This window comes from Macrotis lagotis, chromosome X (assembly GCF_037893015.1).
Source record: "Macrotis lagotis isolate mMagLag1 chromosome X, bilby.v1.9.chrom.fasta, whole genome shotgun sequence".
Classification (NCBI taxonomy): Eukaryota; Metazoa; Chordata; class Mammalia; order Peramelemorphia; family Peramelidae; genus Macrotis; species Macrotis lagotis.
This window is the reverse complement of record NC_133666.1, coordinates 151,494,209-151,566,297: the sequence shown is the minus strand read 5'-3', so window position 1 is coordinate 151,566,297 and position 72,089 is coordinate 151,494,209. Positions and strand designations below refer to the sequence as shown.

Sequence of the window (72,089 nt, the reverse complement as noted above, 5' to 3'; positions counted from 1 at the left end):
GTATCTTGCCTTCCTCTAAAGTGAGCTGAAAACTTTACAGGGAGGAAATTTCTCCATATAAATAAGCAAAATTCCATAGAAAGGCAGCATATTTGCTTTCATTCATGGCACTTAATATTTCTAAAAGCACACCATGATGGAGGTTTCTTGCTGCCAAAGAGATGGGGATGTTGTAAAGGATGGGGCATGCTTCATGGGAATTGGGACTAAGACCCAGTGTTCAGTAGCTGCTTCCTATTGAAGAGAGCAATGTAGGATGTTCAGGAAGGTCAGTGGTGGTTTGTGGATCAGAAGGAGATGGCAGCTTGTTCTAGAGAAACAGGGTGGGAACAGCAGTCAGAATTTTGACTTAAGACAGTCATTTTGCAATAGCATTAGGTGGAAGGGTCTTAGAGAACTTTTGGACAGTAAGGAGTAACTAGGAGGGACGGGACCAAGGGATATCCACAAGGGCCACATGTATCAACGGTTTTGCAGAGCAAAATAGATGACAAATAAGAGGGCAAAACTAAAAAAAAGAACCCTTGTTAGACAAACCAAATCTGATGGAACCTTAATTGATGATACAATGAAGAGAATAGTGGGAATCTAGACTTGCTAAGTATGTAGAATAACAGCAAAAAAGTGTAGCTTTCTATGGAATTGTGTCCAATAGTAAGAAAACATTCTATCATTGCAAATCTCTTTCTAGCTATAGAGGAAAAGAAGATACTGAATTTCATGCACTTACACTGAAGTCAAGGCAACTTTGGATCCCATGAGTCTTACACTGTATTTCACAATTAGTCTTTCAAAATAGTATTGGAAAGCTTTCATAATATCCCCTTATAATCATCTGAATTGAAGCAATATGCTTTGTAATACTCCTTGCTCTAATTTCCTTGGTCCAGTACTCATGTCTGAGTATTCAACTTTCTTTCATTGACTGTGATCATTGGAGAGAAAGGAAAAAGATGCAGAGGGACTTTGATGGTTTATACACAATAGAACCAGAGCAAATAAATCATTTTGAAAGAACATAATATTTGAAAAGATAGACATATATTCAGGACAGAATAAAGTAAAAGGTATTGAATTCAATGTTTCATTTGCATAGTGGAATGAAGAACTAGTACTTTATATATTTAAGGCTAATGTTAGGAGGAAGAATGAGAGACCTTTTAATATATGTAGATAAGTCAATGCCTCCCTCTAGTGTCTACAGGGGGAATGTTTTCTTAGAAGTAAATCACTGAATGAAATGTTTTTATTTCTTCAAGACTTGTTTTATTTCATTAGTTAAATACATTGCTATAAACCTATACTGTTTCTACCCTTTTGGGTCCAATTAAGACTCTTACTTTTTCAAAGGACAGAAAGAATTTTTTTTTTTTTTTTGGTCAGAACATTTATTGAAAGTGAGGAACCCTTTTTGGGCAACCAAACCTGATGGAGCCTGGATTGGAGACATAAAAATGAAGAGGATAAGGAGAATAAAGAAAGTCAAATTAGTGCCTCAATAATGGCAGATATTCTACTGTTCTAGGGAATTGGATCCATTAATGAAGAAATATTCTCTGCTTTTGCTGAACTTTAGAGGAAAGCAATATACTCAACTCACTGAGGCCAAGGCAACATTGGTCCTATGAATCTCACATTGTATTTCAAAGGGAAGCTTTTCAAATACATGTTGGAAAGCTTTCAAAAAGATCCCTACATAATCTACTGAAATGAAGCCATACCTTCAGTGCCATTGCTGAGAATTCAGTTCTATTTCATTGGTTTTGGTTAATATAGAGAAAGCAGAGATCCAAAGGAAGACATTCAAAGTTTTTTACCCAGAACAAATTGAAAAGTTTGAATGAAGAACACATTATTTCAAAGCATAAACCTATTTAAGATGGAATAAAGTAAAAAATATAAGGATTCAGTATTTCATTTTCATTGGAATGAAGAGCAATAACTTTGTGTTTAAGCCTATGACGCACTTTTTTTTTGTTTTAGTCTTTCAATTTGTACTGGTGAATCAATGGCTCCCTCTTGTGACTCTAAAGGTGAATGAAAAAAGATTGCATTCTCTCAAGATTTATTTTGTTTCAGTTACTTAATACATTGCAATAGGCTTAAACTATAGAGTTTCTAGAATTTAGGGTTCAGTTAAGACTTTTCTCTTTCCCTCAATTGACAGAAAGCATTTTCATTGGAAGACCATTTACTGAAAAAGACCCTTTTTGAACAAGTGAAATTTAATGAAATCTCAATAGACTTGATTCAATGAAAAGAAAAATCAGGATCTAGGAAGTGAAATGTTTCCTGGATAGCAACAAATATTCTAACTTTCTGTGGAATTGTGTCCATTTGTGAATATGCAGCAGGGGAACTCTGGGCAAAGAGAAATAGTGTACTTTTCTTTTATATTGGAAGCAAATTTAGTAATTTTTTTCCTGCTATAGTGTTTTTTCCCTTCTGTATACTCATACACAGTATATAGTAGATGCTATTCATATGCAGTAGATGCTACCTTACACCAAGTGTTAATTAAGCACTAAGGAGATTCTGCCTCACACCAGGTGTTAACCACTCCTTAAAAACCACCCCATTCCTCCCATCACAGATATGTATTTAAAGAGGGTCTGGCCTCTGCTCCCCCTGCCCCCCCCCCCTTTTCTCCTATTTGATGTGACTCAGCTGGGCAGGAGTTGCCCATACCCTTTCCTTCTCCATGCTGGATCTATGTGATCCCAGTTCCATGCTGCTGAAATCAGGAGGTCTCCAGCTCCATGATGTTGGATCCATGACCATCTAAGCCCAGCCACCATCTCATGGTTGTTTCCCTTGTTTGTCATTCTTCATTGCCTTTTCTATTCTCCACTAGACCAACTTGCAATTGTCTCTTCTTTGCTTAACCTTACAATCTTCTTGAAAACTTACTTTCTTTACCTTATTAAAGAATCTGATTTGTGAACTTTTTGTAGTAATATGTGAACTTTTACAGCAATTTGTGAATTAAAATCTAGGCCTTTTTGACACCCCAAATGAATCATAGCTGTCTCTCTTGGATCTCCCCAACAGAGAGAGACATTCTGTCTTTGAATTTCATGCACTTACATTGAGGCCAAGGTAATCTTGGCCCCCACGAGTTTTACATTGTATGTCACAATCAGCCTTTCAGAACAGTGTTGGAAAACTTTCATGAACATTCTACTGGATTGAAGCAATATCTTCAGGGTCTTGAAATATTTCTTCACAAAGGGACTTTTGCTCTAATCTGTAGAGTCAGTATGCATGGCTGAGAATTCAGCTCTATTCCACTGACTGTGATCATTATTAGAGCCAGCATATCAAACCAAACCAGGGCATTACAAGTTCTTTATCCAATAAAACCAGAGCAAAAAGAACAATCTGGAGGAAGAATACATTATTTTAAAGGAAAAACATATTAAAGACAAAATAAAATAAAAGACATTGAATTCATTATTTCATTTGCAGTGTAATGAGGAGCAAAGACTTGATGTATAAGAGTGTTAGGAGGAATAATGGTATGGAGAGATTCTATTTGAATTTGTACTAGTGAATAAATGACTCCCTCTAGTGGCCACAAAAGGTAATTTTTCTTAGAAGGTAAATGATGGAATGAAAAAAGATTGTATTTTCTTAAGACTTGTTTTGTTTCTTTGATTTCTTACTTTGCAAAAGGCCTAGATTGTGGAATTTCTAGCATTTGGGAGAAAGTTAAGATTTTTTCTCTCTCAGCTGCTAGAAAGAATTTTCTTTGGTAAAACATTTACTGAAGGAAAAGAGCCCTTTTGGGACAAATAAAATCTAAGGAATCTTAATAGACTTGATACAATGAAAAAATAATTATGATGTAGAAAGTCAAATAATGAAAACAGATATTTGAACTTTCTGTAGAATTGGGCCAATTTGTAAGGAACCATTCTCAACTTTAAAAGCTTTTGTCTAACTTTAGAGGATCTTACTTCATTTCTACTGAGGCCAAGCAACATTGGACCCTAAAAGTCTTATACGGGATGTCAAAAGACAGTCTTTTAAAATAGTGCTAGAAACCTTTCACAAAAATACTTATTAATCTACTGGAATAAAACAGGGACTTCAATGCCTTGGAATATTCCTTCATAAAGATACTTTGCTCTAATCCTCATAGTTCAGTATTCATTGCTGATGACTCAGGTCTATTCCTTTGATTTTGGTCATTATAGAGAAGAAAGAGATCCAAACAAAGGCATTCAAAGTTCTTTACCCAACAGAACCAGAGCAAATGATGATGTTTGTCTTTAATTTTCAAAGAAGATCATGACAACAGGAGGTGATACCATGACAAGCACATGGATTGGATTTGAGTGAAGGGGTGCTATACTAAGTCACCAGCCTCACTTTCTTCTCTGGAGGCATCTGGGTCCAGAGGCCAGATGTAAGTTAAAATGACTGGAGTGGTAAATGAGGTAATCAAGGTTAAGTGACTTGTCTAAAGTCACACAAAGCAGAGCAAATAGAATAGTTTGAATGAAGAACACATTCTTTCAAAGGTAAAGCATATGTAAGACAGAATAAAGTTTTTAAAAAATTCATTGAATTCAATGTTAAATTTGCATTGGAATGAGCAACAGGAATTTTGTATTTAGACTCTTGTTATTTTATCAGGGGGTATATTCCAGTAAATTGGATTTAAGCGAGGAAGGACTATGCAAAGTCACCAGCCTCGCTTTCTTCTCCAGAGTCATCTGGGTCCCAATGTCAAGATATCATATAGTAAGACTGGAGATGTCCTTGGATGCAGTGGGAGACCTAGGACTTTTTAGCTAAGATCTTTAACAAATCGAAATTTGTCCATTCAGTGATTAAGGCTACTTAAGAAATGAGGCAAAGAATGGCTACTTTTAACTTAGTCAAAAACAATTAATCTGGGAGGGGGAAGACCCCCAAGATATTTCAGCAACCAAAATTTTACATTTATTTGGGGCAGAACTCACATTGGTAAGGGTATGATATCCTATGTGGATGACAGGAAGGAAGGAAGGAAAGAAGAAAGAAAGAAAGAAAGAAAGAAAGAAAGAAAGAAAGAAAGAAAGAAAGAAAAAAAGAAAGAAAGGAGAGAGGGAGGGAGGGAAGGGAGAAAGGAGGGAGGGAGGGAGGGAAGGAAGGAAGGAAGGAAGGAAGGAGGGAGGGAGGGAAGGAAGGAAGGAAGGACGGACGGACGGAAGGAGCTGTATTGCCCAACTGGCCAGTTGGGCAGCTCCTACTATTACTCACAGAAGCTGTTGTTTATCCTTCATTCTGGACCATGACTACAGGGTCCAGTGGCAAGCTATTGATCAAAAAGATTGGAGATGGCATTGGATGAAGTGGAAGATATTGGCCTTTTTAATCTAAGGTCTTTAATTATTTCAGTTTGACTAAAGCAAAGTCTGTTCAGGTTTATAATCCAGGTAAGACTATTGTTAGGAGGAAGCACATTGTATATTGTTTGGCTCTATTTTATGTTTGTGCTGGTGAATCAATGGTTATCTTTATAAGCTACAAGGAGAAACCTTTTCTTAGAAGGTAAATCACTGAATGGCAATAATTATATTTCTTTAAGACTTGTTTTGTTTTATTGGATTTATTACATTGCAATAGACCTAGACTATTGAATTTCTAGCATGTGAGGTCCAATTAAGGTCCAGTCTTTTCTCTTTCCCTCATTTAGCAGAAAGTATTTTCTTTGGTAGAGTGTCTACTAAGAGAGAAAACTTGTTTTCAGCAATAAAAATCTAATGAAACCTTAACAGTTTTTATACAATGAAAAGAATAGTTAGGATCTTGGAAGTCAAAAAAGTAACCTGAATTATAGTAGATGTTAAAGCTTTCTGTGCAATTAGATCCATTTGCTCTACTTGTAAAGTTTTTGCCTAGCTTTTGAGGAAAGCAAGATACTTAAATTCCCATTCATTTCCATTGAGGCCAAGGCAACATTGGACCCTACGAGTCTTACATTGGATGTCAAAATGCATTCTTTCAAAATAGTTTTGAAAACTTTTCAAAAAAAGTTCTTTTTTATTGTTTTAACAGTATTTTATGATTTTCCTGCAATTACATATTTATTTTATTTTAGTTTTTTGCAAGGCAAATGGGGTTAAGTGGCTTGCCCAAGGCCACACAGCTAGGTAATTATTAAGTATCTGAGACCAGATTTGAACCCAGGTACCCCTGACTCCAAGGCAGGTACTTTTATCCACTATGCCACCTAGCCACCCCCTGTAATTACATATTAAGAAAATTTTAGCATTCATTTTTATAAATTAAAGATTTTATTTATTTTGAGTTTTACAATTTTTTCCCTAACCTTACTTCCCTCCCCCTACTCCCCTCAGAAGGCAATTTGTCAGTCTTTACATTGTTTCCATGGTATACATTGATCCAAATTGAGTGTGATGAGAGAGAAATCATATCCTTAAGGAAGAAAACATAAAGTATAATAGATAGCCAGATCAGACAATAAGATATCCATTTCCCCCCCCCCCCCTAAATTTAAGGTAATAGTCCTTGGTTTTTGTTCAAACTCCACAGTTGTTTCTCTGGATACAGATAGTATTCTCCATTGCAGAGAGAGCCCCAAATTGTCCCTGATTGTTGCACTGATGGAATGAGTCCATCAAGGTTGATCATTTCCCCCATGTTGCTGTTAGGATGTACAGTGTTTTTCTGGTTTAGCATTCATTTTTATAAGATTTTAAGTTCCAAATTTTTCTCCTTCATTCCCTTTCCTCTCCTCTTCTAGCAATAGTAGGTAGTTTTGCAGCTGGATCCAAGGTGGTGAGATCCTAGAGACAGTTGTGGTTCTTTTAAGTGAGGAAATCACAAAATTGTCTGACTGGGGTGGGGGTGGAGATAAGAAAAAAAGTAACTTTATTACGGGTTACCACAAGTATGGAATACTGAGAGTTGGTCAGCTAAGTTTTCCTATGGAAACTAAGAGAATCCTTAAGAAAAGTAATCAGGCAAAAGAGGTATGATAGTTACTATAACAACTGGGTTATAGGGCTTTAGAAATAGAGATGGCTAAAAGTGGTCCCACTGATTAGCACCATAGAGAGTGAAAGATGGGCTTTTTCAAAGAGCCCTTGGGGGAGGGATCAAGTGGAGTTAGGGGCAGGACTGGGAGAAGTTAAGGGCAGGACTGGGAGATACCTGGGAGGGATCAAGGAGTGGTTTAATGTTAAGCATTAACTGAAGGCGTCAGTGTGACTGGGAATTAGGATCTATTAATACATGGTAGCCTTGAAGAGTTTATGATGTAAAACTAGGAGATAACTTAGAGACTTTAGTTTATATAGAATTACATAGCAGAAAATATGGAGTCAATTTAGGGAAGGTTTAACAGCTTCAAAAGATTTTAAGAGAGTGTCTTTTTGCTTGGTACATTCCATGCTTATAGAGATTAGCAGTATTACAATATTTGTCTCAATACAGAAAAAAGGGAAATTTTAAAATATTTTTTTCTGCCAAAAGTTTCCCTGCTTAAGTTTGAAATAGTTTAAATGTGTACTATCATGTAAAACATTTTTGTCACTCTCAGTTGTGGAAGAAGAAACATATTAAAAGAAAAAAATCATGAGAAAGAGTAATGTAATTGAAAAAATATACTTTAATCTACACTATGAGTCCATCAGTTCTTTGTCTAGATATGGATAACATTTTCCTTCATGAGTCCTTTGTATTTGTCTTGGATCATTTTGTTGCTGAGAAGATCTGAGTCATTGGTAGTTTATCATCACTCAATGTTACTGATACTTTGTACATTGTTTTCCTAGTTCTGCTCATTTCACTTTACATCAGTTCATTCAATTCTTTTGAGATTTTTCTGAAATCTGTCTTTAATAATCTCTCATTTCACAATAGTATTCAATTACATTGATATACCACAACTTGTTTAGCCATTCCCCAAATGTTGGGCTTCTCTTCAGTTTCCAACATTGTGCCGTCATGAAAAGGTCTGCTATAAATATTTTTGCACATATAGGTCCTTTTCCCCCAATTCATGATCTCTTTAGGACACAGACAAAGTAGGGGTATTGCTGGATTAAATGCACAGTTTGGTTATACTTTCAGTTTAGTTCCAATTTGCTCTCCAGAAAGATTGGATCAGTTCATAACTACACCAATTGTGCATTAATGTCCCAATTTCCCACATCTCCAACATGTATCATTTTTTTTATCATATTGTTCAATTTGATTTGTTTGAGTTGGAACTTCAGAATTGTTTTAATTTGCATGTTTCTAATCAATAGTGATTTAGAGCTCTTCTTCATATGCCTATAGATAGCCTGTTCAAATTCTTTAGCCATTTATCAATTTGTATTCTTGTAAATGACTTGTATTCTTGTAAATTATATGAAGATATGTATACAATATACTGCAATGAACCAGTATCTTCAGTGCCTTGAAATATTCCATTACAAAGGGATTTTTCTCTAATCCCAATTGCAAAGAGATTAAACAAGGGCTTTCAAAGTTCTTTACCAAACAGAACCAGAGAAAATAGTTTAACTTGAATGAAGAGTACAGTCTACTTACTATAAGGGGGAAACCTTTTCTTAGGAGGTAAAACATTGAATGGGAAAGTTTTACATCTGTGATTCTGTTCCTAAAATATGTAACACTTATATCAGAAATAAAATTTCAAATGAGAATTTTTAAAAATTTACATTATTTTTAATTTTCCATTGCCATTTTAAACTTTAGATGGAAACTGTTTAACTATAAGATAATATAAAAAATCTTGGTGTGGATTTTAAGCTGTTATCAAAGATTAACTATATTAAGGGGCAACTAGGTGGCATAGTGGATAGAGCACTGGCCCTGGAGTCAGGAGGACCTGAGTTCAAATGTGACTTCAGACACTTAATAATTACCTAGCTGTGTGGCCTTGGGCAAGTCACTTAACCTCATTGCCTTGCAAACAAAAAACAAAACAATAAAAACTATATTAAGACTTTGGGGCTGCTTTATTGAAAGAACAAGCCACAAATGCCAATGCCTGACCTTCTATGAGAAAGTACTTTCTAGGGTATGAACCATTTTAAGAATAATTATCAAATTGAGTATGTTTTGTGATTGGGTACCTAGCTATATCCCTATTCATTACCAGGAATCACTTGAGTATTTTTAAAACTAGGAAGGAGGAAATAATTAAGATAAAACCAAGGAATGACTCAACCAAGTTGGACTAGCACTTGTTTTCTACACCCTGACTGCAAACCTTATGTGAGATTTTTCATTTACAGTTTCTAATATCATATGAAAGGGAATCAAACATTAACTTGATTCCTCCTTCTTCTTTAAGCTTACACTGGGGAGAAGAATACTTATGCCACACATTCTACCTGTGCCCCATCCCATCCCAGGGTGACATGCATAGTCTGAAATAACTTATTCCTATGGAAAAATTAACTCTTATAGTGACCGTTTTCACCTAACTCCACAGTAGTTAAGAAGACTTTGTTGTATGAATGCCTTGATTCTGGAATTGTGAAATCTGACTGTGGCAAGGATGTGTGAGAATTAGTCTTGGACAAGAGAATTACCGAGTGATTTTTAAGATTTTTTCTTTGCTCTCCCCTTATCTCGCTGGCTCTAAAAGGCTATGTCACTGTGACTTTACTTTCCCATTACCTTTCATGTTATCTGGATTCCAACCCTGATTTCCAAGGTTTTGAGCAATAAAGTCTTATCTTGCTAGGGCTTAGGTCTCCATTCCATTTCCCAACAAACCCATAATCCTTTTTTTTTTATGATAGTCTCTAGTTCACTGAAAATTGTTGGTTCTCCAGATTTTGAGAGGTAAGATTTTGAATGATCTTCCTGGAACCTAGATCTCCTGGCTTCTTGCATTTCCTTTCCATGGTCTCAAATGAATATTGCATTCCATAAACAAGCACATTTTCAATATACCTTAATGTGTTGTTTCTCCTCATTAAAATGTAGGTTCCTTAAGGTCAATGATAATCTGGTTTATTTGTATTTACAAATGGGGCCTGGCACTTAGTACATGATTGAAAAATGTTCTTCCATGCCGACTTTCCTTTTTATCAGAGTTTTGTGGACTCAGGAATAAGTGCATGGGCATGGTATGACTTACAGTTGACATTCTACCAATCTTCAGGAGAACCAAGTATGAGATAGTGCAGTGCAGTTTACCTCCTAGAAAAGAATACCTGGGTTCAAGTTTCAACTCTGACTCATACTGGCTTGTATAACCCTGGGCAAGTCACTTAATTCTCCAATGTTTCCTCTCAATAGAGTTCCATATACATAAATGTCAGATATATATATTATATATATATATATATATATACGTGTGTGTGTGTGTGTGTGTGTGTGTACATATGCCTGTATTTTATACACAGTCTGTATATTATATACATATTTATGTATCAGGCCAATGATCTGATAACTCAAAAGTATCAATATTAGACAATATAGACACAGAAGGGATCTTAGGCTTCACCTAATACAACTCCCTCTTTTTTCCATAAAAGAAAAATTTGATGTGCAAAAGTACATTGATTTGCCTAAGGCATAGTAGTCATGTTACTTTTTTTCTCCCCACTGGCAGACTTACTTTTCTAGTTATTTTTCTCTTGGGCTCATTCTCTACTAAGATGAGCTTATTTTTCCTGAGCATATACCTACTAAAGCAGGAAAGTAACAATCCCCAACCCAATAGCTATTCAGGGAAACCTAGGAATTAAAAGTAAATGACAAGTAATACTATGACAAGTAATATTTCCAGAGGCTATTTTTCCATGCAGAGTGATGAACTTGGAACTGATGACCTTTCAGATTCTATAATTCTACCAAATGGGTTAACTGTCATTCTAAAGCACACTCACATTGATGCATGTGTATATACACATTATCTATCTATCATTTATCTATCTATCTATCTATCTATCTATCTATCTATCTATCTATCTATCTATCTATCATCTATTTATCTAAATATTTTCTAACAAGGAAATTCCCTTATATATATATATATTCCTATACATAAAATGTTTCCCATATTACAGCCCTATGGAATCATGAATGTAAGTAGTATTATGTCCATTTTCTAGATGACTACACTAAAACTCAGAAAAATAAAAATAAACTAACCATGCGAACAATGCTAACATAACAAATATATGTCAGAGGTAGAATTTCAATCTGAATCTCCTGATTTCAAGTTCATAACAGTTTTCCTTATGTAACCTTTGTGATGTCAAACAGTAAAAAAATAAGGCATTATTTTGATGAGGATTTTAAATTGCATTATTGAAATTCTCTTTTTTTCAAATATTGAAAACAACTTGTGGGCCTATAGACTTTGAGAGTTGTATTCATTTCATTTCCATTAAAAGATCTCTTTGCTCTGGACCTCATCTATGCACTTTAATACTGAAGAAGGATGGGGAGAAGTACTAGGCACCCATATTTCACATTCTTTTGCTTGTTAAAGTCTTACTCCAGGAACAAATTATTAAAAAATGCACAATGTAGCTCATGTTCCAAAGAGGTGAGTAATAAAGGAACTCAGTGTGAAATATAAATCAATTTTAACAAAATATTTATTTCCTACATAAAAAAGAAATATTGATGGACCAAAAAAGAGTTACAGTATGCTTTGACAGAACAACTTGAAACAGGATTTGGTAACTTAATTTATATGTCCTGCAATATTTTCTTAGGATATTGATACTTGAATTTCTTTAGAACATAATGCAGTTGAACACTTCACAATTCATCTCAATTCTACATGATTGAAACAATTTTGATCAGTGTTTTTGGTGAAAAATGGGAAAGGGGGGAGGCTAGGTGGCAAAGTGGATAGAGCACTGGCCCTGGAGTCAGGAGTACCTGAGTTCAAATCTGGCCTCAGACACTTAATAATTGTCTAACCATGTGACCTTGAGCAAGCTACTTAACCCCATTTGCCTTGCAAAAACCTAAAAAAAATGGGAAAGGATTGAAATAATTTTTAAGTTTGTGATACTGTTCTCTAAAAATATTCTATTAATTGCAGAGTACACTTTGGTTAAAATTGACTGGGAAGTAGAATGAAAAAGAGCCAGGAATTCCAGGTCTCTTGAACTCATATGGTTGCCTTCAAACCTGCATACATCAATTTTGGGGATAGATACCCCTTTTCCTAAGAAAAGGAAAGAAGAAACACAAAAGAAGCATCCTAAAACTCAAGTTCAGTATTGTCTAGAAAAGATGTGCTTTAGCTGCTCTGTGTTTACTCCCATTTGAAGAACAGGATGAGAGAAAAGGGCAACTTGCCCTTTCCCCTACTTTTTTCAGAGAACCATTTGAAATAATTTGAAATAATTCCAAAGCTGGAAGAGAGAATAATTAAAATGGGGTTGTTTCTCTTTACAACTCTTCCATACTGAACCACAGTCACAGTTTGTGCAATAATAAAGTGCCCAGTTCTAGAGTGCTGAGTTGGTACTTGTAATTGGCCCAGAATCAAGATCAACTTTTACACATATTCTTCCTCATTATACATTACATTTCTCTTCTATTTTTTCCAGAAAACTTTTATGGTTTCTTTATAAGATACAGATTTAGGAAGTGAACAGTAGTTTATAAGGATACTCTTGAGAAAAGGATTTGAATTTCAGGATCATGGTTTATAGCAGCTACATGGTGAGGATGGGATTTACTAAAAAGAATATTTTTAGGCAATGGGGTTAAGTGACTTGCCCAAGGTCACACAGCTAGGCAATTATTAAGTGTTTAGGGTTGGATTTGAACTCAGGTCCTCCTGATTCCAGGGTCAGTGCTCTACCCATTGTGCCACCTAGCTGCACCAACAAGTTTTTTTTTTCATGTTTCATGGTCTGTTTATTATTTTAAAATCATGGTGGGCAGTATTCTCTCACTGTCTGATCCAACAAAGAAGGGTAAAGGAGAAAACTATTTTTAATATATTCACTGAGGTAGATATCATGGAAAGTAATCATGGTATAGAAATAAGAAAAGCAGTTGAGATGCCTAGAATTTAAAAAAAATTCCAAATAAAAAAATAATAAAAGAACCTCCTTACCCCAGCCCATCATCATTTCTTGGAGTGTGATAGTATTTCGTCATAATCCTATACCACACCTTATTCAGCTGTTCCTCAATTGATAAGCATCTCTTTCATTTCCAATTTTTGATCACCATAAAAAGAGTCGTTAAAAATATTTTTTTGTCCATATAGGTCATTCTCCTTTTTCTCCTTCTTTAGGAAAGTAGTGGTATTGCTGAGTCAAAGAATATGTAGTTTTAGGCCTAGCTCCAAAATGTTTTCCAGTATGGTTGGAGCAGTTGACTATCAAATAGTAGTTAATCAGTTTACCTATTTTTCCTCTTCTCTTCTAGAATTTATCATTTCTAGTATGTGTGAGGTGGTACCTAAAAGTTGTTTGAATTTGTATTCCTCAAATCAATAGTGATTTAAGCATTTTTTTTCCATATGACTATAGATAGATTTGATTTCTTCTTCTGAAAACTGCCTATTTACATCCTTTGACCATTTATTTATTGGGGAATGGTTCTTATTTTTTATACATTTGTATCAACTGCATTCTCAGTATATTTTTGGGAAATGAGGTTTTATCAGAGGAACTTCCTGTAAAAACTTTTGATATTACTTTATTGTCTGATTTTTTTAAAGCAAAATAAAGTTTTCATGATTATCTCTTTTAATTGGACTTATTTTGCTTTTGGCTTATCTGAGGCTATGATTGTTACCCCTGATTTTTTTTTCTTCAGCTGAAGCATATTAGATTAGAAGCATATTTTAACTCTGTTTTTTTCTCTTTCAAGTTGTATCTCTTGTAATCAAAATATCATTGGATTCTGGTTTTTAATCCATTCTGCTATATTCCTTACTTTTTATGGATGAGTTCATCCCCTTCACATTCAGTTATATTTCCCACCATTCCATTATCTTCTATTCCCTCTTTCCTCTCTCACCCTTCTTAAAACTCTATTTTGCTTTTAATCATTGCTTCCATAAATATGCATTCTCCTTTATTTCAGTCTGATATTCTCTTATACTCTTCCCCTCCTATTTCCCTATTGAGTAAATTACATTTTTATTCACAACTGAGTATGAATAAATACCGTTCCCTCAGTGAACCAATTCTTGTGAGAATGAGGTTCAAGCATTGCTCTCCACTTGCCCCATTTTCTCCATTGTTTAAACTCTTTCTTGCACTCCTTTTTTTATGTGAGAAAAAATTTTCTATTCTATATTTTCCTTTCCATTTCTCTAAATATATCCCTCTTTTTTCACCTCTTCATTTTTTTTTAGATCATTCCATCTCATTGACTCACACCCATGTCTTCTATGGAAATTCCTTTTTTTACTCCCATAATAATGATAAGGGTCTTCAGAGTTACAAGTATGGGGGTAGCTAGGTGACACAGTAGATAGAGCATCAACCCTGGAGTCATAGGATCCAAGTTCAAAGCCAACCTCTGACACTTAATAATGACCTAATTTGTATGTGACTTTTGGCAAGTTGTTATGACACACATAACAATGGTCACATAACCATTATCTTGCAAAAACAAACAAAAAGAGTTACATGTATCTTTCCCTATATAGGAATGTAAATAATTTAGCTTTACAAGTTCTTATTATTTTTTCCTATTTTCTTTTTTTTTGTACTTCTCCTGAGTCTTGTATTTGAATGTCAAATTTTCTATTCAACTCTGTTCTTTTCATCAGAAATCCTTGAAAGTCCTGTATTTCCTTAAATAGCCACTTTCCCCCCCTGAAGCATTACACTATTTTGCTGGGTATGTGAGTCTAGGTTATAATCCTAGCTCCTATATCCTTCTGGAATATCATTTTACATTATGTTTCTTTAACAGAAAATATACTAAATCTTGAATGATCCCTGATATTTAAATTATTTTCTTCTGGCTATTTGAAGTATTTTCTCTGTGATTTGGGATTACTGGAATTTGACTCTAATATTCCTGGGAATTTTCATCTTGGGGTCACTTTTAGGAGGAGATTAGTGTATTCTTTCTATTTCTATTTTACCTTTTGGATCTAAGATATCATGGCAGTTTTCCTTAATAATTTCCTGAAATCTGATGTCTAGGCTCTTTTTTTTGATCATGACTTTCAAGTAGTCCAATAATTCTTTTTTCTAATTTATTTATTTATTTGTTTGTTTGTTTATTTGTTTATTTATTTACTTTTTTAATGACTCCAAACATTTTTTCCCACCCACATGCAAAGATAGTTTTCAGCATTCATCCTTCTGTAGACTTTTGAGTTTCACATTTTCTACCAACCTCCTTTTCCACCCAAAACAGCAAACTATCTTATATAGGTTGTACATGTACAATGGTGTTTAACATATTACATATTAGTCATGTTTTAAAAGAAGAGTTAGAACTAAGAGAAAAACATGAGAAAGAAAGTAAAAATATAAAAGAAGTTTTATAAAGTGAACATAGTATTTTTTGCTCTGCATTCAGAATTCATAGTTTTTTCTCTCAACAGGTCAGTCAGAATTTTCCTTTGAGCTCTGAATTGTTGAGAGTAGTTATCTCCATCATAATTGATCATCTTACAATACTGCTATTAGTGTATACAATGTTCTCCTCATTCTTCTCACTTCACTCAGTACCAGTTCATGCAAATCTTTATATGCTTTTCTGAAGTCAGACTACTCAAGATTTCTTACAGAACATGAAAATCCATAATAGTCTTAGCTTGTTCAGCCATTTTCCAATTGATGGACATCCTTTCAACTTCCAAATTCTCTACCACTACAAAAATAACTGTTATAAGTCCAATATTTTTAAAACTTCTCTCCTCATTTTCTTTTCTATTGTTTTTTTTACATTTATTTACATTTATTTTTTTATTCTAATTTTGTACAAATTTTTTTTTACATTAATAAAATATTCTTGTTTACGAGTAAACAAAATACCCCTCCTCCCCCATGAATATAGATAGACTTGCTTGGGCGAAAAAAGTAAAGGGGAGAGAAAAAAATTAAAATAAAAAAAATAATAGTAATAATTGTAGATATGGCCAGGTGGCACAATGGACGAGGCACTAGCCCTGGAGCCACGAGCACCCAAGTCCATTTCCAGCCTTGTAAAACCACCAATCACCCAGCCGTTTGACATGCAAGCCACCCGATCCCCACTGCCCTGCAAAAACCAAAAAAAAAGAAAGAAAAAAAGACCCCAAATAAAATAAAATAGTAATAATAGTAGGTGTGGCTGGGTGGCAGAAAGAGCATTGGCCCTTGAGCCAGGAGCACCTGGGTTCAAATCCGGCCCCAGATACCCTACGATCACTCTGCTATGTGGCCCCAGGCAGGCCATCCAGCCCCACTTGCCCTGCACCCTCCCCCAAATAATAATAACAAAAAATGTGCTTGAGTCTTTGTTCCAACACCAACAATTCTGTCATGGGTGGATCTCATTCTTTATGATAAGTCCATCACAAAAGTTATTTTGTTATTTTTCCAGCGTTGCCATTGCTGATTGCAACTCCCTCTCTTATTTCTCCACTACCATGGACTCTATTTTTCTCTCTCCTTTCACTCTGAATCTGCTGTAGGGTAGCTGAGTGGCGCAGCAGACAGATCCCTGGTCCTCGGGCCAAGAAGCCTTGAGCCCCCATACCACCCCTTAGGACCAGAATCCACCTGGCCCTGTGGTCTTGGGCAGGCCTTCCAATCCCAGCCACTTGCAAGAAGTAAGAAAGAAAATGTGTTATAACTGGCCACTCTCCCCCCATGGTCCATCCTCTCCTCCTTTATTCACATCCCCACCCCCTTCCCCCTGCTCCCCGCTCCTTCTTACTCCAGATGTCTATACCCCATTGAGTATATATGCTGTTTCCTCTCCTAGCCATCTCTGATGAGAGCAAAGGTTCCCTCATTCCCCCTTGCCTCCCTACTTCCATATAATTGCAATAGCTCATTGTAATAAAAAAAATCTTATGTGAAATATCTTGGACTATTTCCCCCCCCCTTTTTCTTTCTCCCATTCCATTTCCCTTTTTTTCTATTGACTCCATTTTTACACCATATTTTATCTTCGAATTCAGCTTTCTCCTGTGCTTCAACTATAAAAGCCCTCTCTACCTGCTCTATTAACAGAGAAGGTTCATATGAGTATTATCAGTGTCATTTTTCTATGCAAGAATACATGTAGTTCAGCCTCATTAAGTCCCTCATATTTCTCCCCTCTCCTCCAATCTCCATGCTTCACCTGAGTCCTGCGTCTGAAGATCAAACCTTCTGTTCAGCTCTGGCCATTCCAAAAGGAACATTTGAAATTCCCCTGGTTCATTGAAAGTCCATCTTTTTCCCTGGAAGAGGACATTCAGCCTTGCTGGGTAGTTCATTCTTGGCTGCATTCTAAGCTCTTTTGCCTTCTGGTATATTGTATTCCAAGCCCTACGAGCTTCCAATGTACCTGCTGCTAAGTCCTGTGTGATCCTGACTGCAGCTCCTTGATATTTGAACTGTGTCCTTCTGGCTGCTTGTAATATTTTCTCTTTGACTTGGGAGTTCTGGAACTTGGCTATAATATTCCTAGGGGTTGGTTTTTTAGGATCTCTTTCTTGGGGGGATCGGTGGATTCTCTCCATTTCTATTTTGCCCTCTGCTTCTAGAATATCAGGGCAATTTTCCTGTAGTAATTCTTTGAAAATGACGTCAAGGCTCTCTTCCTGATCATGACTTTCAGGTATTCCAATAATTTTTAAATTATCTTTCCTAAGTTTGTTTTCCATATCAGTTGTTTTTTCAATGAGATATTTCACATTTTCTTCTAATTTTTCATTTTTTTGGTTTTGAGGTATTGATTCCTGATTTCTGGTAAATTCAATTTCCCTGAATTCTATTCTTTGTCTGAAGGATTTGTTCTCCTCAGAGTTTTCTTATCTCTTTTTCCATCTGGCCAATTTTGCTTTTTAAAGCATTCTTCTCCTCAATAACTTTTTTGAACTGTTTTATCCATTTGACCTAAGCTGGTTTTTAGCATGCTATTTTCTTCAGCATTTTTTTGGATTTCCTTGACTAAGCTGCTGACTTGATTTTCATGTTTTTCCTGCATCTCTCTCCTTTCTTTTCCCAGTTTGTCTTCCAACTCCCTCATTTGATTTTCAAAGTCTTTTTTGAGCTCTGTCATAGCCTGAGCCCAATTTCTGTTTTTCTTGGAGTCTTTAGATGCAGGAGCTTGTGCTTCCTCATCTTCAGACTGAGTATTTTGGTCCTTCTTGGGCTCATTTGCAAAATATTTCTCAATAGTCTTTTTGTTTCTCTGCTTGCTCATTTTCCCATCCTGGGCCTGGTTTGGGGTGTTTCTTGAGCTTTTGGGACACTCCCACAAGGGTCTCAGTGTGTGAGGCTCTGTCCTCCCTCCTGGTCTGTGAATGACTATAAGCACCCCCCTCTGCCACAGGGCTGAGGTGGGGGGGGGCCCTGATGTTCTATGGGGGCGCCTAGACTAAGATCAGGATCTGAATGTGGTCAGAGCCCCAGAGTCCTGTTCCAGGGGCAGAGGACAGAGCTCTGCAGTCTCTCTCTCTTCACTCCCCTCCCTCAGCTCAATGGGCTCATGCCCTGGGGGCTCCTGCTTACCAGCTCCTCCTGCTTCTGTTTCCTGGATCAGGGCTGGGGAAAGACCATGCTGCTTGCTGTGTGCCCTGAGGGCTGGGCTCCATGTGCTCGCTCTGGCAGAGGTCCCCAGCTGTTCCCCCACTTTGTGCCCGGTGCTCCTCGGGGTGCAGCTCAGGAGACGCCCCCGCTGCTGTGAGCTGAGACTCCCAGTGCTCTGGGGCTGCCTCCAGGAGGCGGCTGAATTTCTTTTGCTCTGGCAGGCCACCCCTCTGGCAGGCTGTCCCTCCGACCCCGGGGACTTTTCCAGGTTACCTTGAGTAGGAGAACTGCCTCACTGGGTCCCTTTGTGGGTTCTGTCTCTCGAAAGTTTAGTTAGAGTCCTTAGCTGATGAATTTTATCAGAGAGCTCCTAAGACTGGATCCCTTCTTGTGGCCATCTTGGCTCCGCCCCCCTTTTCTATTGTTAAAACACTTCCTTGCACTCCTTTTTTTTTCAGTGAGAAAAATTTCCCTCTTCTGCATATTCCTTTCCATTTCTCCAAATACATCCTTCTTTCTCACCTCTCCTCAATCTATCTTCCAGGTATGTTGTTTTTCTCATTAGATGTTTCATATTTTTGATTTTTTTTATTCCTTTTGACTTGATTTTTATTGTTCTTAATGTCTCAAGGAACTATTCACTTCTATTTGCCTAATTCTAGTTCTTAAGGAATCATTTTTTTCCTCCAAATTTTTGTACCTTCTTTTCCATTAGATTTATTCTGCTTTTTAAAGGAGTTCCTTTCTTCTTTCTAAGGAGTTCATTGGGTCAGTTTTTTGTGCTAATATTTTTTTTTAGGTTTTTTTGTAAAGCAAATGGGGTTAAGTGGCTTGCCACACAGCTAGGTGTCTGAGACCAGATTTGAACCCAGGTACTCCTGACTCCAGGGCCGGTGCTGCTTTATCCACTACTCCACCTAGCTGCCCCTGTGCTAATATTTTCTTCAATATTTTTTTGTGGTTGGTTCCTTGGTGTCTTTTGTAATTGAAGAGGACAAAAATGATAGAACTATGTTGGGGTTATATGCCTTTTGCCTGACTATGACTGATCAGAACAATATGAACTATGAAGGTTGTTCAACAGGTTAAGCATAAAGAGTTCACCTGAACATGTGACATGCATCTCACATTTATTTTGAGCTATTGCAATTCTCATTTGCTCAAGGGGCCTAGCACCTTCTTTGTGCAAGCATGAGTCGTTCTTTACCAGTATTTCCCATGTGTCACAATCAACTCCAAAGTTCTTCAGAGAGATTTTGAGAGTGTCCTTCTAGCTCTTCTTCTGACCTATATGTGAGTGTTTTTTCTTTGTTTTTGAATTATATTTTATTTATTTTGAGTTTTACAATTTTCCCCTAATCTTACTTCCCTCCCTCCCCCACAGAAGGCAATTTGCCAGACTTTAAATTTTTCCATGTTGTACTTTGATCCAAATTGAATATGATGAGAGAGAAATCATATCCTTAAGGAAGAAACATAAATTATAAAAGATAGCAAGATCAGACAATAAGATATCAGTTTTTTTCCTAAATTAAAGTTAATAGTCTTTGGTCTTTGTTCAAACTCCATGATTCTTTCTCTGGATACAGATGGTATTCTCCATTGCAGATACCCCCAAATTGTACCTGATTGTTGCACTGGTGGAATGAGCAAGTCCATCAAGGTTGATCATTGCCCCTATGTTGCTGTTGGGGTGTACAATGTTTTACTGGTTCTTCTCATCTCACTCAGCATCAGTTCATGCAAATCCCTCCAGGCTTCCCTGAATTCCCATCCCTTCTGGTTTCTGATAGAACAATAGTGTTCTATGACATACATATACCACAGTTTGCTAAACCATTCCCTAAGTGAAGGACATTTACCTGGTTTCCAATTCTTTGCCCACAAAGAGGGCTGCTATGAATATTTTGTACAAGTGATATTTTTCCCTTTTTCATCATCTCTTCAGGGTATAGACCCAGTAGTGGTATTGCTGGATCAAAGGGTATGAATATTTTTATTGCCTTTTGGGTGTAGTTCCAAAAATTCTCTCCAGAAAGGTTGGATGAGTTCACAGCTCCACTAACAATGTAATAGTGTCCCAGATTTCCCACAACCCTTCCAACAATGGTCATTGTCCTTTCTTCTATATGACCAGTCTGAGAGGTGTGAGGTGGTACCTCAGAGAAGCTTTAATTTGCATTTCTCTAATAAGTAATGATTTAGAACAATTTGTCATATGACTAAGGATAGCTTTGATCTCCTCATCTGTAAATTGCCTTTGCATATCCTTTGACCATTTGTCAATTGGAGAATGGCTTTTTTTTCTGTAAAATTTGACTCAGTTCTCTTTATATTTTAGAAAGGAGTCCTTTATCAGAAGCATTAGTTGTAAAGATTGTTTCCCAGTTTACTACACTTCTTTTGATCTTGGTTACAGTGGTTTTGTCTGTGCAAACGCTTTTTGATTTAATGTAATCAAAATCATCTGGTTTATTTTTAGTGAGGTTCTCCATCTCTTCCTTAATCATACACTGCTTCCCTTTCCATAGATCTGACAGGTAAACTACTCCTTGATCTCCTAGTTTGCTTATAATATTGTTTTTTATGTCTAAATCCTGTATCCATTTGGATCTTATCTTGGTAAAGGGTATGAGGTGTTGGTTTAATCCAAGTTTCTTCCATACTAACTTCCAATTTTCCCAGCAGTTTTTATCAAAGAGAGAGTTTTTATTCCAATAGCTGGACTCTTTGGGTTTATCAAACAGCAGATTACTATAATCATTTCCTGCTATTGCCCCTAGTCTATTCCACTGGTCCACCACTCTATTTCTTAGCCAGTACCAGACAGTTTTGATGACTGATGCTTTATAATATAATTTTAGATCAGGTAGGGCTAAGCCACTTTCTTTTGTACTTTTTTTCATTGAATCCCTAGACATTCTTGACTTTTTATTTCTCTGTATGAATTTATTTACAACTTTTCCTATCTCATTAAAGTAATTTTTTTTGAATTTTGATTGGTAGGGCACTAAACAGGTAGTTTAATTTTGGTAGAATTGTCATTTTTATTATATTAGCTCTACCCATCCATGAGCAGTTGATGTTTGCCACTTATTTAAATCTGATTTTATTTGTGTGAGAAGTGTTTTGTAATTGTTTTCAAAAAGTTTCTGAGTCTACCTTGGCAAATAGACTCCCAGGTATGTTATATTGTCTGAGCTTACTTTGAATAGGATTTCTCTTTCTAGCTCTTCCTGCTGTATCTTGTTAGTTATATTGAGTTGAGCTGAGTATTTATGAGGGTTTATTTTATATCCTGCAACTTTGCTCAAATTGCTAATTGTTTCCAGTATTTTTTAGAATGATTTCTTGGGATTGAGAGTGTTTTCCTTATGTGTGTTCTCCATAAAATATTTTAGTCAAGTGTATGGTTCTCAATTGAACAACCTTGCCTTCCATTGGAATTGAATTCTCTTCAATAGAATTTGAATACTTGACAATTTAGTTTGAGAAAGGATTTCAGGGTCTAGTACCTTATCTTGTAGGGTGACATTCAGAATCTTACTAAGATAATTGAAAGGGAGCAAATGGAAAAGGAGGTACAAAAATTCATTGAAGAAAAGAGCTTCCTACAAAGCAAAATTGTCCAAATGGAAAAAAATCCACAAAAACTCACTAAAGAAAATAAAGATTTGGCTCTATAGATCTTTAGTTTGGTAGGCAGTCTGATATCTCTTCTGTCATACATTTTCCTTCAGAGTCTTACAAACACTGACTTAGCTCTGGCAATGCATATGTCAACCTCATTAACTATATATGTATTCTGCCAAGGTAAATTAACTCATCCACAGTATTCAGAATTTCTCCATCCACATATGGATGGTTTAGTGTTGGCTGGCGGAGAACCTGTTTTCTTGGTGTTAATTGTCAGGTCAAAATTAGCACACGTTATAAAGAATCAATTCATATTCTGATGCATTTAAGCCTCAGAGTTTGCAATGAGTTCACAATCATCTGCAAATAAAAAGTTGTATATCAACTCTTCCTCTATTTTGATGTTAGCTTGTAGTCTTTTCAAGTTAAATAATTAATTATCAGTTTGGAAGTCGACCTTGATGTTATTTTTGTCCTTGTTGAAGACAGTTGACAACATTACTGAAAATATCATGCTAAAGAGCCTGGGAACATGTAGATAGCCCTGCTTCACTCTCTTGATGACTGGGAAAGTAAAAAGACATTGTCTATTATCCAGAATCTGTACAATAATGTCATTGTGTAACTGGTATCCAATACTGATGAACTCCTAGCCACCAAATTTTGCCAAGATCTTCCACCAGCTCCAATGACTGACAATATCAAAGGTTTTCATCAGATTGATAAAAATTGCATACAAACCACTGTTCTGCTCTTAGCATTTCTCCTGGAGTCATTGGGCAGCAAATACTCTATTGACTGTTCCCCAGACTTTCTGAAGTCACACTAGCTCTTGGGTAGATGATCATTTTTCAGGTGAGGAATCAGGTTATTAAGGCAGACTGACAAGAATTTTGTCATGACTAGGAGAGAAACTTCTTTTGATTGTGAGAAGAAAATCTATTTTCTGTTCCTTTAAAGTGATTAGACAATGGACAAAAATTTGAACTTCTGGGGGAGATATAATATTCTTGCCATATAACTCATAAGTTTTCAGGAAGCTTTTTGCATGAGCAGTAGAACATAAATTTCATTGAAAAGCAAAGGCAGTTCATTTAGTCAAAAGGAATATCTTGATTTTTCTCCCTTTCTGAAATTGTCTAATTAAATAACAATTTGGGAAAATGTGAAGATCAAGAACAAATGCCTGAATTTCCTAAGCAATGAGATTCAAGGAAAACTAAAAGTGCACTAATTTTGTGCATAGGAAGAGAGAGATTTTGCTTTTGAAATCAGAGCCTTTGAGTTGTGATAGCAGTTGATTCTCATCATCTTTATGATCCTGGGCAAATCATTTTACCTCATTCTGTCTGAGTTATAGGATGAGAAAACAGGAGAAAATGATCTCAAGTTTTTTCCAGTTCTAAATCTGTGATCCTTTGAATTCCTCTATTCTCAGACTTCTTAGAAGACATTCTTAAACATGTAAATTTCATATGGGAAGTTATAATAGTAGAAAAATGTAGGTATAAAAGACTGAGAATGGGAAAGGGTGTTGATGACAAGTAAAGGAAATTATTATTATTGTTGCTTATATCAGAAGTTCTTAACAATTCCATCATGATCAACAAGCTGACTTTGAAGACTTGGGTTAATATCTAAAGCAGCTGTACATTCCCTCTTCCTTGTAATTTGTTGGAGTGGTGCAATGGGAATGAGTGCTGGGTTTGGAGCTAGAGAACCTGGTTCAAATTCCAGATTTGCTATTTGTTGTGACATCAATTACTATTCAAGTTCTTTTCACTGTTTACCCTTCTGTAAAATGAGGAAGATAAAGTAGTTGACTTCCAAAATACCTTTCAAATCTGTAACCCTGAAATTCTGGGTTGCATAGAGACTATAAATTGTTAACTTGCACTGTCAGCATCACCCTTAATATTCTTCTTTGTCCACCATACTCTCCAATTCCCTTCCATATTTTTTAATATGGAAATTTAAAACAATATCAACAACTTCATGAGGAAAAGCTCAGGGACCTATGCCTTAGATACAAATATGCATAAAATGCATGACCAATTCAGCACCATATGCCTTACATTATACAAAGTTGAAATCTCTACAATGAAGATCTATTTTTAAAATATCCACATATACACAGAGTTATATAAGATCATTTTAATGTATTTGATATAGAAATTATAGTTAAGCAAAGTGGTTATTACTTCACTGGACATGGTAATTTTTTCACAATGAAGGATCATTTCCAAAGGTAAAAGATGACTTAACAGGATCAGTGAAGAGAGAACATCTATTTTGTGATAACATATGTAGTAAGTTTCAATTAATCATTACCATTAAGAAAAACTGGAACAATAAATGGTCCTCTTAATTTTTATAATGACTTAAACTTTGCAAGAATCATCTATTAAGAAAAACTCATGATAGTTCTAATACTTGAGCTTTTTTGCATGACAAAGACTTTCAAGAAGAATAGGATTCACCATATTTACATGAAAGGAAGAAGGTATATAAGATGTTTTAGATTTAATTTTTCATAATGTAAAGCAAATAATCAGATAAAATGGCAACTGTAATATCTGTCATATTTTAGGGTTATCTATTGATGTTATGCCATTCTTAGGAGTTCTTCTCAGAAATCTTGACTGTGACAGCCTTGACTTCGATGTATTCATGGAGACAATACTCTCCCCTGGAGAGGAAAAAATCCAAAATTTCATTTGAAATAGTTCTCTATACAGTATAGTTAATGTCTCAGTACTATTTTTTTATTAGGGTATATATGACAGGGTAGTATGGGGTAAAAGGAAAGTCTTGGAGCCAGGAAAGCAAGAGTTAAAGTCCTTTCTCTGTTACCATGGATAAATAACTAATTGTCTAAGGATTTCAAATATGAAAGAATATAATTAAAGATGAATTATATCAGTAGAAGATATTTCTACATGGGTAATTTTCCATATTCACAAAATCCTATTTATGGACCCTTCACAAAAGCTTTGAAATTAATGTCCTCAGAAACATTTTAATCTTTTCAGAAACATCAATAATAGAAGCAATTAGAGGCATTTTATGTATTAATGATTCTTCTCTTATAAACTCCTATAAAAATTATGACATTTTTGGATAACCAAATTTAGAAATTGGAAATTTTAAAAATAATGTTCTTATTATACTTAAGTAACACATATATTACCTCATCAGACTCCAGGCTGACATTCTAGAAATGTTTCCAAAGCCAATTACTGGGACTATCTAATTATGTAAGTTACTGGCACTGGATGGAGGGTAAGGAGTGGAGTGAGTCAGCAATGCAGTCTAGAGGACAACTGGGAGGAATCAAGCAATTGTATGTTTAAACTATATGCGGTTTCACTTGATAAAGAAGTGTTGCTTCTCTGTTAATTGGCTAAGAGCTGTGACCCTATTCCATCTTTTAGAGCCCATAATCCTGTCTCCAAACTCCTGAAAAAGTACAGACTGGGACCATTTATAACATGGGAAGAGTAAATATTCCTTTCTTCCCAGATTGGTACCTGATACAAAATCCTTGACATCCTTCCTTAGTTATGTCTCTATGTGAATGAAATTATTAAATACTAGTGAGTAGCATACATATATTTTCTAGATGACTAATGAACAGAAGGAAGATGAATTTTTACAGTATTCAGGAATCATTTGACAGTTATTATGAAATTATTATGGAATCATGTGATTAAAGGTGACCATTCATTTTTTTAAAGTTTTTGTACGGCAAGGGGTTAAGTGATTTGCCCAAGACCACACAGCTAGGTAATTATTAAGTGTCTGAGGTTGGATTTGAACTCAGGTCCTCCTGACTCCAGGGCCTGTGCTCTGTCCATTGTGCCACCTAGCTGCCCCCTAAAGGTGACCATTCAATAGAAATTTACCATTGGGAATTCTAATACTCTTTCAAATAAACACCACAAAATGAATACATCAAAACAAGAAGCAAATATTATGAAAATATTACAGAAGAATTAAAAATTCAAATATTTATTACTAGCCAACAATCCTGTTGGTTGGAGTGAAATGGAAAGACCTTTGCTTAAAATTGAGAAGATAACATAACCATTATGTATTTTAAAACTGGTAAAATTAGTACATTTTTCTTATAATGGTAAATTTATAAAGAAAAATATATTCTACAGTTCTTTAAATGAATATGAATATTGTTCTATTTTGATTCTTATCTTTTATCCAGAAACAAATCATATATACATACATATATATATATATATATATATATATATATATACACACACAAGTAAGAATGTAGTTTTATCTATTTGCATGCACTTTTTCATATTAAGCTGTGGAATCTAAGATTCAATGAGCTATTTGGGTTTATAGGTTCTTAAGAAAGAGGAAGGGGGGTACATGATAAAAAATAGACTTTGCATTTACTCTTGAGCACACAGGAAACATCAAGTGGTATAAAAAAACCCCACATATCATAGTTATACCTCCTAAAATGCCAAAAGGCCTTACTTACATTTCTCGTCCATTTCCAGACATTTTGAATCCACCAAAAGGGACTTGACATGTAGGTACCCCATAGCAATTCACCCTGCAAAGATAAGAGCATTTTACATAAACATTTCAATTTAATTCAATCAGCATTATTATTTATTATATTTATATCAATAATGTTATATATTTTATAAAAATAGTTTATTTATTAGTAATATTATTTATGCTTGCATTATATTATATATATTACTAAAATTTGTCATATTATTTATGAACATTATACTACCTCTCAATTAATTAATTTTAAATAACAAATTTCCATTAAATATCTTCAAGAAACAAAGCTTGGTGAATGGGTGCATATCATTTAAACTACCATATTACTCATCTATACAATTATCAATAGCTTAGAAAGCAAGCAGAGAAAAAATCTGCTTCTTTCTAGTTTGAAAGGAAAAAAGCTGGTTTTCAAATGTCTAGGTTTTTCTCTTAATGTGATTTGAGATGTAATAGAATCTCCTAAAAGGCTCCATCAATGAAGTTTGACTTACCAGACTGTTCCAGCTTGAAGAGCAGAGGAAATTGTCAATGCTTTGTCAAGGTCTTTGGTAAAAATGCCTGCTGCTAAGCCATAGTGGGTATTGTTGGCCCTTCTGATCACTTCATCAATAGTTTTAAACTTCATGATTTGTTGGACTGGTCCAAAAATCTGCTCCATAGAAAGGAGAGAGAGAGAGAAAAAAAAAGTGAAAGGAATGAGAAAGAGAAAAAGATGGTGAGAGGGAGAAACCACACAAATATGAACCAAATCACATTGTTTTTTTTTTTTTTTTTGATGTGTGTATAGTTTTCTTTTGTTGTTTTCCTTTTAGTATGGGACATGAGCTGAAGCAGGGCAGATTTGTTAAACTAGGGATTTTCCTGAAAGGGTATTTGAAATAACTTTGGGATAAATTAGTAACTATATTCCTGTGTTAGAATTATATCAGTGGCAAATAATTTTAATCAAATAGATCTTAAGTTCCTCAAGATTAGAGGAATAGCATAGTACCTTGAAAACAGTAGACATTTAATAAATGCTTGTTGAATGAATATCCATTAAGACAAACAGTTCAGGAGATACCATGTTACAGTGAAGAGAATGCCAGAATCAGAATCAGAGGACGTGGGTTCTCATGTTGACTCTACTACTTTACTATGTATTTGATATTGTGCAAATCGCTTTGCCTTTTTTCAGTCTCAGTTTGCTTATACATAAAATGAGAATGTTATAATAGATTGCCTCCAATGTCCCTAAAAATACTTTAGATTTATGATTCTATACCTAAGATACATGGTATTTATGTGAGAAATCAAATTTAGGGTAAGAATTTTTTTATCTTCCTATTCTTACTTTTTGCTTTTGGTAAAAACTGCATAAATACAGGGCATCCTAAAAGATTTAGTGTGTTTTTAAGTTGCTTTCAAAGCTTAAAACTGCACTAAGACTTTGGGGACATCCTGTGAGAGATATTTGTCCTTCATTTTCAAAGACCTTTACATCAGGGAGATGATGCCCTGACAAGCACATAATTTAGATTTGAGTGAGGGGGTACTGTGCTAAGCCACCAGCTTCACTTTGTCTTCCAGAGTCATCTGGGTCCAGTGGCAAGATATGAATCAGGACAACTGAAGATGGTCCTGGATGTGAGACAGTCAGGGTTAAGTGACTTGCCCAAGGTCACACAGCTAGTAAGTGTCAAGTATCTGAAGTTGAATTTGAACTCTGGTCCTCTTGACTCCAGGGCTGGTGCTCTATCCATTGTGTCACCTAACTGTCCATAGGGGACACCTATAGCAAGAATAAACCAACCTTCTGAAAGAAAATATTCATCAGTGTGATTTTTTAATGAGAAATATTCTCTCAGAGCAAGTATGTTTTATGGTCTGATGGCTAGCCCATGACAGTATTCATAGCCAGGAGTCATTTCATTAATTTTGAACATAGAATGAAGGAAATAATTTGTATAAAAAGGAATGACTCAAAAACTCAAGCCTACGTCTTTATCAGCTAAGATTCCTGAGTTCCAAAGTGAATGAATGATTCAATTAGAAGATTCATACCTTATGCTTATGGGGAATGGGACAGAAAAGTTAAATATTTAAATAGTTTTAAAAAATGTAGATTTATTTATATAATACATTAATTTATATATTAATATATATTAATTTATAGGAGCAAATGCAGTCAATAAATGTTAATAGTTCAAAAATGCTTTAGGACTTCCAAACATTTGCATAAATTATTTTAGGCTGTCTCTTAGAACTAAAAAATCATTTGTTTTGGCAATGGGTAGAATAAATATTTTAGTATTTGCAATCAGCTTCATGTTTTTGGATTTTCCTTGAAATTTATATTCCAGATATACTGTAACAATTATGAAGTAACATCTTGGCTATTTCCCCCTTTTGTCCTTCTGGAACCAAGAACTGGGAACACATCATTGAAAAAAAATTGTTTGAAAGCTATTAAACTATTTGTGAAAATCAAAGAATGGTCCAGTTTGTTAAGCCTTCAATTTGGATTGGCATTTGTTTTCTGTAACCTGACCCACCCAAGCTTGAGTGTGTTTTTCCATTTACTGTCTCCAGTTTGCTATAGAAGGGTATGGACAGTGTGAGCTGGAATCCCTCTTATTCTCTGACATAATATTGACCAAAAGTCAATTTGTGCCAGGTATTGTTCCAAATCTCATTCCCATTCTATAACCCAACAAGAAATGTGTGTGTGTGTGTATACAATACATACATATACATATATACATATTTATTCCTATTGCAAAGAATTATTATACCCTCAAATGGCCTTAAAAGTTCAATATCAGGGAATGACTCAGAAATTGGTAAGAACAAAATCCAACATAGAAAATCTCCAATTTGAAATGGAAGTCAATCCTTTAGTTGGCAGAATTATAGAATCTGAGACATCATGAATTTTAAGTTCACTCTTCCACACCAAAATACCTTCTATAAAAAAGTCTTTAATTAATTATCTGTAATATATTTTTTAACTTTTAACTTTTTTTTTGTACTATCCTTTGGTTTTTGAGGTTTCTCCTTTGCTGCTAGTGGAAAAAAATGTAATGTGAGTCTTTTACCTTAGGCAAATCAATTTACTTTTGGTTACTCTATTTTCTTTATATGTAAAAGAAGGGAGTTATATTAAGAGATATCAAAGATCCCCTCCAAGTCAGAAACAATATAGATTCTTCTAAATTATCCAAATCACTAGTCAGTTACTCAGTTTTTTTAGCCAAGAATTGCCAGAAGTTGTAAAATATCTGAGCCTGGGCAATTCTTAATGTGGCCACTACCTTTTATTTCTTTTCTTTTCTTTTTTTGGCAATGCAATGGCATAAGTGACTTGTCCAAGGTCACACAGGTAAGTATTAAGTGTCTGAAGTCATTTTTGAACTCAGGCCCTCCTGACTTCAGAGCTAGTGCCCAATCCACTGTACCACCTAGCTACTCCAATCCACCTAGTTGCCCCACTACTATCTTTTTGTCAAAGAGTTGGAGACTAAAGAGGCCAAATATTGATATGCTGCCATATTTGATCACTTTAATCAATCAGTTTTAAATTATTGGTGAGTCAATGAAAGGAATTCATTGGGCAGTATCTATGATATAAAAAAGGAAATAAGATTTAAAAAAATAAAATGTGTACAAACAACATGAGCAAGATATTTTGTTTTGTGGTCATAGATTTCTGCCTCAAGCCTTTCATTTAAATTCAGATCTGGCTTACAAGCACTATGCAAAGACTGATTTTTAGTTGCCTAAGAATTCTTAAAACAAAGGCATATAAATTACTTAGTAAAGTTGTTCCTCTCTGAAAGAAAAAAAGTGCTTATATATAACCATAGTCCCTTGGAATTGAATATGACTACAATGCAGATTGATTCTAAAGGGAAACAACATGAAATCAATGGCAAAATGTTCTAAAACAGAGAATTTATAGATAAAAATCAGGAGGATTGGAATTCTGTTCCCATACTTCTGTCCACCAGCTGTAATACCTTGGGCAAGTCACTTTGCCAATACTAAACCTCAGATATCTTACCTATCAAAAGGGTAAATAATGAGTGAGGTAACACACACACATATAAATATGTATACACACACATATATGAAATCCTTGATTTTTACTAGCATTGGGAATTGTCTCCATCAAAATCAGTGTATTACCCTGCTATGACTTAGTAGGTAAATCCTGAGGAATGGTTGAATCGCAGAAGCTGTGACATGTCCCCATAGCTAGTAAGTGTCAGAAGGAAAGTTTAAAACTAGGTCTTATTAATTAGGAGTCTAACACTTATGTTATCTCAGTGTCTCTGTATGAGTAAAGATAATGAGATCAGAGATTCTATCATTGTCTGAGAAGTTAAATAGGCTATAAGAGGACAACTGTGTGACTCTTGAGAAAGTCACAGTGTTGTTTGTCTCAGTTTCCTCATCTGTGGAAACGAGCTAGAGAAGAAAATGGCAAACCGCTTCAATATCTTTGCCATGAAAATCCTAAATGGGATCTTGAAGTGTTGATGTTTGTCCTTTGTTCTCAAAGAAGCCCATAACATCAGGGAGATGATGCTATGACAAACACATGAATTGGATTTGAGTGAGGCAGATGCTTTACTAAGTATCAGCCTCACTTTCTCCTCCAGAGTCATCTGGATCCAGTGGCCAGTTATGAAGCAGGACAATTGGAGATGGTCTTGGATGCAAGGCAATCAGGGTTAAGTGACTTACCCAGGGTCACACAGCTAGCCAGTGTCAAGTGTCTGGATTTGAACTCCCATCCTCCTGACTCCAAGGTCAGTGCTCTATACACTGCACCACCTGGCTGCTCCTTTGTGAAGTGTTGAAGATGACTGAAACTATTGAACACTACCACTACAATCTTCATCAACAATAACAACAAAAAATGAGGACACTATACAAGGGCATGTTGGAGTCAAAGGATATGAGATCACATCCCCACCAAATGCTGACTATCGTGAGATCTTGTGTCATTTACTCCCTAGGTCTCAGGTTTTTCCATCAGGAAAAATAAATGGGTATTAAAATCTTCTGAGATTCCTTCTAGTTCTAGTTCTGTGAGCTTATGATAGAAATGTAGGATACAATTAATAAGGGAGTGAAACAAACAGGTCTCTTGGAAAGAGAAGAAGTAAAAGGAATGAGCATGATGTAAAAAAAAGAGAAAACAAAGGAGTTTTTCCAAAGATGTTATTTTGTAAGGAAAATGTACCCAGTGCATTTTTCTAGTGTTTCTGTTAAGTAATGGGCATTCTGTAACCCTTAGAATGCTATTTAAACATTAGTAATTATTATTATCATTGTTATTATTAGGTGGAATAGGGTAATTAAGAAGAAAGGTAAGCAGAAACTTGAATAGAAGAGAAAACTTCTTGACAGGGTGATAAAAATGCTAGTAGATATTGTGAAGTCTTCAAAAATGATCAGGTACCATCAAATGACCACAAATAATGCTGATTAGTGATCTGGTGACATAATTCCCATGACTTGTCAGGCAGCTTTTGGGAAACCAAAATCTTTGGGCTCCAGGGGGAGTATGGTTATAGAGCTGAATAGTAAAGATCATTGAGTGACAGGTTAATGTTTATTTATTTATTTATCTATTCATCTATTCAATCATTTATTTATTTATTTTGCAAAGAAACGGGGTTAAGTGACTTGACCAAGGTCACACAACTAGGTAATTATTAAGTGTCTGAGGCTAAATTTGAACTCAGGTCTTCCTGACTCTAGAACCAGTGCTCTATCCATTGCTCCACCTAGTTGCCCCAGCTTTGCTTTATTGTTGAAAGCTTATTACTAAATATTACCAAACTGATGATTAGATCATCATGAGACAGGTTAGTTTTACTGTATTGTTGTAAGTTATTGCCATAAAAGTACCATACTGATACTGTTTGGCATTACTGGAATAATTCTGTGTGCCTCGATGACATGGGAAAGACCTATATCTAAAATGTCAAGTTCACCCACTGCATTCAGGCCAACCAGAAGTCCTTTTTCCTATACTATTAGATCATTTGGTAAAGACAATTCTGAAACACAGTGAGAAGGAAATTTTCACACAACATTCCCTTCTCTTTAAACAACATAATATGCAGGTCATGTCATCATTCACTTGATGTCATGGTCTTCTTCGATTACAAAGGACAACAATCATCATCATCATTATCATTATCACAACAACAACAATCTACAGTTTATTCTGGATGGCTTATTTATTCACCAGCCTATAAGACAATGCTTTGGATCAAATGATGTTTCTTGATCTCCTCAAGATCTATGATTCTTTAAAAAAAGGCTCAACGATTTCAATTATATTGCATAAATTCAAGTCAAGACAATAATTATTTGCACAAGGTAGGTGAAAAAAATTTCTTTATCATGGAATGGGAAAAAGTTTTTTTAGCATATAGAAATATTTCCTCTTCCTCTTACTTGGGTAAAATATATTTGGAACTTCTATATGATGATTTGTAATTATTTACAGATGTTTGGGATTGCTCTGTGCTCCTTAGTGTAAATGGCAACAGCTATAATTCTATCCATGGATGAGAGAAGCTAATTAAGGTAAAATAGGAAGGAAGATTAGCAATTATTAGAGGAATCCTTCATCTTGTTATGTCTTAAAAATAGATACTTTGTGTACAAGTGTGTAGACAAAAATGAAAGTAACTGAAGGAACAGAATGTAATCAAGTCCTTTACCTCTTCTTTGGCAATGCGCATCTCATCAGTAACATTGGAGAAAACTGTGGGTTGGATGAAGTAACCTTTTTCTCCCCATGGTCCTCCTCCGCATTCCAGTTTGGCTCCTTCCTTCTTCCCACTCTCAATGAGGTCGAGTATTTTATTGTACTGTTCTTTATCAATCTATATGAAAATATGAGGGGCAGGGGAAGAAGAATAGCAGAAAGGAAAGAAAAAAACAGTGACAACGATTCTTTGAAATTGTGATCAAGAAAAAAAGATTAAATATTGCAAATATATATAAATAACCTTGCTAACCTGAAAATTAATTTTTAAAAATCTAGCTTGGTAAAGTATTACCTTAGTGGACATTAAGATTCTTATTACTACACATGTGTATGTTGAGATACTTATAATTGAAATAATTCTTTGACATGTGGCTAATATAAAGGAAAAAAAAGAAGCCTCTTCTTTAAATTTACATGTCTGGTCTTAAATTAATCCAGAATATGTCAATATAAATGTACAGATTTTGAATCATCTTGAACTAAAAGTCTTGGAGAATGAAATAATAAAATTTTGTCCAATTATAATTAAACCAAAGTCCATTCAATATGCTTTTTAAAAAAAATATTTATTTAAGGCAATTGAGTTAAATGACTTGCCCAAGCTCACACAGCTAGGTAATTGTTAAATGTCTAAGATCAAATTTGAACTCAGGTCTTCCTGACTCCAGGCCAGTACTCTATCCACTGTGCCACCTAGCTGCCCCCCCCAATCTGCTTTTAAAATTAAGAAAAATACTTCAATTAATCTTGGTTTACTTTTATTTGGTTAAAAAAATTAGAGTCATCAAGAACTGGGTCTACAATTTAGAAGATATTTGTTCCCAATGAATTCACAGTCTCCCCTGAAATCAATAAAGCTTATGGCAAAACTCATCAAGAGAAGTTTAAAAATGGTAACTTAAGACTGGAAGGCTAGTGTTTCCAGGCCAGTTACTTAGTAATAGCCAACACAATACACACATTTACAGTCAATTAGCATTTTCGAAGTAACTCTCTCTTGACATTATTGCATGTTATTGAGGTTATCCTAAGTAAGAAGAATTAAGCAAATATTCATTTCTTTGTTAAGTACTTCAACATTTTTTGTTATGCTAAAAAAAGGTAAAATTATCAAAGGAAGGAAGCAGTCTAAAAGTGCACAATTTTTTTTTGGGGGGGGAACAATATAAGGCTGACAAAATCAAAGAAAGTATGATGTAGGAGAAACAGGACTGGATTTAGAGTCAGAAGACTCAGCTTCTAGCTCCACCATTTATTTGGCTATGACTACAAGGTGACTCAATTGGACCATGTGTCTCAGTTTCCTCATCCTTAAAATGGGATGACAACATTTGTACTGTCTATCACATAAGACTGTTATATGCTTTTAAGTTCCAAAGAAAGGGGCAGCTAGCTGGTACAGTGGATAGAGAGCACTGGCCCTGGAGTCAGGAGGACCTGAGTTCAAATCTGAACTCAGACATGTAATAATTATCTAGCCGTGTGACCTTGGGAAAATCACTTAAACTTATTGCTTTGCAAAAACAAAAAAAAGAGTTAAGTTCCAAAGTATTATATAGAGATAATTAGTTTTCAAAAAGGTCACCTTATATAGTCAATCAACCTATCCATCACAAGCACTTACCATGTGTTACTAAAAAACAATATGGCATAATAGCTAGCTTCTGGACCTACCTGAATGAATCACTTAAAATATAAGTTCTTTGGGCAACTCTCTAAGACCAAGTAATAGAGAAGGTGCTGAGCTGCACTGATAAGAGGGATTTCCTTACCAGAGAATTCTCAAGTGCCATCAACTCAAATAGAAACTGATCCCTTTAAGCCAATATTAACTTGGAAAAACACAAATTAACATCTATATTATATTGTATTTTTATTTGCGTTGTTAACATTCCCCAAGTTTCATCTGTTCTGGTCATACTTGGGGAGTTTTACAATTTGTGGCCTGCTGGCTGAGAGGTTGATCTCTGCTTTAAACAAATGAAATCCCAGGTTTAGTTTCTTCTATATACTAAGCACTGGGGTTACAAATTTAAAATGAAAACTGTCCTTGTTCTATTTTCTTAACTGCATTTTAACAAGAAACATTAAATTTATTTTTTTTTCATGAATCTTGCTTACTGTACAAACAAGTTTTCAGTATTGTAGCACATGTTACTCTATTATGGTACAAATATGCCAAAGACTACATGGTGCCTTTCCCAAAGCAGGACACTTATAGATCACTCCCACCTCCATTTTACTCTCCTTCTCTGCTTCTAGTCTAGTCTAGTCTGCCCTCATGAGGATAACTAGAATAAAAATTCTCATACCTATGGGTCTGGAAACATTGCACCATTGTCTTCTGACAACCATACTATAATGATGTACAAATTAATATCTTAAGTTTTCTCTGTGCTATCCTTAAGTCTCACATTCCCAACATATGATCATACAACCAATGAGAAGGATAACATCAGCATAGATTCAGAACTTGATAGAACTTAGTATTTCATCTAGATTGGGGTTGGCCATCAACTGTGACCCTGGGCAGATCACTTCTGCTCTATGAGCCTCAGCTTCCTCTTCTGGTACTGTACTCATGAATTTTTAAGAACTTTTCCTGTTCTGAATCTTTAATTTTGTGACAAAGAATTTAATTCTAATCTTATGTACTGATTTTGTGATTGAGGAAATTGAGGCTCTTAGCTTAAATGACAGACAGATCTTGCAGATACCGAGGGGCAGAGATGGAAATCAGATTCAACATCTTTTCTAAACTCATGTCATCCTTCTCTTTCTCCATTCCTTAGACTGAGTCTCCTCCCCAATTTCTGGTATCAATGTCCTTATACTTTTAGTTTGTCAACTTAGAAACATTTGGTTCACCTTTTGGAGTCTTTGGCTCTCTTTTCCCCCCTTTCACATTCCATTTCATACTTGGTTATTATCTTCTTTCAAAATATTTTTTCCTCTCTGCTACCAATGTCACATAATGGCTTCTCTATGATCCCTCTGACTTCAGACTCTCCTCTCCAATCCATCTTGCATATAAGAAATTTGCAAACTTATTCTTCATAAAATACGACTTTCATCATCTTTAAAGCCTACTTCATCAAATCAAAACTCCTTGACCTGACTTCCAAGTCCATTTCTTTTTTGCTTAACAGATTTGTTTTGTAATTTTATTAGAAAAAAATACACCAAAAAAAGTATCTCTTCTCTCACAGCTGGCAAGTTATAATGAGGGAAGGCAACTGAGTCCTTTCAGAAAAGAAACTATTTCCCTGATTAACTGGAATTGCATAGCCCTGTTCAACAGAGCTGAGAAGCCACCAGGATATCTGGTTGCAGCCTGGGGCTATCCATCCTGCTGCTGGATGAAGGGGTTTGGGATGGCCTCCATGCCATCCTGAGGGCAAATCAATACTACCGAGGTCCCCCTGCAGACCACCAGCCCCAGCTGACGTGTGTTTTCAGTGAGCTTGTACTGGTCATTGGGATCTCTCATATATTCAATGGTGCCATCAAGTACTGGATTGAGCAAAAGGTCAAATCCTTTTAAGGTTTCACTGGTCTCTCGGCCTCCCTGGAACTTCACGTGGATGGTCTTGTCTATGTACTTCGACAGGTCCAAGATGCTCTCCTTCTTCTTCTCCTTGTCTGCCATGCTGCAGTTGTCAGGCTCCCCTTTGCGTCCGGCCTCTCAAGTCCATTTCTAATTGGACCTCACCATACCTATCTGATTATATTTCTTACTACTCCTCAAATAAGTACCACCTCTTTGTTAATGTGTACAGTAGAGCTCTTGCTTTGAATGGTCTCTTATGTTCTTTTTTCTATTTAAATCTCATTCATTACCTCTGCAGGCTTAATTCAAGTAGTCTTACACTATTCGAATAGAACTGTCAAGCCCACAAGGATTGTTCCCCTTTCTGAAAGAAATGGAGAAATCCTTGTGTTCTTAAAGGACAGGAAGTAGAAAAGAACATTGGATTTGGAGTCAGAGGATCTGAGTCCAAATCTTGTCTCTGTTACTAAGTACTTTTGTGATCATGGGTAAGGTACTTTATTTCTCTTTTTCTCTGTTTCCTAATGGTGCAGTGGATAGAGCACTGGTCTTGGAGTCAGGATGACCAGAGTTCAAATCTGACCTCAGGCAACTGATATTAACTAGCTGTGTGACCCTGGGCAAGTCACTTATCACTTACTGCCTCGCATCCAAGGCCATCTCCAGTTGTCCTGGACCCAGATGGCTCTGGAATAGTGAGGCTGGTGACTTAACACCCCCAAATCCAATTCATGTGCTTGTCATAGCATCACCTCCCTGATGTCATGTTCTTCTTTTAGAATGAAGCTCAAAGATTAATTAAGTAAAATGAGGGAGCTGAATTGGATGAGGTCTCAGTCTCTTAGCTTTTGTTCTTGTTATTCAGTTGTGTTCAGTCTAGCCCAACTCACTTTGACCTCATTTTGGATTTTCTTGGCAGAGATACTGGCAAAGACACTTGGCAAAGATATTGATTTATAATTTCTTTCTCCAGCTGATTTTATAGATGAGGAAACTGGGTAAAGTGACTTGCCTGGGGTCACACAGTTAGTATATGAGGCCAGTTTTAAACTCAAAAAGATGGAATCTTTCTGACTCAAAGCTTGGTACTTTAACTACTATGCCACATATGGCTACGTATCTCTTATCCTGTATGTGATTAAATAAAATATTTCCTAAAAAAAACCCAGAACAAACCAGCTTGCAGTCCAGCATTTAGTCGGTTACATATAAATACTTATTCTCTTCTCTTCTCATCTCCTATGTGTCTTACAGTTCATCTTAGTTAGCATAATGCCATACCCTTAGCATTTCCCAACAAACACCTGTTTGATTACTTCATTATTCAACTAGTAAAATAAGGCTCTTTGGTTCCTAGCAGCATCTGGCAGGATACAAGAACTCTGGTTGGTTTATGGAATTCTCAGTGAAGATACTTCCTCCACCAATGGAGGCAAGTTCCTTGTATGTAACTTAAGGTGAAAAATTTATGTACCTAGAGAACTGGAAAGTTAGAAGGTTTTTTTCAAGTGTATGCAGACATTAAGAGAATATTGGCATCATTAAACAAATTATTGAAATCTAACACATGGGAATGGGAAAAAGTTGAGGGAAGAGAACAGGATGGGCTGTAGAATGAGTGTGGAATGAGAGAAACTAGGGGAAGATAGAGTTTTTGAGGGAGGAGGAAGAAGGAAAAGGTGGGGGAGAAAGGAGAGAATGAATTAGACCTGAATTCAGGGAAGCAGTTTGAATTTTATATTGAGGTATAAACCCTCACTGTATTTCATCCACTTCAAGGTCTCTCATCCCTTGTGAATTAATGGAAAAGTGTAAAAACAATTCCCATTTATCTTAAAGGAATTAGTCTGTTCTTCATTTGAGGGATTCTTCACAATCAGATGGGTAAGAGGGCATGTGAGGATAGTTTTATGCATACAGAGGAAGAGAATAGGGTTGAGGGACTTTAAATACATACATACATACATACATATGTATACACACACACACACACACACACATATATATATATATATAATGATTAACAAAAATAGCATTAATTTAGGACTTTAAGGTTTGCCTAGAACTATTCCTATGTTTTATTATTTGAACTTTTATGAGGTAGATACTATTATAATTCCCATTTTATAAATGAGAAAACAGCTGAGAGATTTGACCATGGTCACATAGTTAGTGTTTGAGTGGAGATTTCAACTCAGGTCTTTTTGACTCCAGGCGTCAAGCCCAGGAAAACAAAACATCTTTCCAATATGTTCCAATCAAGCCTAGGAAACCAAGCAAGGACAGCATTATCTTCATTCGTTTTGGATTTAGAGAAAGGACATAGAGATAAACTTTCTTCCCTTTATTAATCTCTATTTCCTATTTTGTTCATTCTTTTAATTACCAACCTGAGGGCCTTGCTGTACTCCTGGGATGAGAGGATTCCCCAGTGTGTATTTTTTGGCACGCTCTACACATCTCTGAACAAACTCATTGTAAATAGACTCTTCCACAAAAAGTCTTGATGCAGCGATGCAACACTGACCCTGGTGGTAGAAAACACCCTGGTGTGCGAACTCCACAGCACTATCCACTATAAAAAAAAAAATCATACATCAAAAAGAACATATTTCCAAAAGATGTTTCTATTATTATTATTATTATTATTATTATTATTATTATTATTTTATTTTTTCCAAGAGGAGAGGAAGTGTCTTTCAGCTTTTTAAATACATAGAAGTATGATTTTTTTTGGACTTCATTGTTACTAAATATTTGTGAATGGGGATAACATTAAAACTGGCTAATGGGAAAAAAAACATGAAATGATTGTATAAGTCTATTATGCTCAATTGAATCAAAACATTACTTGAAAAGACTTGAGAAATTATTCTCTATGGTAAAAGGAAACCACTGGAGCAAAAGCTAAAGTTTCCTTTTTCTCTTTTGCAATCTTTAATTCCTGTTTTCCAGAAAGAATATTTCAAAAATGCCTCAAAGAGTGAGTCAATATTCTTCAAATAAAAACAAACAAAACTTGCATATATATTGATATATTTATATACATATTTAAAAGTCATATGATGATTTTTAAAAAATTAAACCTATATTGGAAGACAATATAATCTTTTTTACTTATTAATCCCAGAAACTTAACTTTGGAGTTAAATATAATTTTAAAAGAAAACTATACTGCCAAGATCAAATTATTTCCTGGCTGAATAGACAATTCATTGTATTTAGGAGATTCTCCATTAACTTTGATAGGTTAGAGGCCACTAAAACAACAGCGATAGGCACAGAGTCAAGAATACCTAAGTTCAGGGGCAGCTAGGTGGCACAGTGGATAGAGTACCGGCCCTGGAGTCAGGAGAACCTGAGTTCAAATCTGACCTCAGACACTTAATAATTATCTAGCTGCGTGGCCTTGGGCAAGCCACTTAACCCCATTTGTCTTGCAAAATCCTAAAAAAAATAAAAAAAAAGAATACCTGAGTTCAAATCTAACCTTTGATGCTTACTTGTTGTTTGGCCTTGAGTAGGTCACATCTCAGTTTCCTCAATTGTAAAATAGTGATAATAATGGTACCTACTTCCCAGGGTGGCTGTGACAATCAAATGATATATTATTTGCAAATCACTTTTCCAAGCTTTACAATTATATGTGTGTGTGTTTGTGTGTGTGTGAGTGTGTATGTTTATGCTAGGTTTTATTATTATTTTTGTTATCTTTATTGTAATAGCCTAAGTACTCAGTTTCCTTTAACTTAATGGACTTTTCTCACCTTAAAATTTTTCTGAGCTAACTTGTGGGGAAAAAAAGACTTTTTAAAGAAAGCACATCTCAAGGTAGTACAGAAAATGCAAGGACAGTATCATCTAAAAGGTGTATCAGGAAGTAGACAGCAGTATTACATCAAAAGTTCATGTGTCCTTTACCTTTGAACTTAGGCCTCCTGCTGTTATGATAAGGTCTATATGGTTTGCGTGTGTGTGTGTGTGTGTGTGTGTGTGTGTGTGTGTGCTTTTCTGTGGTATTCTTTTTTAACTTTTTTGGAAGGCATTGGGGTTAAATGACTTTCCCAAGGTCACACAGCTATGTAATTATTAAGGTCTGAGACTAGATTTGAACTCAGGTCCTCCTGACTCCAGGGCAGGTGTTCCAATCACTGCACCATCTAGTTGCCCTCTAATAAGATCTAAAAGCACAATTCATAGCTTTTTAAATTGTTGATTAATTTCCAAAAGTAAAGAAAGTGGAACTTTTGTTTGTTTGCTTTTTTCCCCTAATATATACTAAAGCAGAATCTAAGCCACTGGAAGAGAGCAATTTCTTGGGTTTTGTCTTTTGCATCCCTAAAACCCAGCAAAGTGCTTTGAAACAGAAAGGACTTAGGATGGTAATTATTGATTTAAAAAAGTCTCAGCTCAATAATCTAGTTAGAAATAATTTAGCTCATTGCTATCTTGCATGGCAAAAGTAAGGGAAAAAACATTAATTATACTAACAGTCAGCATCAGCAAATACAATGCAAGGACTTTTCCCTCCCAGTTCCAGTGTAGTCCTCTTCAGGTTGCTCTTCCCAGCAGCCTCTGTGATTAACAGGCCAACCTGAAAGATAAAATAAAGAGGAAGCTGGTTCCCAACAGGGAAAGTTGAATGGTTCTTGGATTCCTAAATCCTGGATTTCTCAAGATTTTCCTCATTTATATTATTTGTTTGTCTTTGTAGTTACTCAGAGGGGAAACTAGACTAAATGATTTCCAATTTGAAAGTTGTATAGTTCTATGATCTCCTTTATTCTTAAGGTTCACTATCTCAATCTCCTTTTCACAATACTCCAAGGAAAGAAAACAAGAATGACTTTTGATTATTCTCATATATTTCTACATTTTATCTTGTTGAATGACAATCCCGCCAATTTTTTTTTTTTTTGCAAGGCAAATGGGGTTAAGTGGCTTGCCCAAGGCCACACAGCTAGGTAATTATTAAGTGTCTGAGGCTGGATTTGAACTTAGATATTCCTGATTCCAAGGCTGGTACTCTATCCACTGCACCACCTAGCTGCCCCCAAATTGGTTTCTATTGTAATATCTGGCATTTAGCAAATTGTTTTTTAAATTAAACTTTTACAAAAGAACAATTAGGTGATGCAGTAGATAAAGCATCAGCCTTGCAGTCAGAAAGGACCCGAGTTCAAATCCAGTTTCAGATATTGTATCTATTAAGGTCACTGTGTGACCTTGGGCAAGTCATATAACCCCATTGCCAATTGATGTCATAATACTGAATTTTAATAACATATTTCAATTAAACTAATTGGAAAAAATGAATCTTTTGAAATTTTTATTTTGTATGATTATTGTCCATCAATGCTGGAAAACCAAAGTGGATGAAAAATATGTTGCCCAGGTTATGTCATACACTTGGATTATTAGCCTGTCCAATAAGTCTGACCACATGTATAGCTTTAGCAGTCATCATAGATGGATAATGAGTTAGGCATAGAATTCAATAGTAGGAAGAAATAAGACTGAACTGCAAATGGGAAAATACACAGTGCTTTCAGCCATCCCAAACATCCTGTTCCTAAAATAATGTGTTGACTATCAACTTTCAAAAGAATTATAATTACAAATAATTCAAAAGATCATAGAAATACATGAGGCATATATAAATGGATTTCAGTACATCAACAACTTTGATTTCTTAGAGGTATGAAAGATTAAACTGAGGTCATGTATGAGCAAAAAAGGAGGTAATCAGGTAACAAGAATAAGAGATGATAGCTGGAATGTCTTTTTAGTGTATTAGTACCTAGGAGCCACTAAAATAATAAATAGAAGTCCTCCAATTTTTAGTATATCCCTTATGGGGAAAATGGACAATAATTGTATAGAATGAGAAGGCATAAAGGGGTTATAAATTTTACTATATCAAGGAACTACTAATACCAATAGAACAATGAAAGCATGTAACCTGTTGACTGCTGTCATAAATTACAAACATAACACTTGAATTTCCTTGAGTATTTTTTTTTTGTTACATTAAACTAGTTTAGTGGTTTAATTCAACTGTGTTCAGTGAATTTAGAAAGAGACTTACTCTGGTATGGAATCCTTCTGGATGACTATTATAATTAAAAACTTAAGGTGGACACTTTACTGTAATGGATGTAGATGGTTATGAAATATACATGTGAACTCTTTTTCTTAACATAGTCCTTTTGGATGGATCTTTCCCTCTCCTCTCTCCTTTCCTTCCCAACTAACAAAATTGAATTGGATGGGACTTTAAAGTTTCTCTGAACCAGCTCTTTTATTATACAGAGGAGGAAATTGAGATACAGAGAGATTGTGGTTTGCTGAGTATGTGTAGTTGCTTAGTGACCAAACCTGGACTTGAATCCAAAATTTCTGACTTCAAGACCTGTACTATTCATAACAGGGTTTTGTAAGAAAATTACTTTGTAAGCTCTAAAGTACCACAGACATATAAAACGTTATTTACCCTGGCACACTATATAGCATTGATCCTATGAAGCAATAATCTAATCATTCAAAATTTCCATGACTTGATTTGTATTTCCATCACAGTATCCATCATTACATTATAACGCTATGTGTAAACCATTCAGTTTATGACTATGACTTTGTTTCGCTTTCACTCACAGTCATTTCTTATACATCCCTTTGTGATTCATCATTATGATCCCTCTTGGCCTTCCTTGCACTATTAGTGCTCATTTTGATGCTTGTCTATCAATGACAAATACAATTAGGAAGGGCAGTTTAATGGGTGTTAGGAAGGAAAATGACAGTACCTCCATCAATCAACAAAAAGCATAGGAGAGAGACCCTTCTGCTCCCATTAAGGCTGCATTCTTTTAAATCTAGCACAGTACCAGGTATTTAGAAGGTACTTAATAAATAATCATTAAATTACATTGAAGACTATTCTCTCTTTAGATTTCTTCCTTTAAATTGTGTTTGAAAGCATTAGATAAGAATGTAATTTAAATGGAACTTGATCCCAATATAACTACATAAATCACAATATGATTACATAAAATTGCTTTTAATGTCTAATTTGTCTTACCTCTGTGGACCCTGTGAAAGACACTTTATCTACATCCATGTGAGAAGAAATGGCTGCTCCAGCAGTGGGTCCATAACCAGGCACAATATTTACTACTCCTGGAGGAAATCCTGCCTAAAGGAGGGAAAGCCACAAATTAACCCCTGAATAAAAGGATATAAAGCTGCTACAATAGAAAAAAGCCCCTTGCTTATGATGATGATGATGATGGAATGTCAGAATGTAATCATTGAAGATAACTATACCAAATAGTAAATCCCCACCCATTAATTAATTTTCATTATTTGTTTTATTCTCGAAGAGTGAACTATCTTTCAAAAAGTATATGCAGATTGACCTATGGATGATATAGGTTTCTGGGAATTTGGAGGAAGAGGAACAGAAGGTAAAAAAAAATTGTTTTTCTTGAAGTATGATTTCATTAATTCATTCATCATGACAGAAATCTTTGGTATATTCTAAAGACATTTGAGGTAAATATTTTACATTTCTTCACTTTCTTTTACCAGGAAGAGAGTGGACATGACAGCAGCCATGCCAGAAAGATCTGGGAATTATGAGTGATATATACATATTCTTTCTGCCTATTGATCTATCTCTCTATCTCTATCTTTTGTTCCCCAGGTTCTTTTTCTAATGCCTCATCATGATATGACATTGAATTCCCATAATCCTTTTAGATTACAACATTAAGATTGATCACTGAAGAGTCAGATTTAGTTCTTAGAGTCTTGGGAGGAAGGAACATTTCCAATCTTAAAAGGGTCACACTATGATGAAGTAGTAGAGTAAGCCTTTAGAAGACCCTGAGTTTTGTTATCTGGCTTAAAGTATAAGCCCAGGAAGACTCTACTGAGCCAGAAATCAGACCAGTGGTAAAATCTGTACCTATTGTCCAAGAATCAGTCTTTTTGGGGTCTTATTGGTTTAAGTCACAGCAACTCAAGATCTCCCACTAATTTATGTTTTGTTCATTAGTTGTATCAGTGGAGAAAGCATGTATACCAAGAAAATCAAAATATTGAAATGCTGAAGAATAATAAAAAAGCTTTGTATATAGAGACAAAGATTAAGGCTATTCAAAACCATATGCAATCTAAAGAGACTAAACAGTGTATTAACATTGTATATACGATGCTACCTAAATCTTTTTTTTTTTTTAGGTTTTTGCAAGGCAAACAGGGTTAAGTGGCTTGCCCAAGGCCACACAGCTAGGTAATTAAGTGTCTGAGGCTGGATTTGAACCCAGGTACTCCTGACTCCAAGGCTGGTGCTTTATCCACTACGCCACCTAGCCGCCCCCCTAAATCTTTTTAAACAGAAAAAGCAAGAAAAGGAATTAAAATGTATTTTTGAGACATCTAGTCATAGAGAACTTAGTTCTGATGACTTTTTATTCTGGGATATATATATATATATATATATATATATATATATATATATATATATATATGTTGATATTTATATTTGAATTTTATTTTATTTTCAATTCATGGAACAAAACAAGCATTTACATAATAGTACAATAAAAATGATTACACATAAAACTGCAACTTGCTATTCCCTCCAAACATACAACAAAGTTATAATGTAAATTTTTTTCCTTTTTCTTCTCCTCCCCCTGCCCCAGAGATGGTCATTATTAGAAACAAGAGGTGTATACTTGTAAAATTATTCTATAAATCTTTCTATTTCTATTCTCTGGATACAGATATCTTTCTTTATATATCCTTTATTTTTAAGATGTGTATTTGTAGCAGTCAAAATTACTTAGTCACTCAAAGTCATTCTTAAAATAATTTTACTATTACTGTATAGATTTTTCTTTTGGTTCTGCTCACATTATTCTGAATCATTTTGTGCAAGTCTTCCCATACTGGGATATATTTATGTGGATTTCCTGAAATAATTGTCAAGGATTTTAATGTTTCCTTACATTTGGTCAGAACCCACCAGTCAATTTGAGTCAGATGAAGTAAGAGTTTCATATAATGTGAAACAGGGAATTTGGATCAGCAGAATGCTTCTTAGTGAGGGCAGTACTCCAGTTTTTTACATCATAGATTGTTAGGGAGCCCAATGAAACTTAGAAAACTTACTTCTTTAATTAATGATGCTATATGAAGAGTGGTGAGTGGGGTCTGTTCTGCTGGTTTGACAACCACAGTATTTCCGCAGCAAAGGGCAGGTCCAATTTTCCAAACCAGAGAAACCAAAGGGAAATTCCACTAAAAAAGCAATAGATGAACATTAATTTCCTAATTAATATTGAATCATGTTTCCATTAAGTCCATACCTTAGTGCCTCATTCTGGCATGGAATGACTATGAATATTGGAATGAAACTTCTAGAAAGCTCTATTCAACTTAAAAGACTTTTGACTTTAGAGAAGATGATAAACTATATGTCATCCAAAGACCAACATAGTTATGTATGGAGACTAATGAGAGGATTGGCCATAAACTCTCAAACAAACAGCTGAGGAAGAATAACTACATCTAAAGAGTATTATTAAGATAAAAGAAAGGAGAACCCACAATATTAAAATCATGTTGTGAAATACTAAAACAATGAACTGAAATTCAGGCATTATGTTTTCTACACATTCAACATTTTCCAAATATTAAATAGTAATAATTATAATAGTACCAACTAATGGTCTTTTAGATTTTAAGTGAGTATAGGTTCAAAGACAACTCATATATTTTAAAAGAACTTTTAGAAAAAACAACAGCCATATGTGGGGCAGGGAAGGAGGGATAAGTTTGGAACTTTAATTTGTGCCTTTATGAATGATTTTTCTGCCAAAAGAACAATATTTCATGGAGTAGGAACCATATTCTCAATGTGATAATTGATTAAAGACCAAAATACTTCTTGTTCTCTTGGTTACTTGCTATTGTTTTCAAATTATTATATTGGATTTCAAATATTAGAAACCATCCAGGAGATCAACTAGTTTGTTGGAGGTAGAGAGTTTAGTGAAGATTATGTGGTATTATATTCATCTTTATTTATTTATCCATTAATTCATCTTATTTTTTACTTCTCTCTAAATGGCATACAGGAAAACACAAATCTTTCATCATCTAGATCTTTCAACATTCAGATGACATTTCTTTGATTTTAAAGGAAATCTCAGTAAGGATGGACTCTTACTTAAAGGAATTCTTAAAAAATTTATGTTTTGAAAAAAGAGTTTTTCAGTCTTATATGTGAAAGCAACTTACCGGAAGAATTTGACCACAAACACCAATAGGTTCATGTCTTGTATATGAGAAAAACTTTCCATCTGAAATAAATCAAAATATATAAATAAAAACCCAAAGCAAAATACATTAGACAAATATTGTTCTGAAATACCTAGTAGAAACAAAGGCAAATATTTTTTATGTAGAAATGGTACTATGATACAATACTATATGGTATCATCTTTTTTTATCAATAAGACATTTAAATTCTCAGTACTACAAATGTAAATTTGTACTACAAATGTAAGTTTATTTTTAAGTGATCTTTATAATATCATATGGTACTTTATGTAGCTCAAATCATGCACCCAAATCATGTCAGAAAATGAAGAAAGATAGATTTTTATAAGGTATTTAAAAGGTGACAAATTTCAGTCCCTCTAACATTCTGAATCACATTTGCAAAGATTTTGAGAAAATCAGTGGGAAGATAACAGAGATTGGCATGGATATAGATAGGTGGTGGGTAGACAGTGAGTAAGACAAAATGCTATCCTGGAATTGTAGTATAACTAATGATTTAACAGCCAAAGAAAATTCAGAATTCTTAAAATATTTATGCTTGATTTCCTCTGTTGGTTGTGAACCTCTATCAATGACCTGTCCTAAATGATTTTAATAATAAAAACAGAAAATCATGAATATTCCTTCTCCTTTTTCTCTCTCTTATCCTCCCCTCCACCCCAGACAGCTGGTTTAAATTTGATTTAACTTCATTCCATTTACTTAATATTCAATTTTGCCCTTTGTGCCAAATTAAAAAAAATCCTGTTTGTATTTCCCAAGAACCTGGCAAATTAATGACATTACACATAGCTGGTATTTAATAAATGTCTGTTGCTTTTCAATACTCATTCATTCCAATTCATTTGTACATTTTATTCCTTCTTGTACTTTATCAAAATAGAAACTAGACCCCCAAATAAGCCCCATGTCTGTATTGCACTATTTCCTTACACTTTTGTCATTCCCATTCTATGTTTCACTGCCTCTGACCTGCCCAATCCCCATCTCATATCTGTGGTTCACCTTGGCTGGGCTTCTTTATTAGTTTTTAGGTAGTTTCAGTATTGCTAGGGTTATTTTAAATCCTTGGGGGAACTTAAAGATAATTTCCATCAAATCTTCAACTATCAGGCTCATTAAACTGGAGAGGGAAGTTAGTTCTGTATGTTGGAAGTGGAGCATGTCTTCAGGACAACTTTCTTCCATTTGCTCTTTAGAAGCAGGTTTTAGACTAACAAAAAGCTGATCTCCCAGCCTTTATGGTCAAATTCTAACTTTCCTTCATTTAATAATTTTAGGTAAGTATCTCATTTCAATTTTTTTTCTAAATTTTCTAAATTCTAATTTTTTTCTAAATTCTAGCAATTTTTCTAAATTTCTAAATTCTAAATTCTACCTAAATTTTTTCTAAATTCAAGCTGAATTACACTAATAGGTATCTATTGTTCCATAGCATTAGCTGCATTACCCATTAAAAAACAAAAAACCCCCAAAACAACCCCCCCCTTTCCCAAAAAAAGACATTCTTTTATAACTCCAGTCTGAGGCTTGATGGTGCAGATTAATTTTTATCTTTTTTTTCTGAGTCAACCATTTTCAGCAATGTACAAAGTAAAACTAGGGGAAGATGATTGTGTTGTGTTGTGTTGTGTCAATATGTTACTGTAGTATGGAAACCATGTCAGTTAACCACCACTTGATACAAGAGCATGACATCTCAATGCAGATTAAAGTACAAACCAAACCAAACAAATTTGAATGTCTCAAACATTAAAAGCAGACTTTGAAGTATCTGACATATAAATGGGTGTATGTGTATTAACTTTTACTCTTTTCAATAATTATCATATTTCAGTGTATTTCATATTGCATTTAATATTTTAAAATATTTCTAAGCCTGTTTAATTACATAATTTTGCTGAATTTTTTAAAGGCATGTGATAAATATTTGCAGGTGACTTTTGCAGCTGAAATTCTCCATTATTAATCAAAATATCACCACAAATTTTTATTAAACATCATTGAATTGATGAGTTTATATTTGATCCTTAAAGGACTAGGAAGTCTTTGGAACTACTTGAATAGAGGAATCACTTGATCAGATTTATATTCAAAGAAAATCACCATGGCAGCAGTGGATAACATGGATTGGATTGAGAAGATATTTGAGAGAGGTAGATCATTCAGGACATGGTTTTCATAATCTTGCCAAGAGGTAATGATGTCTAAACTAAATCAATATTTGTGTGAGTGGAGAGGTGTAGGTTTGAAAGAATAATAAAAAATAGAAATGGCAAGATTTGATTGGAAGGAGGGGGGAAATCTAAGATAATGAATATGTAGTAGAAGGAAGATGGTACATTGAAGTCTGTAAATGAAAAGGATTTAGTGGCAAAGATAAAAGGTTAATTTTATATATGTTGACATTAAGATATCTTTAAAATATCCAGTTTGAAATGTTCAATATATAACTGAGGATGTAAAACTGAAATTCAGAGGATAGATTGTAGCTAGATTTGTAAAATAGGGAATTAACTGTTTAGGGACAAGGGTTTAACCCATAGAAACTGAAGAAATTACTAAAAGGGAATCTAAAGGGAGAAGAGAAGTATCAGAAGGAATCTTAAGGGACATCATAGTTAAAAGATGTGATATGGATAATTCAGCAAAGGAGACTAAGAAGAAATTGTAATATGGAAATGTTTTACATGATCACACATTTATGACATATATCAGATTGCTTGCTATCTTGAGAAAGAAAGAGGGAAGGAAGGGTAAGAAGGAAATTTGGACTTCAAAATCTTATAAAAATAAATGTTGAAAATTGCCTTTATATGTATTTTGAAGAATAACATAATATTTACACTAAAAAAGAAGAAACAGAGGGTAGTGGTCAAAGCAGGAGAGAGTAGTGTCAGAAAACCTAGAGGGAGACTATCCAGGAGGAAAGAATGGTTAATGATGTGAAACTCAACAAATGAGTTAAGGATTGGGTTAAGAAGAGAATATCAGATCTGGCAATTAAGAACACTGCGGTTGAGTGATGAGGGTGAAAAGAAATTTGTAAAAGTTTGAAGAGTAAAAGGTGAGGAATTGGGGGCAATTAGTTAAAGTTTTTTTTTCAAGGAGTTTGAGAAAGGGTGAGAGATAACTTGAGGGGATGGTAGGGAATGGTAGGGGGATGGTGGGGGTTGATAGAGGATGTACTGAAAGTGTATTAAGGATAAGGGAGACCAGAGCCTGCTTAAAGACTCAAGATTCAAGAGAGAGGGGGATGACTGTAGAATGCATCTATTAGAGATAATGTGAAGGGATAGGATCTTGTGTGGAAGTAAAAGCTATGGCCTTGGCAAGGAGATTCTTATATCCATCAGACACTAAAGCAAGGCAAGAAAGACCAGCAGAAAGGAGAAAAGAGGGTAGAAAATATTAAAAATAATTCTATTACCAAGAACTAAAATAAATTGTTTAAAAGTGCTTCTCAAATTTACTTACCAATTGGGATTGTACGTCCTTGAATCTTATCAGCCCAACTTGCACAGTAGCGTATAGCACTCACAGAGAAACTTAAATCTGCCATGTAGGCATTGGAAAAGATTTTTCCACCATTCATTGATTCTATTGTCTGAAAAAAGATCAGGTCCCAAAGTGAATTTCATAGACTATTTAAAGAAAATATTAGATTAATCCTGTTTCAGGCAACAAGCTGGTATAATGGAAGAAAAAGTAGTAAATAGATTTGTAGTTGGGAAGACTTACTGGTTATGCTAATACCTAATGGAAGAATGACCCTTGGCATACTACTTAAGCTCAATGTGCTTGTGGCAACATCCTAAGATCTTTCTCCAAAAGAAGTTGCCTTATGTAGGATATTAAGAGTTAGAAGACCCTCACTCTGTAGAAATCTCACATCTTTGTTGTGGTTACTCCTGAAAAATTATCTTTAGAAGCTTTTGCTCCTGTTCTGAGAGATGCACCACTACTAAAATATTCATCAGATAATCTTTTACTCTTCACAGATTGAAAGAATACATAGAACAGAGTGATATTAGATAAGGCTGTGGTGGGTGGGGAGAAAAGATCACATTATTGGATCACTGAATTCCAGGCTAAGAGTAATTGGTGAGCAATAGAAATCATTAAGGAATTTGAAACAGAAGAATGACATTAAATAGATCTATCAGTAAAGAATATCAGTAAAGCAAATGTATGGAATATTCCTTCCCTTTCCTCATCCAACTCCTGTGGATTATAAATTCAGTAAAGAAAGGGAACATGTCTTAATCAGAGTATTATTGTATCTTTTCCTGTAACAAATACAGTAATTTGAAAATAATAGATACTTGATGGTCAATGATACACTGGAAATATATAAACTGATGTTATCACAGAATAATTTATATTCTGAAGGTTCATAATTTTCAAAATGATGGAATCTTGTATCCCACCTAGTCTTGCTAGTTTATATAAAATGTTGGCCTCAGTTCTTTGTGGCAACTCATTCTGAATGGTATGAATAATACAGACAACATTTATATAATATTTTCAGTTTGTTAGCTTTTTAAAATTTCAATTAAACACCTGGGAGTCAACTATACTATAGAGGATTGGTCGATGGACCTGGAATTAGGCAGATTTGATTTTAAACTTAGCCTCATACATTTACTAGCTATGTGACCCTGGGCAAGTCACATAACCTCTCTCTGTCTCAATTTCCACAACTGTAAAATGAGAATAATAATAGCACTTACCTTATAGGGTTGTCATGAAGGTCAAATAGGATAATATTTGTAGCAAATCATAGCTCTAAGTATGTTTTAGTTGCTACATAATTGAATATTCTTTTCCCCCCCTTTTCTTTCACTTGAAATTCATTTGATCCTCATAGCATTGTTTTGTAGACAAGGAAGATAGCATATCTGATATTTATTGTTTTATATTTATAATTTCAACACCTTGCACAACACCAAATACATTAAAAGTTAAATACATTATTGTTCTATTTTATAAATTCAAATTTAATTTTGTCCTGAGGGAAGAGGGAAAGTTTCATGGTAATGCTCTTCAAGCAAGTTTTATATATAACAAAATTTTCTTCATATATAAATAACTTTCATATCTAAATTTCCAAGACTTCCATGAATTTGGTTTTGGGAGGATAATATTTCCTGTTTGATTAACTGCCATCCTATAAATTACTAAAATGTTAAGTGTATTCCAAAGGTACAATATGAATGATATGAGTGTCAAAATTTATATTCCAAAATGCATATTTTTTCATTTATTACTTTTCCTTACCACTTCTAGGGAAAGAACAGTTTGTCTGTCTAGGGACAGAAGAATTTGTCAAAGAATTGAGAATTTATATTATGCTTTGGTTCAATAAATGTAAGATCCAACTTTTATTAGCTCTACATAGAAAGAATCCTGGATTTAGAGTTAGAACACCAGCATTGAATGCTGCCTTTAGTAATTTCTATCCAGGTGGACTTAGGAAAGTCATTTTTCAGTTGTCTTATCTATGAGGATGCTCAGAATAGAAAATTGCTAACCTTCTAACTGTCAAATAAGATGAGGCTAAAAACTTTAGATAGATCACAATCTCATTGACCCTGAGTATCTTTTCCCACAACATGTGGATAATATTAATTAATACCAACGTCACAAATTTATTGGAAGTAAGCAACTTATTAAGATTTCTGAAAACTGGATTAAATGGATGAATATCTGGACCATGACTTAAAATATAGAAGTGATGAACTCTTGGCTAAAAATGGAGAGTTCATAAGAATGAGTTTTCCTGGAATCTTGGAAATTTAATAAAATGTTTTATGACTGAAAAGAGGGACAAAACTGCTTAGCAAGCTAATATTAATGCATTGAGTAGCTACACTATAACTAAAGGTAGTGGTAGTAGTTACCCACAAATTCAAAGACCCCAAATCTAAGAAAAGAGTAAGCATCAGAATCCATAACTTCAATCTATACATAAATGTTCAATATATGGGAAATAGTGAAGTTGAATAGGAGAGTTTAATGTAAGGTGGCAAATTTGACTTGACAGATATATATATATATATATATATATATATATATGTATAAGCCTTAGTTCAAAATGAGATACATAGCTAAAATATGGTAATAGAATGCAACTTTTTTCTTTTTTGCAAGGCAATGGGGTTAAGTGACTTGCCTAAGGTCTCAAGTTTTTAAGGCCAGATTTGAACTTAGGTCCTCCTGACTCCAGGGCTGGTGCTCCATTCACTGTACCATCTAGAACTTTTTTTTTTCAAAGAAAGAAGAATGGCAAAAGGGGAACATTTTTGAATGAGAAAGGGAGGGCAAATGGAGAACATTTTAATGATGAACAATGGAGATAGAAACAGACAAGGGTTCAAAATCAATTTAATAGATAAAAGGTATGAAGGGTATAGAAAAGCTAGATATTGCTTCTTCTGAACAAAATCTATGCTCTTTCAGGATGAAAGGTCAATCTGTGTAAGTTCTTTAATGTGGAAACCAAAAAGATTTAAGATTTTTTGAAGGAAAGTCACATGGAAAAGGGACTTGACTTGCTTTTCTGCTTGGTCTTGGAATGTATAGTTAGGTATAATAATATGGCAAATTTAGATTTCATGAAAAGATGCAGTCTTCCTTAGAACATTAAAACTAAGCAAGTATTGAATGGACTGCCTTGGGAGTAGTGGTTTACCCCTTACTAGATGTCTTCAAGCAAAAAGCTGATGATATTATTTTGGTGAATTGTAGTATAGTTAAACGATGCTCTCCAGAACTGTTCCACTTCTGGGATCAAGTGCTTCACATTGAGTTATTATTATTAATTACTATTACTACAACCACCACTACCACCACCACCATTACCACTGCTACCACCATCAGCACCACTAATCACAACCACCACACTACTATAACTGCTTCTACTACTACTACTGCTAACTGCCACCAATTAAAGTTGTCAATAATCTTTTCTTTCAAAAGATTTCTTTCTCTCAAAAGGCATTCATAATAATTGAGAAATTATATTTATTTTATATATGTATGAATGTGCGTATTTATGTGTATATGCAAGATATCATTGCAAACAAAATCAACTCATGATAATGGACATTATTGAGAACTCTACCAATCCCTTCCTTCATCTGGTGCATACTTACTGCCAAAATCAGACGGTCCCTTTCCATTAAATCAGCTAGTTTGTTCAGGAGCCGTCCTCTCTCTGAAGCATCCATTTTCCGCCATGGGGACCCAATCTGAAAAGCCTCCCTTGCTGCTTTCACTGCCTTGTCCACATCCTCCTGAAAAGTCAAAGAAAGCTAATTTTAGAGGAAGAATACTTGAATTATTTCCCCAAATAAGTTTACCATGAAACAACATAAAGTGGTAGAATGCATATGAAGACTAAGTATGAACACCAGTCAGACATGAGAGCATTCAAGGAAATGAGCAAATATTATGCCTATTTTCACTGATTTTCATATTTTCCAGTTATTGATTTATATAATTTCAAATCTCAGGATCACATAATATGAACTGGGAGGAAACTTTTTAACTTCCCTATCCTATATTTATATGAAAATTTTATCACTATTCTAAGGTTATTATGTTGCAAATCTGGAATGGAACTTAAAGAATATCTAGCCCAACTTCTTTATTTTACCAAAGAGAAATGAGGAAGCCTAGAGAATTGAAGGGACTTGCCAATATCATGCAATGGAACAGCTGGGGTTTGAATCCAAGTTTTCTGATTTCAAATACAGTTCTCATTTCATGACATATGTTATATTCACCCCTTACTCTAAACCTCTTGCTTTTTTGATAAATGTATAATTTTGTATTTAATATTTTAGGGGAAAGTTCCACCACAGATCTATTATTTATGTAGAATGGAATACCATATAACTAAAACACTGGATCATGGTTCACCTTGTATTCCACAAATTTGGGGATTTCATAGTTGTCATTATCTTTAATGAAATTAATAATTGCTTCTATGATGTATTCTTTAATCCACTTGTTCTTCAGATTTAGATGGTTTAGTTTCTAATTATTTTTTATCTATGATTCCATTTACTGTATGGAATCTTTATTTAATTATGGTCTGAAAAGAGTGCATTTAATATTTCTGCTTTTCTTCATTAGATGTGAGGATTTTATGTCCTACTACATGGCAATTTTTGTGAAAATACATGTAACTGTATATGTATAGTTGGGAAAAAAGTTACATTCCTTTCTATCCCATTCTATTATCTCTAGATGTCTATTATATCTAACTTTTCCTAGAATTTTATTCATCTGCTTAACTTCTTTATTATTTACTTGATTGTTAAACTTATATACCTCTGAGAGGGGAAGGTTGAGTTTTTCCATAGTACAGTTTTTCTTATTTTCTTATTTCTTATTGTAACTCATTCAACTTTTCTTTCAAATATCTGGGAGCTAAGCCATTTGGTTTGGTAGTTACATGATTTTATTGTCTATGGTACCTTTTTACCAACTATAGTTTCCCTAATTATTTCTTTTGATTATGTCTTTTTTTTTCTTTTGCTTGTCTGAGATCATGATTGCTACCCCTGCCTTTTTTTAACCTCCATTGAAATATAATACATTATTTTAATTGTTTTTATTTTTCTGTTTTAAGTGTTTTTTTTTTTAGTTTTTGCAAGGCAATGGGGTTAAGTGGTTTTCCCAAGACCACACATCTAGGTAATTATTGTGTCCAAAGCTGGATTTGAACTCAGGTACTCCCGACTTCAAGGCCAGTGCTCTATTCATTGCACCACCTAGCCACCCTCTGTGCAACCTAGACACCCCTTAAGTGTGTTTCTTAACTACCATAGTATTGGATTCTATTTTCTAATCATTCTGCGATTCACTACAGTTATATTCATATTTGTAATTACTATCATTGTAATTACTATCTCCATCTTATTTTCTTCTGTGTATTTTTCTTGTTCCTCCTCAAATATCTATTTTGCTTCTGCCTACTGCTTCCCCCAATCCACGTTCCATCTTATCACTCCATCCCTTTGTCTTTTCCTCATCCCTTCTTACTCACCTATTGGTTAATATAGATTTCTATATTCAACTAAGTTTATGTGTTTTATATGTATATACACATGCATACATGTATGCATAAACATATTTGTTTTATAATCATTATATATTATATATATATAGTATATATGTGGTATACATTTAGACAATAATATTTCTTTCTCTGGAGGCAGCATATTTCATTATAAGTCCTTTGGGATTATCTTGGATCATTTTATTATTAAAAAAGCTGTCATTCAACTCTTCAATGTACAATAATGCAGTTACTATGTACAATATTCTCCTGGATCTGCTCAAATTTGAATCAATTCATGAGTCTTTTTAGTTTTTTTTAAAGCCACCTGCTTGTCATTTCTTTTCTTTTCTTTCTTTCTTTCTTTCTTTCTTTCTTTCTTTCTTTCTTTCTTTCTTTCTTTCTTTCTTTCTTTCTTTCTTTCTTTGTTTTTGCAAGGTGATAAGGTTAAGTGACTTGCCCAAGGTCACACAGCTAGGCAATTATTAAGTTTATTAAGTGTTTAAGACAGTATTTGAACTCAGGTACTCCTGAATCCAGGGCCAGTACTGTATCCACTGTGCCAACTAGCTTCCCCTTTCATTTCTTATGGCATAATATTATTTCATCACAACTATATTCCATGGCTTGTTTAGTCATTCCTCAATTGATGAACATCCAATCAATTTGCAATTCTTAGCTACAGCCAAAACAGCTGCTATAAATATTTTGTCTTATTGCTTTTCAATGGCTTATTAACTTCCAGTTTTCCAATTCCAACTTTTAAGAAATTATTTTTCTCAGTGATTTGCAGTGTGGTTTCATACCTCATTTAGCATTCTATTTTTTGAAGCATATTTTCTCCAATTTTTTTGTCCCTGTTTTACCAAGCAGTTAATTTTTTTCATAATTTTCTCAATGTTCTCATTTCTTAACTTTCTATCACTCTCACTTGATTAAAAATTTTTTTATTCTTTTTTTAACTCTTCAAGGAAATCTTTTGGGGTTAATATCCAATATACATTTGTCTTTGAGGCTTTGCTTATAGCTATTTTTACTTTGTTGTCTTCTGAATTTGTTTCTTGACCTTAAGTATGACCATAGTAACTTTTTATATTCAGGATACTTTTATGTTGTTTGCTCATTATCTGAGCATATTTCTTGACTGTTCTTTATGCAAACTGTATTCTTCCAGGGTTTTATAGGGGAATTTCCCAAGCTTCAGGCTTTTTCTTGCTGCTGTTCTCATAGATAATTCTAACTAGGGTTTTAAAAGTTTTTGGTGCTTCCAAGGGGGCATGATCTGAGGAAAGGCATGGTCATCACTTTCCTTATCTGTATTCTGTTCCTTACCCATGAAGAGACACAAAAATGTCTAGCACTTACCTCTTCCCTGAAATGTCAGTCCCTCTAGGACAGAAACTTTCTTTGTTAGCATTTATTGAGTATTTTCTGTGTGCCAAGCACTGTGTTTTGTATTTTCATCTTATCAAAGTGACTTAAAGGTAGTAGATACTTAATAAAGTTTCATTGAATTGCTCCTTTGAGACTAATTCAGTGATAAACTTGTCATAGGATATATAAAAAACTTGTGCTTTAAACAAGCATATTTTATCGCCTACCATTTTATAGTATGATTGACATTTAAAGCAAAGTATAATTTAACTCCTATAGAGAGAAATTTTTTAAAAATCCAAATCAAGATTATGAGTAGTATTAACATATATGCATAAATAATATATAAGAAGATAAACCTTGGTCACAAGCTTTTATATTTAGATGTTTTATTTCATATATTATGTTCTCATTTAAATTAAATACAAAGAATTTGAATGTGCTCTATTTTGGACAGAGTGAGAGAAAAAAAGGAAAGGAAAAAAGGAAGAAATAATGAAAGAAAGAACAGAAAGAAACAAAGGTAAAGGAAGCCAGGGAAGCCAGGTGGCTAGGAAGAGGGAGGGCATTCCAAAGCATTGAGGACATCCAATGAAAATACCTGAAATCTAGAAATGAAGTATCTTAAGGAAAAGCAGTGGTCAAGAGCAAAACAAACTTTTGCAGAGGGACAAAGTAAAAAAAAGAGAAGGACAAATAGAAGAAAATAGAATGGAAAGAAATTCAATGGAAACTGTGAGTGTGAATGGGGTGAATCCATCCATAAAATAGAAATAGATAGCAGCTTTTTAAATTTTTTTTTCAGTTACAAGGAAAGAAAATTTTCAATATTCTTGTTTTTCTATGTTTTTGAGTTCCACATTTTTCTATCTTCCTTCCTTCCCTCCCCCATTCCCATGAAAGCAAGTAATCTGATATAAGTTATACATATACAATCACATTTAATATATTTCCATATTAGTCAAACTGTAAAAGAATAATCAGAATTAAAGGGAGAAAACCATGAGAAAAAAAGGGGAAAAACATAAAAAAAAGTTTTAAAAAGTGAAAATTGTTTGCTTTGGTTGCATTCAGACTCCATAGTTTTTCCTCTGGAGGTGGATGGCATTTTCCATCACAAGTCTTTTGGAATAGTCCTTGGTCACTGGACACTGATCTGCTGGGAGGAGTTGAGTCCATTTATAGTTGATCTGGATAGCAGATTGGATTACAAGCCAGAGTCCAACAATTTGTTTTGTACAAGTGATACTTGAAGAAGAAAGATGCACGTACAGAGTTAAAATAAAGGAATGGATTGCATGCTCTAGCTGATATAAAAAAGCTAGAAGTAGCTAGTTGCCCAAAGGGGCATAATATTGCTCATACTCTTTGTCAGAGAAATACCACTACTATACAATGAAAAAGGAAAAGAGTCTATATGTACAAAAAATATTTATAGCAGGTTCATTTGTAGAAGCAAATAATTGGAAATGAAGAGGATGCCCAGAAACTGGGGAAATGGATGATCAAGTTGTGGGTTGCAATTTTGATTGAATACCATTGCATTATAAGAAACGATGAACAGAATGGTTTCAAAAAAATTTGGAAAGACCTATATAATCTGCTGCAAAGTGAAGTAAACAGAACCAGATCGTTGTGAATGGTGATAGCAATATTATAATGATGATCAATTGTGAAAGTCATAGTTGCTTTAATACAATGTTTTAAGACAATTCTGAAGGACTTATGATAAAAATCCCATCCAACTCCAGAGAATTGATGAATTCTGAATGCCAATTGAAATATAATTTTCTCATTTTATTTTTTGCAACCTGGCTATTATTTGCATATTTTCACATGTATAAATGATATATTGTTTACCTTCTCAACTGATGGATATAGAGCTGGAGAAAGGGAGAGAAATTAAAACTTCAAAGTAAAGAAAATGTTAAAAATAAATTATATTTTTTAAAAAAGAGAATGACAGAAAGCAAGGTTTCCTGGTAACTATCATTTGAGAAAAATTACCTTATCTCCTTCTTCCACATCACAAATTTTTTCTTCAGTAGCAGGGTTAATGACTGGAAATTTCTTGCCACTCACTGAATCATGCCATTCATTGTTTATAAATATCTATTGGGAAACGTAAATAGAAATAGAGATTATACACATAGTGCATTAGCCTTGAAAAGTTTCTCACAGTGATCAAACCTATTTAAATAATAAAAATAATAAATAAAGTAAAAATAAAAAATTTATTCACATATCTCAATGGCACTTTCTTACCTTTTTAATTCAATTATTTGGCTCAAGTATTTATATCAAAGAAGCTACAATTCTGTAATTCCAACTTCCCTTTTTAGTTTATGCAGCGTCCAACTTGACACTGGTTAAATTTAAACAAATTGATTTTTATCAAGTAGCACTTGGAATATTGTTCCACTGATAGAATTTTTGAACTTTTCTATGATAGCCCATTTTAAAGCAAAGAACTCTCACTTTTGGATTAGGGTTATGAGCATTATTTTCTATGAAACTTCTGTGGGCAAATGCAATTGGTTTTTTGACCATCACTCTCTTAGTATAGGGTGTCTCTTGCATCTTCAAGACTGGAATATGTATGGAGATCAGACTTGTTTTGATTCATATGGGGCAGCCCTAGTACATGTAGAAGGCAGAGATTAGAATTTTTTCCACATTCATTTATTCATTAATTCCCCTAAAGCTTTGAATTCCTATTTATTTATTCAATTATTTATTTATTAAGGTTTTTTTTTTTTGCAAGGCAAATGTAGTTAAGTGACTTGCCCAAGGCCATACAGCTAGGTAATTATTAAGTGTCTGAGGCCACATTTGAACTCAGGTACTCCTGACTCCAGGACTGGTGCTCTATCCACTGTGTCACCTAGTTGCCCCTGAATTTCTTATACTTACATTTCTATGTTTCCTAAATTATAAATGGACAGAGAAGGTTTAACAACAGCAATCTAATTCTTAATATATCTATATTATTAATTGTCAAATCCTTTAAAAATATTTGTTAGCCTTAAAGATTCTATGGATATGACTGAAAGCATTTCTATCTTACCTGTAATAGTGCTTACCCCTTTTTGTTTTGTTTTAGTTTTTTTTTTTGCATGGCAATGGGGTTAAGTGGCTTGCCCAAGGCCACATAGCCAGGTAATTATTAAGTGTCTGAGGCCAGATTTGAACTCAGGTACTCCTGACTCCAGGGCTGGTGCTCTATCCACTGCATCACCTAGCCTCCCCTTACCCCTTTTTGAATATTATGAAACACGCACTTTCAGAGCACAGATGCTCTGAAAAACTGGCAATTGTCTATCGATACATGTGTAATTTCTTTCTCTCTGTCCATATATATATATATATATATATATATATATATAATGGAAATACACACATATGCATGCATGCATACATATATGTATGTAACTATGTATATATACCTGACTCTGGGACTTAAACTTAGGATGGTTGATTGCAAGAGCAATGCTTTTTCTTCAAGTATAGACAGGCAAAGCAAGAGCAGTAGAGTGAAAAAAAATGATGTACATCTAGATTCAGGAAGGACCATCTTGAAATCTGATGTCTAGCATTTTTACAAATTTGGGTGTCATCCTTGCACAGGGGCCATGCTAATCTTCTCCGTATTGTTCCAATTTTAGTATATGTGCGCTGAAGCGAGTAACTACCATTTTTACTTATTCAACTCTTCAAGTCTCTGTTTCCTTGTTTGTAAAATAGTCTATCATAATACCTGTAGTATCTATCATGAAAATACCTATCATTAAAGGTTGTTGTAGGGACTGAAAGAGACAATGCAGTTAATATGGTTTACAAAGATGAGAAGATTCTATAAATACCAATATTCTGTATTCTATAACTATCATATTCTATAACTACCAAATAATTTTATAAATATTATCATTAGAGTTTAACACCAAGTAGGAGTAGAGAAACTTTTAGTAGACTTTTTAAATGTACCATTCCCCATCCCGCACCACCCCTTCCCCCACCCCAACAAATCTCATCCTTCAAACAACAGGGCAATTTATTTTGTCTTAAGTTTGTTTGTACTTGGAGATACAATTACATATGTGGGAAGTACAGTTTTTAGACCTTACAAAGGGAGCACAGTTGCCTTGTCCCACATCTAATGCTCACCTCTCAACATATCAGCAGTCATACATAGAGGTTTTAAATTCAACTTAATTTATAAATTATAGGATTATAGACAGAACTGGAAGACACCTTTGAGACCCAGATAGTCCGATGTTCCCATGAGAATTATAGTGAAGAAAACACACTTTGTAAATTAATATGCATGTTATTTAATGTGTTAAATTTAGTGGTAGAAGGGATGAGCTACAGGGCTATTGTGGCAAAATACTTTGTAAACTATAAACCATTGTTACAAGTGTTATTAATGGTTACTTATCATCATTATGCCATTTGACCCTCACAATAATCCAAGAAAGCTAGCATTTGGTAGCATTTTTATTTACATATCATAGATGCCTTGCTGGAAGGCACCGTGAAGTTTTCTAATTTAGTTCCTTAATTGTGGAGATGAAATAACACACTAGAGTGATAAATCTACTTGTTTAATTTCTTATGTATATTAAATGACAATATTTGAACCCAAGTCAAGAGACTCATTTTCTACTGCAGTGCACTGAGCAAACTAATTTTTTTTGGTTTTTGTAAGACAATGAAGCTAAGTGACTTGCCCAAGGTCACAATGTTAGGGAATTAAGTGTCTGAGGCTGAATTTGAACTCAGGTTCTCCTGACTCCAGGGTTAGTGCTCTATCCACTGTGCCACCTAGCTGCCCCCTTGAACAAACTAAAATAGAGGTATTGAATGTCTTACTCAATGTCTTATAGTTTGTCAGAGAGTCAACATAGTACATTAGAAAGTGTCAAAGCACTTAATGTTCAGATTATTTTTTGATATTTTCTCGTTTGTGTAATCTTGGATTTAACCCTTGGATTTATCCTTTGTCCTTCTCTTGGATTCTATTTCTTCATTTGTAAAATTAAAGAATTAGATCAAATCACTTTCTAAAGGCCCTTCTAACTTATGTCTCATGGTGGTCAAGTCTACAACAAAAACCCAGAGAAGGAAGCAACAATGAGACTTAGAGAAAATTATATGAAACAAAGGAGAAAATAACAAGAAATTAAAAAAGAAAAAAGAATGGGTTTTTGGAAACACTAAACATTAGCATTGGAAATCACTTACACCTTTTAAAAACTCATCAGGGAAAATGAGAGAATGGCTACATGCATTCATCCTATACCTTATGGAAAACAAACAAAAAAAACTATAAAAAAACTTGATACCACCATGGAAACAATGTAAACATTAACAGACTGCCTTCTGTGAGGGGTGGGGGGAGGGCAGCAAGATTAGGGGAAAAAATGTAAAACTCAAAATAAATAAAATCTTTCAAAAAGAAAAAATGATACTTAAAACACAAGTGTTTAAAGTTTTCTTTCTAAGTTTTATTCTGTGCAGTTTATGAAGACTTTAGTATTTTTCTACTAAGAGTTTTCCATCAAAATAAAAAAATATAGTTGCTTATAATAGCACCAAATAAGTATAAAATATTTTCTATACCTATGTATTACAAAGAAAACTTACTTGAAGCTTTGAGCTCTCTAAACTCAGAGAAGCAAGTCAGAGAAAGGGAGCTTCAAGTTTGGGCATATATTTAATTTCATTTTTGTTTATTTTTCAAGGTGTGTTTTAATGACAAAACATAATGATCGATCCAGTTTTGTAACTTATACAAATAAGACTGCCTAATGTAGCTCTTTAAGTCTAATCCTTTAGAATATGCTTCTGATTGATCCCCTTTTTCCGTTATGCAATTTTAGATTCTCTCAGAACTAGAAATTGCTAAAAAATTTATATAGAAATACCTCAATCTGTGTAATAGTTATATTCCTGGTAAGTTTTCACATAGAATGAATTTACAAGTATTAAGGATTATGCATTTGCTTGCACTTTAAGATTTCAGATGCACTTTTAAGTCAATTCTGATTAGTTTTTCAGTGAAAATTTTTTTTCAGTATTTCATTTGTAAGTTTCTAATTCCCAATTCCTATCTGTCTCTTACCAGCAGATAATGGTTTATAACTACTTAAATTCTTTAGGGACTTTGGTATTTAAAGTCCACTAGAAATTCTTCTTTTTTTTTTTTGGAGGGGGGTTTACAAGACAATCAGGTCAAGTGACTTGCCCAAAGTCACACAGCTATGTAATTATTAAGTGTTTGAGGTCAAATTTGAACTCAGGTCCCCCTGACCCCAGGTGCTCTATCAATACCCCCTAGAAATTCTTCAAAGCTAAGATCGATTTCACCTAATACTAATATATTTATATTTTTATCGTTGAGTTTTCTTGAGTAGAGAAGCACACCTGTCATCAAAGTGAGCCTCTAAGCTGACAACTCACTATATGTTATACATTGTTACAGAATGCTACCTGACCTTAGACCTCAGAATTCAATATATCAAGTGAAGAGGACATATGAATTGATGCAAAGTGAGGTGGGCTAGAACCAGGGAGAAATTTATACAATAACAATAATATGATACAGAAAATCAACTTTAAAAGATACAGTGAATAGGCATAATACCAAAGGGCTCATGATGAAACATTATACAGCTGCAAATGGAGGGCTTATGAAATCAGAATGAAGACTGAAGCATATTTCTTTTTTCCTTTCTTTTTATTCTGACATAAGACTAATGTGGGAATTTGTTTTGCCTAATAACTTATATTTGTAATTTTTTGGTTTTCTTGCCTTCTCAGGAGAGGATGGAAAGAAGGAAAGAATTTGGAATTGGAAATAAAATAAAACTTGATTATAAAAAAAGAATGGAATACAACTATGTAATTAATTTTGATATAAGGTTAGTAGTAGTTAGTGATGCCAAAGAATATTTCCATTCACTTTCAAATATGTTTTGACTGTAGACTCAACTTACAATTACAATTACAACTCACATTAATAGAGAGAAAGGATCATATAGAATTAAACAGTGCTAACATGCTCAAGAGGTTTGTGTTGTAGTTTTGAAACATTTCCTGAGGAATACCTAGAAAGAAGTGATTCTGACCAAGCTGGGATATCAGGTATCCATCCTTCTTTACTCCTTACTCCTTTAATCCTTTTCATAGACAGCACTGTGTTTAGGTATACCTTGTATACTTAAGTTTGTTTTCCTCTCTGGGATTTAGTGATCCCATTTCCCCAGTGCCTTATCTAGGTCAGCTCTAACTCGAAGAAAGTAGCATAATACACTCATAATAAATAATAAGGTACACTGATGTGATACCTTTATAGGGATCTTTGAAATCTGAAAGGCTATACCAGATAATTCAATGGAATGACCCTGTGGTTTTAGCATTTAAACATAATTGATAGATATTACAAAGGTTTTGGGTTGTTCCCAATTTAATCACACAAGAACCTCTTTATTCTGCTTTTGAAAAAAACATTTCTCATAGAAACAGTAAAATCAATTTTTATAGCAAGTTAGTTGCAAGCCCAAGAGTGGGTTAGAATGGACATCTGCGTTAAAAATAACATTTTGCTTTCCCCTTGACTCATTTGGGTTAAAACAGAATCAGAAAATTGTGAAAGGTGTCACAAATTATTTTTTAATAGAAGGTAAGAAGATATCAGTGGTGCAGGAGTTAAGAACATGAGAATTCCTAAAGCTTTTATCTCCTCAACACCCCCATTTCCCAGCCCAAACTCCTCCTTTCTTGTAAAGAAAGTCTGAAAAACAGCCCTGCACAAGTATCTTTTTTCTGCCCCTCCTCCAATAATTAATTTTATATAACAGTTCTTTAGACTTTTTTCCTGTTTTGATTAAATATAATTCTCCTTTAATATTCAAGATTTCAACTCTTGTTCTTCTTTGGAGTAACTTTCTTTGAGTTTCTTTTTAAAAATCCATGTTCAGTTCATTAATTTTTCATGAATTTTAAAAAGTATATATAATTATTTAGGAGAGAATTCCCTAGAAAGCAGTCTGACAGAAATTGGGGTAGACAAACATCTTAAACTATATTTCATTATAAATTCAAAATGAATAAGCCATCTGCATATTAAAGATTGGAGGAAACTGGCCCAAAGACTGAATCTAGTCTGTCATCTGTCTTTGTACAGCCAATAAGTTAAAAGAAAATTTTACATTTTAAAATATAATAAAATTTTACTTAAAAATGTAAAAACCATTTTTAGCTCACAATTCTTAGAAAAACAGATTGTAGGCCATATTTGGCCCTTTGGTCATAGTTTTCAAACCCTCTTAAAGGTCCTAAAATAAAAATCAGAAGTGAATAAAATATAGAGAACTTTAATCCTTAAACCAAACAAGGGATGGTGCCAAGTAAATATATGAGATAAACAAATCTGATCATTTGAAATTTTAAAAAGTTTTTGCATCAATAAGAGTATGCACTGAGGAGCTGACTGGAGGATTCAGCATCTTAATTGTTAACTTCTTGGGTTTCAATTTCTTTTTTTCTAATTTTTAGATTTATGCATTTCTTTTTGGTTTATCTGTTGACTTTCTAAGTTTGTGATATGATTTTCCATTAAAATTCTTTTTATTTTATTAACATATACAACAAATCCTCTAAGGATAGCTTTAGCACATTTCAGAAATTTTCATAGTTTGACTTATCATTATCATTACTGTTCATGTAATTCTCATTTTTTGAAATGCAATTTGGTTTTTGATCAATAATTATTTGGAATTTCATTCTTAAATTTACGTTTGGTTTTCATATTTTTCTTGTGCTACTGTAATTGAGTTATCTATATAGTATTTATGCTATTGTGGTCTCTAAAGGATATTTTTAACATTTCTGCTTTTTTATATTTATTTATAAATTTCTTGTATGTCAATACATTCTCTATTTTTGTAAAAATGTCATGTGGGTCTGACACACACACACACATATATACATTATATATACATAATCTATATACATACCTGCACACATATGCAGGTACATATATAATATGTAATATGTATAATGTACATTTCAAAGTCAGCTACCAGACTGCTGGTAAATTTTTCAACTTGAAAAGGTTTCAAGCCAAAATCAAAGAGGAGAGCCTGTGGGCACACGATTTTCTGTATATAGACGATTGTGTACTCAGTGCAGCTTCTAAAGCTGAAATGCAACAAAGTAAAAATCTATTCTCTGCTGCTTATATTAATTTTGGTCTAGCAATACCAAGATGTATACAATATGTTATTTAGTGGTTTCATTCAGAAGGCATCATTAATCAATCAACTCTAAATTCTTTGACAACTTGTTCAATTCTATGTTTCCCCTTTGGTTTATTTTTCTCTTAGATTTGTCAGATTCTGAGAAACAATTAAAGTTTCCCAGTTATGATTGTGTTGGCATCTAAATCAATCTTCAGCTTAGTAAACACATTCCCTTAATGTATGTCTATGTCATGCTCCTTAGAGTATATAATTTAAATAGTGATATTAGTTTGCTGTCTATGGTTTCTTTAGGCAAAATATAATTCCTCAGTTATCATCATATTTTTCTTCATTTGTGTCCAGTTTTTTTTAAAATTCCCATGCATTTTTAGATTAGCCATTGATTTTTCTTAATTTTATTTGATGAAATTCAATTTTCCATAGGCTGTCCACCCTAACATCACTCCTCCAATGTTTCACATAATTTATTGATTTTTCCTTCTTAATTTCTTCAAATTATCACTTTTTTCTTCATCTTCTTTCCCCCTATTATTTGATTAATTTCTATACTTCGTTTTCTTCATAATTTTTACCTTTCTATATATTCTCAATTTTTATTCTATGATTTGTGGTGTAGAAACATTTATTTCTTCTTAGTTTGTGTTCCTCAAAAATGAAAGTTTGTGAATTTGAGCTCTACTGTATAATCAATTACTTTATTGCAAATATCTAACAAAAAAAGAAAATATCTGAGCTATTTTCTTTTGCTTTTCTTTCAACACAGATAATAAACACTTATGTAAATATACATATATATATAAAATATAGATAGATTTTATAGTGAAGCTTAAGGTTTAGTAAGTTTTTTCTATCTTCTATCTGATTTCTATATATTAAGAATTTCTATGTTATTTCTTCCATTATAGTATATATATGTATATTTTCATTATTTATATAACAAGTTTTTTTAAATTTTTTACCCCATTCACAAGACCTCTGAATCTTACTTTGAATCTATGCTTTTATATATATATATATGTATTATATATATATATATATATATATATATATATATCAATGTATTGCTTTGTCTTCTAGATTATTTTTCACTTCCTGATTTTTCCATCACAATTTTTTTTATCTTTGAGGAAAATTGCCACCTTGAATTTATTTTTTCCTAATCAATTTTTTTGCTTTGAGAGTCACAAATTCTGACATTTGTTCTTTCCCTCTTTTTTATTTTGGATTTTATTTTTCTTTCAAATCATTTTGGAATTGCTTTTTGCTATTCATTCCTTTCTTGATAATCCAAAGAGTTAGGTTTTTCATCTAGCATTGGATCACTTTAGTCTTGTTAAAGTGAGTTTATTCTGTGAGGGTTTTATAGCTTATTCTTCCTTTCAGTTTTAGGATGTTTTTCCCTAGATTTTTAATGGAATGTTTCTTCCTCTTTAAATCTTAACTATTTCCTCCTTTATTTTGTCTATTCTTTAAATTACTTAACTTCTGATTCTTCCCATTTGAAGAGGGGGACTATAACTGAATGGTAAATCTACCTCATTTTTCTCTTTTCTTATGGTAATTTTATATATCACTAGCTAAAGTTCTTTTTCTAAGTAGCTGTGTGTGTGTGTGTGTGTGTGTGTGTGTGTATGTGTGTTGTGTGTGCATGTTGCATTTGTGTACATGTGGCATCAACTAGGTTTAATTTTCTTTCTTTTAGGTTAGTGTATAGCATCTCTTGCTGGTCTACTATCCCAGTTCTTCCCTCAGTTCTCATCCTTTCTGACTGGACTGAATCAATGCTTGTGTCTTTTTACAGTGTCAAGGGTATGCATAAAGTATGTTTTGGACAAAATTTATGTAGACATGGGTCTCTAAGTACTCTAAACCTTCAATCAGATATAAATTAATCACTCCCTTTTCACTTCTACTCCAATGCCTTGGCATAATGCAGGGTGACATGTCAGCAGGGCATGGTGTATGCCATCTATCTCTGGAGCAAAAGAGAATCTAATTAGGGGTCTGAGGCAGAAGCCCAAAAGTTGATCTAGGAATCCTTGACAACAGTGTGAAATATGAAGGGAGAAGAGGGTTGAGTGAGTGCTTTAAGTGTTATCCTTGTTCAGTGTTAATACAGAATAGTTTTACCTAGTTGAATTTCTTTTTATTAGTCTAGATCTGGCACAGAATTCTTCCCTCTCCCCCCAAGAATAACATCTGAAATTTTGTCTGGATTGAGGCAAATAGTTAGCTTAACATCTTGTTAGCCACATGATCTAGAAATAGCTTGTATTGATACTTTTTGTTAAGACGGAAATAACTAACGTTAAATTTCCTTGAGATACACTAGCAAGGGGGAAATTACCAAAATGTTTTTAATCACCAAAATGTTTCTTAATGATCAAAAATCAAGTTTCACCAACTCTTTATGCCCACCAATCAAGGAGGTTGGATTTTTTGCTTATTTATTTGGATTAGAGAGCTAAACTTTTATTTATTTAATATATTATATTATATTATATTATATTATATTATATTATATTATATTATATTATATTATATTATATTAATTATTTAAGCATGATATCAGAAAAAAGTAGATCAGAGAGTATCAAATTTGTAGTTAAAAGGACAAATAACATTTATTCCAATTCAGTCTACAACAACAGAATAGGACCTGAGGACAACAGAGGTTATGTCATTTACCTGCTTTCACATATCTGTTTATGGAAGAAAACTCTAAGTTGGGGCACTAGGGGTGCAGTGACTAGAACATGAGCCCTGGAGTCAGAAGGACCTGAGTTCAAATACAACCTCAGACACTTAATATTTATCTAGATGTGTGACCTTGGGCAAGTCACTTAATCCCATTGTCTTGCAAAAATAAAAAAAAGAAAAGAAAACTCAAGTTAAATCAGCTCTTATGTGGAATATTACACTTTTAAAAATTAAATTGAAGGTGCCTACTTTGGGGGGTGGTGCAGAAAGTTTCCTGTAATGTACAATAACTTTGGAGTTGGCAACTGGTAGGAATATAGAAATTATCTTCCTTATTATATATCTTTATTGAATTCATTGACTCCCTAAATTTGATAAAACATTATTTTCAATAATATTAAAAGAAAATTTATACTCCTAAATAAAATATTTTCAAATTTTGCAGAAGTTAACATTCCCCCCAAAGTCCATAACACTCAGTTTTATAAAAACAGAAGTGTGCTAATTTTTAAAATGCTTAAGATCCCCAAGACTGAAATGAAAAGTTATTTAATTTCAGTTTTTAGAATTGGTTTGTTCAGAAAGTAAAATTGATCCTCTAGAGTTCAGACATAAGCATTCTCACCTCTTCGCATTACACCTAAAGTCAGTCTCAAATTATACTAACAAATCACTTCAACTTTAGTGTGTTGGGTGTGGAGAAAATAATCTTTCTTCATTGGTCCTGCGATTTGACTTGCAAGCTTTTATGTAACATTTTGGAATGAACACACATTGCAGGGCCAGTTTTAGACTTATCCAACTCAAGCCATATCTTAGTTTCACTTTAGTTATGGTTCCCTAAGTGGGAAGACTGCAGACCTACTTTGTCTCTATATTCCTATTAAAGCTGATTAGGTTGTTTCTAGGGATCTGTTTCCATAGGAGCAAGTTTATCTAGTGAGATAAATTAGTATATTTATAATGCACAATACAGTATACTGGATTTCCTTCAGCTTTTCCCTCAAACCTACTTTTTGAAGTTATTATCCTTTAATAGTCCCTGCTATCCCACATGCATATATACAAAAACTACACAAAGATTAACTATTCTCCTTAAGTGACTTGCACTAGATCCTGTAAGAAAATACAGTGGTTGCTAACTCAGTTGAGCATCAGATTACAAAGTTGTATAATGTTATTTTTCTTTTTTAATATCTTGAATTCAGTAATATATTGTAATATTTTTGTATTTAGTATATTTAGAATTCACCCAACTACCAATTGTGCATAGCTGTTTATTCATATTATGTATTTTAAATAAGACTATTTTAAATGAACTTTCCCACTCTTTAAATGTGTATTTTTTATCTACCTTAGGTAAGCTAACAGATATGCAGTTTGGAATCTACTAACCTTAGTAAATTGAATTTTGCAGTTGCTGAGTGGGGCAGGTATGGCCCCCTCTGCTGGGGGATTTGCTGAAGTCTTTTCCTTAGATAGCATTTCTCTCCTGGTCCTAGAGTCACAAGTGAAGTTAAATAGCCGGCAAGCTCAACAGTTTTATGCTGACTGAACCCTTGGCTTTATTTGTTCCTTTTATTATAAACTGACTGGGCTCATCTGCATACTGGAATGTGATTGGATGAACCAATTCAGAGCAAAAAAGAAAATGAAAGTACTTTTTTTTTTGGTAAGAGAAAAATCCTGATTTTAAACTTTACGAATCTATTTTGGTCAAACCTGTAGCTATGTAAGTGAATTCACAATTTAAAAACTGAAACACTTGACAAGAGTAATAGCTACTTGATTTTTGAGGCTGAGATCATCCCTCTCACTAAACTCCCATTCCCTCAACCCTACTTGTTTTTATACTGCGGGGATCTAATTTCTCTGACAGATGTCAGCAAAGGGAACAAAACAGTAGTCTTTGGTTCAGAGAGAAATGAGAGGGAAGAGATCTATGCTCCCTTTTCAATGAAAGAATAGCTTCATAACACACTATACATGTTACAACACCTCTGAGATAAATACTACTGCTATGCCTATTTAAAGATGAGAAAACAGACTTAGTGATTTGCCTAAGGTCACACAGTGAGCAAATATCCAAAGTTTCCTATAGTATATTATATGGGATTTTAGCTGGTATTTGAAAGAAGCCAGGGAAGCCAAGAGA

General features: G+C 34.1%; 1 protein-coding gene, 1 non-coding gene and 1 pseudogene across 2 annotated transcripts; all 3 read right to left on the bottom strand.

The window, feature by feature from the left end:
- Positions 1 to 24,429: 24,429 nt before the first annotated feature.
- LOC141503159 (aldehyde dehydrogenase 1A1-like) lies at positions 24,430 to 71,480 on the bottom strand. The gene is made up of 13 exons (XM_074208356.1): positions 71,330 to 71,480; positions 59,976 to 60,080; positions 54,682 to 54,822; positions 51,002 to 51,131; positions 47,480 to 47,541; positions 46,349 to 46,477; positions 44,250 to 44,363; positions 41,660 to 41,762; positions 39,559 to 39,743; positions 33,569 to 33,733; positions 27,335 to 27,492; positions 26,806 to 26,880; positions 24,430 to 24,984 (listed from the first exon to the last, which is right to left on the bottom strand). Exons 1-13 carry the CDS (start codon positions 71,417 to 71,419, stop codon positions 24,912 to 24,914), a joined length of 1,530 nt encoding a protein of 509 aa, XP_074064457.1. The 5' UTR covers positions 71,420 to 71,480; the 3' UTR covers positions 24,430 to 24,911.
- Positions 33,749 to 39,552, bottom strand: LOC141503160 (U6 snRNA-associated Sm-like protein LSm7 pseudogene; annotated as a pseudogene).
- Positions 61,545 to 61,654, bottom strand: LOC141503679 (U6 spliceosomal RNA). Its single transcript, XR_012473013.1, has one exon. It is a non-coding gene; the product is annotated as a U6 spliceosomal RNA (small nuclear RNA).
- Positions 71,481 to 72,089: the final 609 nt, after the last annotated feature.

Excerpts from the sequence above, each read along its gene's own strand:
- LOC141503159 (XM_074208356.1), bottom strand. The coding sequence starts at position 71,419 with ATGCTATCTAAGGAAAAGACTTCAGCAAATCCCCCAGCAGAGGGGGCC. Across the intron at positions 41,763-44,249 it reads CTTTCACAGGGTCCACAGAG|GTTGGCCTGTTAATCACAGA; the intron begins GTAAGACAAATT and ends TTTATCTTTCAG. Across the intron at positions 24,985-26,805 it reads TCTGGAAATGGACGAGAAAT|GGGAGAGTATTGTCTCCATG; the intron begins GTAAGTAAGGCC and ends TTTCCTCTCCAG.